Raw genomic sequence first — 72,089 nt, forward strand, 5'->3', positions numbered from 1 at the left:
GCTCGGCCAGGCGCTCCCTCGCCTGGCACTCCCTTGCTATCCTCTCTTGGTGCGCGCCCGCCAGCCCTGCCTGGGGCGCGCCCGACGCCTCCGGGCGGGCTTGCCCAGCTCCTTGCTAGTTGGGCCTGAAGGGGGCTCGGCCCAAGGCATGACCTAATTGTCCCCTATATAATGAATATTAACTCCTCCATGGAGGGGGACCTTTCCCCTGGACTCTCTCTCTCCCAAGTGGTGCAGTCACCACTAGACTTCCCCATGGCTCAGCCGCCACTACACCCTGGCCGGGTGGCTCAGCCGCCACCCGCCGCCGTCAGCCACCAGCACCGAGATGGTTCTCTCCAGCTATGGAGGACCATCTCAGATCTTCTAGCTGATCTAACTTGACCGTCGGAGCCCGCTCCTGGGGCAGCTCTAACGCGTCTCTCTGATTGTGACTAGCAGATCTCCGCCGTAGCAGAAGACCAGAAGCGCCGCCGGAGGTCCATGATTATTATTAATATTTATGTATTACTGGTAAATAAACTAAATAAAATATAAAATATGTTTTATGTATAAATTTTAAAATATAAAAGATATTTTAGTAATTAAATTTTAAAAAGTATTAATCATTACATACTAATAATTATAAGTCCAATCATAAGCTAATTAACTAGAATAATGATTCATGGGTAGGGATAAGCAAGAAAGGGGAAGTGACTTGTTAGTCCGTATTCATATTTTGCGGAACTGTTTAGGCAATCCGAGGAAGTGACTTGTCAGTCCGTAGAAGTTATTGAACTGGCAGTCCGCATAACTAAATGAATTGGCAGTCCGCGTAATTGACTTGGCAGTCCACGTAACTGACATGTCAGCCTGGGTAACTGACTTGACAGTCTGCGTAACTGACTTATCAATCCGCATAACTGACTTGGCGGTCTGCATAACTGACTTGGCAGTCCGCATAACTGACTTATTAGTCTGCATAACTGACTTGACAGTCTGTGTAAATGATTTGTCAGTCCTCATAACTGACTTGACAGTCACCATAACTGACTTATCAGTCTGCATAACTGACTTGGCAGTCCGCGTAAATGATTTGGCAGTCCGCATAACTGGTTAAAAGGAACCGAAACATGGTATCATCTAAATTGTTGTTCTTGTAGACATTAATATATGCACGAGTAAGAAGCAAATACTCCTAAACGGTCCATGGTTTTGAACCCATTGTAAAAGATAAAAAGTAGATGAAGCGATATAGATTAGATGAAATGATACCCATTTTTGAGTCATTTTATAGTGAAATGACAGTTTGCGGAAGTGACTTGGCAGTCCATGAAACAAATATAATAACAAAATAAATAAGAAACATATTTGTATTAAACAAAATTACTAAAACATGTATTTCATATTAATATATACAAAGTTCCTAAAATCAAGATATATAGTATCCCAAATAATATTTGTCATCCTATTTCTGTAGAGAAATCCCACATCTCTACGTACCTTATCAATATTCACCGGTACCCTCGAAACAATCATTTCCATAAACATACATACGGATACTCCACAATCCTATTTATCTTCAATATATTCCTGCTGTGGCGCGTCTATAGTATCAACAAACTCGACAATTGCGTTGGCTTTGTGTCCATCAGGGAAATCATTCCAGTACTCAATCACATCTAGCTCTGAGATAATACTATCCCCAAAACTTTTTAATTCTCCACCAATCAAGTCCTTTGAGAAGAAATTCATAGATCGTGCTGAATCATAAATGTGTACTTTCCAGGTATTTAAATGTAGCACTGCCAAAAACCAATGGACACCAACAACGTTTATGGGGAATAGTACCTGCGAACAAAAAAAATTAAATAGTCGTAAATTCAGTTATATATATATATATATATATATATATATATATATATATATATATATATATATATATATATAGATGATCAAATGAGAACACCTAAAAGGTTGAGAACGCGAGAACAGTTGTGGACCAATCATTTTATAAGGGTATATTAGTAACTTTATATAAATATTAATTAATGATTTCCTAAAATCTAGAGATAATGATTTTAATTACCTAAAAAAATTAATAGTTCTTTTTAGATAATGAAATATATATAATTTTTTTTATGATGATTTTTCCGAAAAATAATTTATGACTGTGTCTTTTTCTTTAAAAGGAAATCGGTACAACTCAAATCACAAATGAATCCACTTTTATTTACAATCCCATTTTAATACACTTTTATTCACAATCACAAATGAATATACACTGTTATTCACAAATATCACAAATAGATATTGTTTTAATCACAAATGAATATAACAAAATAGTACATAAATTACATCTAAAAAAATGATAAACACGAATTTATGTTCATTATCATTTATTCAACCAAGATACAAACACCTTTAATCAATATTGAATACAGTTCAATCACAAATGAAATATACTTCTAATCAAAAATGAAATTACAATACATAAATTAGTTGTTTTTCTATCAGCATAAGAGAATACATATATGAAACATCAAGCTCCCTTTTCTTGAAAATTTGCTTCCAATTGCTATTTGGTTTCCTTATTTCTTCTCAATGGACCTAACACAAAAATCACTGGATCAATTCATCAGTTTTAACCTTTTATCAACGACCATTGTCTATGAAGTATGAAATTTTTTAAATAGATATGATCTTACTTGTATTGTTAGTAGAAATTGGTGAGATTGAAAACCATAACTTTGAGTAATCTTGTTGGTTCATTTATCTTCTTTAGTATCCAAAACCTACATCAAGTGTTATAATCATTAATGCATCAAAGTGTTATAATCATTAATGAAAGGGACTTAATGCTTACCTCTTGATCTTTGGATCGCTAGTAATCATTAACTATTAATGATGTTGGTGCTTTTTGCCTTTTGTATTGCATCCAAATCTTGCTTTTATCGTCTCATGCTACCTTCTTGATTTATATGCCTCTTATAATCAACTCAACTATGAGTTAGACTGAGACTCAACCAACTTTGATTTATGATTTTCTGCTAGTATCCAACATCACACCAAAAAACAAAGGCATTTGTGATCATTGTTATTCTTAAATTTATTCATGTAAAATGAGTTCATAGATATTAAAAAAAACAATTCACAAACTATAATAATATATAGGGAATGTATATATACATCTTCATTTATTCACGAACGCTTGTATATATGGTTATAGTTATATTCATGTATAATTATAGCTATATTCATGTATGATTATTGCAGAAAAAGAAGAAAAAAAAACAAATGGCAAACAGATAGATATATTTAAGTAATTTTGTTTGCATCAATAGAAAGAAATTTGAATGTTCTATTGTTTTTGCTTGTCATTGAGGGTGTAGCAAAAGTTTAGGTTTGATTTTCATTCATTGAATATCGTTAGAAAAAAGAAATAAAAGAAAAGATTGAGAAAGAATCGAACATGCATTCAAGTTCCAGTTTTCTGAATTCGGGCATTTCATCGAGCACCTTATGTGCACAACTTACTTCTTCCCCTATTAGTCGATTTAAATGAGTAAAGTACCATACCTGAGAAACATGCACATGAAAAAGAACGTCGCCTCTTGAATCTAGATGTAGGTCTGGGATATTTGAAACCAAAACGATATGCAATCAAGTATTTGCTCGAATAGGGGAAGAAGATAAGCTGTATGCGATTTATGTATCGAATTTGAAATCCAATTTATGTATAGAATTACCTGTATGTGATTCAAACGACACATTGGAAATCGAGAGATTCACTTTGGAAATCGATACATTGGCACAATACCCGTCGATCGATGTGACAACCTGAAATTTATTCCGTCGCTGTAACCCATTTTCGTTAATAGAATTTTTTTATTATTATTATTGTTATTAAAATTTCCGTTAACATTTGGGTTAGACAAATCAATTAATGTTTTATTTTATTTTTAGTGTCAAAATGAAATAAATAAAAACACGTGTAATACCGTCAAAATTATTTGAGAAAAATTTTAGTTTACTACTAAGTCGGGTTACGACCATCTAATCGGGTAAAATTTTAAAATTCCGTTTAACATTGGTATAGGGTGGATCCCCACCTGGCCGCTAACTCAAGCCCTATATAAGGGTTGAGTGGCTTTCACTTGAACCTTTTCTCACTCCTAGAAGCTTTCTCTCTCTACTCTCTCTCTACAAGTGGGTTTTGGCCAAGAAACACCTCATTCAAGCTCCAGATCCGTAAGTAATCATTCCTAGCTTGTTGTTTTGCTTTGTGTTCATGCAAATTCGGGATTTAACCACCCAAAATACCTTAAAGACTAGAGTTTACGGTTGGGGAACAGCTCCCAAAACCGTAAGCTCCTATAAGGGGGTTTTGAAGCCCCAAAATCCCTCCAAAACCTTTCTAATGCTTATCTATGGCTTAGAAACTTGCATGCATGAAATTAGAAACCCAAAATCATGCCTTCAAGGGAGTAAACATGAGTTTACGGTCCATGAACATTCATGAACCGTAAACACCAAAAAGGGTGTTTTGGTGTCCCTAACTCCTTCCTTAGCATGTTTAAAGGACTAGAAACTTGTATGAATGAGCCTAGAACCACAAAATACAAAGGAAATGTTGTGCCCAAGGGTTTACGGTCGTAAACCCTAGTGTTTACGACCGTAAACTCCCAAGGAGTGGTCCAAGGACCGCAAACTCCAAGGGAGTACCCCTTTTGAACCCTAATCACTTTACAAGCCTTGGATTTGATCTTAGAACCCTTCTTAATGATACAAGAGACCTTAAAGCACACAAATACACCCCTCCCATGAGTTTACGGCCGTGAACTCATGAGGGAATTGGTCCCTCAACCATAAACTCACCTAAGGTGGGTATTTGAGGAGTAAACTCCATAGTGAGGCCATATACACACTTTAGAAGCAACCCCTAGCATTCCTTACACTTGTAACAAAGTGTTTTCATGAACTAAAGGGCCTTTACTTACTAAATTAGTGATAAAATGACTAATTAGATCCATCATGTGTCAATATATGTTACGTAGGATCCGTGGGCGTGTTCAAGTCCTCACTTGACACCTAGCATCCTACCCGACATTCCATCCACTCCACTCGCTACAGGTAAGTTCATACCCCTTAATTAACTTTTCAAATATTTTTAAATGCTTTTATGGGGGGGGGGGATACAAGTTGAATCCAACAATTTATAGTATCAATCACATGTGATTTGTAGCTTACAATCATAAGGGATATGTGTACTTTTAACCGGTTTGCCATCAAAACTGATTTCAATGTTTTCAAACTCATTTTCATGTTAATTTGTTATAAAAACTATTTTCAAACTCTTCTAAAACTTCTTATGTTTCTAAATATATCCACACCAATATATTTATATAAGTAGGACTTGAAGGACTTAGGACTGATAGCTCGCCTTATTACCTGTTCTTGTTTGATTGGGGTCTTAGGGTATATTGTTATCTGTCCGACTGTCGTTGAATTCTTAGTTATATATTGTATGTATTTGTGTTGGATATGAATGCCTTCACTCAGTTCAATACTTATGAGTATCCAAGAATGACTGCAACATACCAGTTAACTATAATAGGTATAGTTAAGGTTTACCACTCCTCACTACCATTACTATGATACATACCACGGTTAGTACTATTATGAGTCTCTACATGTTAAGTACTACACAAGAAGAATACTATACACTATACAAAAGAACATTAAATACATTGTACCGAGAAGCACACTATACACTAATACAAGAGAACATACTAAAACAGAATGTGATACACTATTTCTCCATACGTCACTTTACCGTGTAACCTTAGTCTCTTGGAGGGAGAGCGGGCTCTACGTGTATAGATCTATACAGGGCGGACACTCACACATCCGACTGCTAGCTACAGTCCGAGCCGACTAGGCCCATGGATGATACCATGCTACCACACTACGTCTGACCTAGAGGGTCATGACACATTCAATCGCCTATCCGCCTGGTTACATACAGATTCACATTCGGAACCCTAAATTAACAAATTATGAAATAAAGGTAAAGTAGACTCCCCGAGGTGTATTAAATACATATAGCTACCTAGAGTCTGCAGTTAATTACCATCCAGTTGGCAGGAACACTGCTGGAATAATACATTATTTTCCCATTTACTTTGTTCAAACGAAGTCCAAACTATATTTTTGTAATAATTAAGAGTCTAATTGGGAAAACTTTTACATACTCAAAGGATCAAACCTACAAGTAACCAAGTCTTGGCAGAAGACTACATTTATTAGAAAATATAGGATTTTCTAGAGATTCACACTATTCAAACTTGATAACAACTTTCATGTTACACGATTGTAAACACTCTTATACAAGCAATGACACTAAATTCCTATGAACTCACCAGCTTTATGATGATACTCATTTTCAAAATAACTTGTATTCTCAGGTCGGCAATAGACAGGTACAGATGCTGTTTTCAGAAGACGGAGCGCATACAAGACTCCTCTTTATTTTGATTATACTTTTTGGTGTCTATAAATTGTACAGAACGCGCATGCATTACAAATACTATATTAATTAAGTGAATGTTGTTGCTTGTTTTTACTATTATGCATTGTTATGATACTATACATGACGTCCTCCACCCCATAACATATTCCGCCGTTCTCGGTTTTGGGGTGTGACAATCGATTTGAAGTAGATCAGGGGAAGGTCGATGCCTCTTCTGCACCAGCGATGAGTAGATTAGCCGTTCATTGTCACTCGATCAGACGAGGATCGAAAATTCCCCAATCGATTATCCCTCCCGATCCCTTCTCCGTTCGTAAATCAGGCTCCTCCGATCAACAGCAATTTGGAGATCCTGTTTCCATTTCCTTTTTTTGGCTTCATCGATTCCCTTTTGGTGGTGGATCAATGATGTAGGGTGGAGGCGTACCTAGGTTTACACGGAGAGATGAAAAGAGAGACGGGAAATGGAAGGAAATAACTGAGTGATTGAGGAATTATAGGAATTAACTAACGGTGGTAAAGATCTAATTACTATAATACCCTTATCACCATTTGAAGTTACACTTTAATACTTGTAACTTTTAAAACTTTACATAAATGACCCATTCAATAATAACCTTAGATTTAGGTTTTTAAATGGTTCAGATCCGTTCTCGCGTTCTCAACTTTTTGGGTGTTCTAATTTGATCCTATTCCTATATATATATATATATATATATACATATATATATATATATATATATATATATATATATATATATATATATATATAATTATTAAACTTAAATAGCTATATCCACATCCTTCCATTTAGGATAACCTCCAACACTACTTCTACATTCCTAAAAGAAATGATTTTCTGGGTTGCAAATTGAGTTCTTGAGGGTATATCGTCCACCTTGCATTCACCGGTCATCTTTCCATGAGCAAACCACTCCATATCGCAATATGCTATACATTTTAAGATAAAAATGTTACAATTATTTATATAAATAATCGTGTAAAAAATAGTTAAAATTTAACGAATGTTACCGAAAAAATTAACCACCTAAAGTCTGTAACTGTAAGTAACCTTGAACAAAACTCCACATCCAGTGGGAGTATATGCAGCCTATGTGTAATGTTGAGGTTAGAAGATATCATATTCCGTTCTTTTCAAAAACCTAACATACTAGCAGCATAAAGACTGTCTACCAGGAGATGATTTGAAACATCATTACTCTGTTCATTCACAATGTCTTCATTTGCTTTTTCCGGACTCTCCACTCCTTTTTTTCCTTGGTTTGATGATTTTCTTCAATTTCGGTGTGGATTGCATCTAAAAAATTAAAATGTTAAATAATTATCAATAACTTAACATTTTATAAATACACTAAAATTAAAATATGAGTTTTGTACCATTGTGAACGACATCCGCTGATACCATTCAACACTCCTCTTTCGTTGCAACCTAATAATAGGAGTCACTGTTTTGTTGTGATGTTCACCCACGTCCAGTGACAGCTCAACATGCGTAGGTTACACCCAAACTTCCCCTCCAAACCATGAGTTTATGTATCATCATACTCCAGTTGTGTACCATGATAATATGTTTCTTCCTCCTCTTCATTTACCATGTCCTCCTCCTCTCCAAACCCTGTATCCGGTTCATCTTTTTTTCCCCTATAATACACGGTCTGCTTTAGAAGTTAAGTCAGCCATAACACATATTAGACACTTCATCAATGCCTTTGTGCTCGTCTTATTCTTCTTTACCGAATTTGCTGATGTGTCGCTTGACATATAAATTCTCTCTATTTCAGGTTGTTGCGAGGAAGAAGCATTTGTGGCGGTTTCAGTCGAAGATGTTTCCGACTTGTACTTCTTTCTTCAAGAGCGAGCCAACAATAGGTGGACTATGTTGCCATGGGGGAGATTCTTCATGGTGAAGAGTCCAATTGACGTAGCGAATATAAAACGACAATATGAGCGTCGTCGTGTTTTCCACGACAACAATAGGATGACTGTTAGTCTGCAAAATTCATATTGTTAGTTTGACATGAAAAAACATTGGAATTTGTAATTATATATAATTATAATATAAAAAGCATACCACAGACACATTGATTATTCGACAACATCAAACCCAAGATAAATGTGTTTTACTTCTCCACGACCTCATTCGTGGCAATTCTATCTACATGCGTATATAATACTGGGTTGCCTCTGGGAACGTCTTCAAAATCCATATCTATGGAAAAAAAGGTAAGTATGATGCTATTATAGTATAAAAATGAAAGTACAACGATATTATATAGTACAAACCGAAGTAGAATGTTATTATTGTATAAAAAACGAAAGTATGATAACTATTTAAATGCATTAGAAACTAACGTTAAACGGAAGCATAAAACCAACAACGATATACTTGTGTACTTTCTTGTATTCTGGATTGGCCTGCTTGAATATTCTAAATTTTTGTATTTTCTAAAACATTGCATGCATCAACCCTGAAGTATAGGTCCAAAAATATGTACCCCATGTAAACCTGCAATTTTCAATTTATTCATTATAATTGTTATTGTATTTATACACAATTTTTAAATATAATACCTGTTCCAATCATCTATATTATCAACAAGCGTGTATACTGCTGCAGGAATGCCCATTTTAACGTCTCGTCTGTGGACAACATAAAAACAAGTTGGATAAGCATTACAACATCTTCATCCTGAAGTGACAAATAATTCGGAGACATAATGTAGTCTTCTAAATCTTTCAGCCGCAAACATGCATCTGTAATGTCTGGGAACAATCGAGCACGCAGATTTGAATTTGACCGGCTTCTTTCGTCATGGAGTAAATCCACATAAAGACCAACTCTTAAACCAAAAATTAGAATATATTCAGTTTCACCAAAATCCAACTGCATCTTCTATATCTCAAAAAGAAACCTCCCCATTTCCAACACTTCTTGAGACGTTACTTCATGCAACATCATCAAATGCACAAGGGGTCACCATGGGGGACATGCATTCCTAAGAATCTTCCAAACGGCGAATCTTCAAATAATACTCGTTGGGATTGTGTTAGGCACGGAAAATAGTCTTTAATGATCGTACCGACCATATCTTTTAAAGTTAAATCTGCTTTTTGATTGAGATCATCGTGCTACAAAACATATACATTTAATTTAAAATAAAACTTTAGTAATTGAAAAAAAACAAGGTTTCTAAATTACTTTTCTAATTCGGTTTACGAAATAAATAACAACATACTTTTATATAATAAATAGTTGATATAAAATGGCAGAAAAATGAGGAAAAAAGCATTTTAAGGTCATTCCACAGAGGTTAAAGGTCATTCCACGGAGATCCCTCTACGGAGTGACCAACACCTCTGCGGAGACGAAGTTTTCCCTTTTTGATTCATTCCGCGGAGACAATACGTCAATCTGCAGAGGTCCCTCTGCGGAGTGACTTACCCTCTGCGGAATTGATCTTCCCAAGTTCAAAAGTTGTTAATCCTAAAATCTAAATATGTACATATTGAAGGTTATCAATTGGATTTTTGTAACATTTCAATCTTAAATATATATACAATACGACATTAATCCAAAGAGGGGAAGGTGAAAAATACCCGTGAGCTGTATCTGTCGGCGAAAATATTGGGAAAATGATGTCTCTGAAGTCCTTCTCGCCTAGTTTGAACTCCTCGCCTAAATCGGAACAACCTTCCGATGCAGAGACAGGAATGAAAATTCGAAGTGGAAGAGGAATCGGGGGGGGGGGGGGGGGGGGGGGGGACCAAGGAGATCCCTTTTTTTTTAAAAAGGAGAGGGGGGAAATTACAAAATAGCCCCTCTCTGCGGATAATTCGTCATTCCGCGTAGCCGCGTAGAGGTTCCTTTGTGGAATGCGTGTCTATAGCCGAAAATGTGTGTTTTCATGATTAAATTTTGAGATACCCTTCCCCCCCAAAATTTTTTATTTATTTATTTTTTTTTTTACTATAGCTGGTATTTTCCATAATTTTTATCATTGATTAGAACAACAATTTTGTGTCCATAATTAATGTATGGTAGCTTATTATTGGGGTGCAAATGACAATAATTTCATAATTTAATTGTCATATTTCTAAAACAACCCTTTTTCAAAAAAAAAAGTATCACATTTGCAGTTACACAATGACATCAATTTTAAAACAATTTTTTACAATCTTAATCGCCATTTCCAAAACATCAAATGACAGACCCGTTTTACTATATTAAACTATAAACATTAACTGGTAGCCAACCTTGAACCTTAGTCTTTGAAATGACAACAAACTTCTACGTATCAGCATCACCTCATCCATTTCTCTAATCTATAGATAAAGAATCAAGTGTTATGCTTTTTTTTGTTTAAGGACCAAAATATAATACACTCAAGAAACATCATAAATCAAGCATCTTTCTCAAAATACAATTTCAAATAACATCAAGTCGATCAAAGGTAATAATATCAAAAGCGATAATGTTAGCATGCTAAAAGCAAAGCAACTATGCTTTATTTATTAGACATGACAATGATAAAAAATTACAAAAAATGATAATACGTAAACTCTTGGGAAATATTTAACTAAAAGTCATTAGAATGACAAAATCATGTAACTGAAATGGTTAAGGAAAATAGAATAATAATACACCATAAGGGCCTAGTTGGGAAGATACATTTTTAGCACATTTGTAGAAGGCTTTTAATCATCAATTAGCTAAACTGGCAAATTGAGATGCACTTTGGCTGGGGATTCTTATCCATCACCTTGTATGCATCCGCTACCTCATGTTTACAACTAAGCTTACAACTATACTAAAATCCATAAAATGCTTCATCAGGTTTGCTATATCAGATTCATACATAAGGTGCATTTTCTTGCAATTCAAGAATCATGAAAAATCATACATCACAAATGCATTAATGCATACCATGAACAATACATAGACCGAATCCTTATTGTGTCAAAACTAACACTAGATCAAACAAAAAAAAAAAAAACATTTCGATTGTACATGAAAAACATAGTAGTTCAATCACAACACAAAATACTTATACTGCTTTTGGTTATTTAAATACAAGAATTAGGCTTCAAGAAAAGCTTACTGAACAATGCTGAGGAATTGAATAATATGATTTCAAGTGATTCCAGCAAATCTATCACTTCCTTTTAACATCTCGACCATTATTTGATGATAGGTAGCTTCCCCTAAAATAAAAAAAAATGCATTGTAATACATACTTTTTACAATAGGAGAATTTACAAAAATAAAGTATTTAGAGTCGATATTTGAGTTTTAAAAAGAGGAACCACAATATGAAAAGAAGAAGAAGATCTGAGTTTTACCTTAGGGGACCGAAAACATGGTTAGGGCATAATGGTTGCCAAATCTGCAAAACAATACATAAAATCTTACGGTTATAGGCACCATGATAGCATGAATCTTGCTTTCCTATCTCTCACAAACTAAAGAAATCAAATTAAAATGAAAATTAAAATAAAAACTTAAAATGAGATTTTCCAAAAGAAACAAAGCCCACCTTTTGGATATAGGTCTCATACTTAGACTATGAGAAATAGCTATGGGTGCATGTGTACTTGAAAAGAGTGGTCCCATGGTATATGGTGTGACAAAGAAGCAGACAAATCCAAACCATTTACTCTTGGAACATATACGTCATTCTTCTTTAAAATACATCCTCCGCTATTACAACAAAACTCAAAATCAAAAACCGTCATCTCCATATGTACACTCTCTATTTCCTTTCATCCCCCTTTTTCGTTCAGCGCTAAAACACACACAAACATAGACCATCTAGGAAGTACGATGATGATAGAGATGGTGGGCAGCGTATTGTGGCGACTGGCTGTGAGGGTGCGGCTGATGGTGGGTATTTTTAGGGATCGTAGAGGTTTAGAGAGAGAAATATTTTCCGATGGATTTGGAGTCAACATACTCAATCTGGGATTAAGGAGGGCTAAGTCAAAAGCTTCTGAGATAGATAAAGTATCAATGTATTAAAAAATTGTACATACGATTTCATATTTTGTACAATTTGCCTATATTTTAAAATTCACACGTATATTTTAAATCAAAGCAATTGTATTTAAAAATTTAAAATTAATTTATTTATAATTGGTTGTACTTTAAGCTTAGCGATTTGAACGTTTTAAAAAATATTATCATTATATTGAACCTATTTTTAGAAGGAATAAGATTTCATTTATAATGTAGTATAGATAACTAGGTGTAAAACCCGTGGGACCCACGGTTGATTAATTTAAATAGAATTATAATTTTGATTATATAATAAAGGAAGATACCATAGTTAAGAAAAAATGATAAATACATAATAATAGTATATTTATTTTATTAAGATTGTCATTATTTAAAATTTATAAATTTTAAGCAATAATGAATTTTTAATTATAAAATTTTATTTAAAGTAATGTAATTAACATGAATAAAGCAAAAACAATAAAATATTATAAGTTAATTAACATTAATAAATCAAATACAATATATTAATATAATTAAATCAAGTTATATAATTTAATTAATTAATACTAAAAATAAATAAAAGATGATACAAAATAATTGATTATAAATTACCAAAAACTTCCTTATAAACAACATTGAAAGTTTTATTGGTTAGCTTACCATCCTTATTTAAAATTAACAATTTTAATCCCTCTCTACTTTGAACCCTAGATAAGGCAACATATAATTGCCCATGTGAAAAAACAGGATCTTTGAGGTACAAGCCAACCTTGGATAACGACTGTCCTTGACTCTTATTAATAGTCATACCAAAACATACAGCTAATGGAAACTATCTTCTTTTGAATTTGAATGAATTTTTTTTCTGATGGCGTTAAAGACATTCTTGGAATAAAAGTCCGATTTCCAATATTAGTTCCAGATAAGATACGTGCCTCGATAACACGTTTGCCCAATGATATCACTTGGAGTCTTGTTCCATTACATAAGCCATTTTTTTGATGAATATTTCTTAGTAACATAATCGGAACACCGATTTTTAAAACTAACTTATGATTTGGTAGACCCGAAACTTTGAGACCATTTAAAACATCAGGTGAGTATAAATCTGCATCAAAATGATCATGGACAAATTCAGATTAGCATATACTATCTGAACTTAAATATTCAACCTCATCACCTGGAAACTTCAATAGCAAACGATCATTTATTTCCTGAACCACTTCATTCTTTGGAGCTAGTATTGCTCTTTCTTGAAAATAACTTGTATTGTTGTAATTATCCAAAATCGAAGGATATACAAACTCAATTAATGAACCTATAGGATCATTTGAATCACTAATGAGAATATCATCCGGAATATCAATAACCGTTTCACCGTCATTCTGACCACCAAGTTTGCCTTCTCCTATATCCAATAGCCGTTCTGCAAAATCTCTTATTTTTTCTACAGCAGACTGATCCCTTCCAACCGTTAGCCTCATGTTTTTTGTTAACTTATGGATTTTGCAATGTTGCCATAAATATGAAGAACTTAAAGAAGCATTAACAATGTTTTGTCTGCTGCCACCCGGAATAACAGGCAAAATTTGTCTGAAATCTCCTCCAAAAACAATAACTTTCCCTCCAAATGGAATATTCGACTCGGTAGAATATTCAGACCTCAATACATCTAACTTCGATCTAAAGCTTCAAATGCATGCTTATAGACCATAGGTGCTTCATCCCAAATTATCAAAGATGTTTTTCTCAATAAGCTAGCGAGCTCACTACTTCGATTTATTTTACATACAAAATCCTCAGTAAGTTCAAATGGAATTATAAATCGAAAGTGGGCTGTTCTACCTCCGGGAAATAATAACGAAGCAATTCCACTTGAAGCAACATTTAAAACGATATGACCATCACATCTAATTGCTGTAGATATTGTCTTCCATAAAAAAGTTTTACCTGTTCCACCATAACCATAAACAAAGAAGACACCTCCTTTATTTTTTTTAACTGCACCCATGATATCAAGGAAAATGTCACGTTGCTCATTTGTTAATGCAAGAAACATACGGTCAAACTCAGTCTTTATAATGGAAATGTCATAATTTAGCTCCTCGGTGATAAGTCGATTGTTTGAAGAAGAAACAGAATCAACGTCCGGGTAAGACATGTTTTTATAATTTTTGAGAGTGTTGTTGTTACGAAGTAAAATCTGTTCTATCTCGTACAGAGTTAAGTTCATAAGCCGATCTTCACTAAGAGTTAAGCCTGGAGGACAAAATATTAAATTAATTACATATATTATTAACAATATTTACTTATAATTAAAATTTTATCAAATGCATGTTAGAAAATAAATAATTTAATTTTTAAATAAATAATAATAATAAAATTTTAATACCTGATAACTTTAATCTCTGTCGTTGATTATAAAGAATTCCATCTGCCAAATACTTCCATGTATTTTCCCAAACAACTTCTGGTTTAGACATACTGTTAGACATCAACAATGTGGCAAATACGAATCGTAGATAAAAACCAGATCCATAATGACTTGCTTCTTTAATTGCATCGATGTATTCTTTGTCATCATCCAAGAGCCCAAGAGCATAACAAGCATCTCTAAAAGACAAACATTCTTCACCATTTACTGTGCGAATCTCTTCAAATGATCTTGGACCTTTCACTTTATTTAAAAGAATCCTTAAGAAATAAGCTTCCTCTAGATTAGGTGAAACCGAATGAATTCTACCAATGCACTTTCCTACTTCCCTAGGCTTCCAAAACCTATCCTTACGATTCCATTTATAATGTAGTATAGATAATCAGGCTTTGACTTCATTAAGACTAAAGAATGTGGCCCATGCAAAGCATAATTGTACAGTCTACTATGGAATCAGAATACACTGCTACTTGAGAAACTGGAATCAAACATAATTTGATGAATGAGTTTATTGAAAAACTAATTTGATTCCTTCCATTCAATGATCACATAGAAAATTTTTGTGAGTTCAAGAGTATACTTTCTCAAGCTAAGAAACTCTATGTGATATTAGAACTTGTATCACTCTTACTCTCCAAGATATCTAACTATAATTAGAATAAAATTAATTATGGAGATGATCGTAATTGCAAAATCCATAAAATAAAATATAGTCAGACCCATTAATAAAGTCCTTCATGTACACTAAGCATAAGAGGTCACAATTTAGCTATAGGACTTTGTTATTCTAGAAATGAGATTTGATTTAGATTTAGTATTTGGATATTAGAACATTGTGGCAATAACTATTGTATTGTTTTGATATAGGGGTTATGCTCTTCAAATAAATATTTGTTATGTATTATACAAACATGTATAATCCATTAATAGTGAAATTATTCTAAAACATCATAGTTAGTCATAATTGTGGGAGAAATTACGAAGTAAGACTAATATGAATTGGATTGGTTGACTTTCATAAGATGAAAGTGGGCAATACGTTGTAACCAAGATTCATATGTATTTGTTTGGGAACAAGTATTAGACATGAACCACATTAAAATCACCTCATGGATCTCTATCATGAGTGATACTTGATAAAATGTACTATATTTTTATCCTTAATATATGAAATACATAGTCAAAATAAAGTGTATGGAATTCTATAATTTGATGTGGTTAAATGTTGTTCTATGCTATGAACTGTGGAAGAGCCGTATGTAGTCAAAACGAAAGTTGTTCCACTTATGTGTTGAGAGCTACACATCTAACGCGTGTTACCTAAAGTTGAACACCAAATGATATTGCTTGCAATCTAAATGTTAAAAGTGCTATCGCGCATGATTTAAGCAAGTAATAAACTTACTGCTTGGTTATAGTAAATGATTGTAACACCCGCAAATTCGGGCTAGTTAATTTAGAGATAATAAGCGTTAAAAATGAATTTTTGATAGAATATTATTTAGAATAAATCATCTTAAATAAGTTATAATATATGTCACAAGGGTTCTATACATATAAAGAATGCTGAAATCCGAGTTATAACGAAGAAGTTATGACCTGTCGAAGTTTTATGGTAAAATCAACACGACACCGGGAATCATAAAAAGTGAGTTTAGGATAAGATACTTTTTAGCCTTAGTGATCTAAAAGATAGTCGTAGTATACGTTAAACCAAGAGCACACATAAAAAGAACGTCCATATCTGACTTCGTATGAGGAAGTTATGATTTTTCTAAGATTTAGCATAGGAGTGCACAACCCAGAAATCGAATTTTAGATAGATCGATTTTTAGCTGATACAACCTAAATAAGAATTGAATATATCATTAATAGGAGCTCAACGATATAATGACATTCGAAAATGGACTTCGGATGACAAAGTTATGAATTTTTAATTGATTTTAACTGTCTAAGGCTGTTAAAATATATATTTAAAAATAAACTCAAAATTATCCGATGGAGTCTAAACAAAAGTTGTAGATCCTATCAGTACCTATGTGTGGATATAAAGAATGTCAAAAATGGAGGTCGTAAGAAAAAGTTATGAAATTTAGAAGATAATTAGTTTTTGGAGTAATCTGCGAGTGACACATGGCACGATCTGAGCCATTGCTTCTTCCCCACGCCTTGCCACTAGATGGTGACACTTGGCACCTCAACACGATGTGTTGGGGATCAGAACACGCCATGTTGGCCATTTCTAGGCTATAAATAGAGGTGTAATTCACCCCATTTCTTCACACCTTTCCCATTCTTTCTCTCTCAATACTCCCAAACTCTCTTTCCCATTCCCTATTACTTTCTAAGTGCTAGAGGCGAGTCCCGGAGCGCCAGAAGGCTCCGAGAAGAAGATCTTTCAGCTCGGAAGTGCTGCCCCCATAGAGTCCGATTCCTAGCCAAACCTCCTAGTAAGTGAGTTATTCTTACCCTATTTTAAGTATAACTTATGTTTAAATAAACCTATAAAATATATATATGTATCATAAAATATATTATAAAAAGTGTTATTATAATATCTTTTAACTGATCGTGGTATGTGGAATTTGGTTTGTAGGGCCGCATAGATTTGTTGGATTTTAGAAGTGTGATAATGCCAAAATGGTCATTTCCTTCGGTGTTTCATGTCTGGCCCTGTCTATACATAGTGGTTGAAAAGTATTGTTTATCACTTATAAAACAATATTTCTCATAAATAGTCGCAATACATATTATAGTAAAATATAGCGGTGATGATACTAGGTTTCGTCGAACGAAAATAGAATTGTTAGAAGCTAAGCGCTGCCCGAGTTTGGAATCATCACTTTAACAAGTGAGTGCATAGTTACTTTTATCTTACATATGGATATGAAGTATTTAATATAAATTACATGCTATGTGTGCATATTATCTATGTTCTGATATCTATGTTGGATGAATAACATATACATGTTTTATTCGATTTAAACTGTATATGTATTTTATACCTATAATTATGATGGGTAAAGATGGGTAGATTAAAGATGAGATGATAGTTGAAAGTTGAGATGAATGATGAGAGATGAAAGATGATATAGATATGACAGGTCAAAGATGATGAGAAGCGATAAACCAAGTGATGGCCCAATCATCTAGCATAATATAGATGACAACCACAGACTATTCTAGCCAATCCATTGGAACATTAGTAGGCTCACAACCTATAGGTGTTGTGAACGATGTGTTCACTAGATGTACTCTAAAAACCCATTGACATGTATTGTGGGTAGACTCCCTAAAATAATACCGTCAATAAAAGAGATAAACCCTGACAACTATGGATTTAGTGCCTTACAAATGAACGTTGGTAGCTATGGATTTAGTTCCTTAGAAATAAACGTTGGCAACTATGGATTTAGTGCCTCACAAACAAACATTGGCAGATATGGACTTAGTGCCTGTTAAATAAACCCTGGCAGCGATGGACTTCGTGCCTATTCCTTAGGACAATCCTTAGGAATAATACTGAGGAATAGATGATTCTTAGGGAAGATACTTATGAATAAGGAAGATAACCGGGATGGGTAATCGTGTTAATTGTTTGATGATGAAACATAATAATTATATTATTGTGGGTTGAAAACCCTATGTACTCACCAGGTTTCCTAACTTGACCCACTTAGTTTATTTGTGTCACATGTATCGGTACGAAGCTACGTTACACTGAGAGATTAAAGGAGATGTAAATCGTTAGTGTAAATAAGGTTTGTTCATGCTTATGTTTATGTATTGACAATGACATCCGAAAGTTTTAATATAAATAAAATACATTTCTTTGGAAATGCTTTGATAATATATTTATCATGTTTTCTGGGAACAAGTTCCGCAATATTATTCTTAAAAATGAATATTCTGATTTTCAAATAAGTATAAATAAAAATTTTAAAATAACCGTGAATTTGGGGATGTCACAGTTGGTATCAGAGCATTAGTTTAAGTGAACTAGGAAGAAGGATTTATTTCTAGACTTAAACTTAGAATGCTAAGTGATGATCGTGAGGAGTGTGTCCACTATATTAGGTAGTACACCTGAATAGACACAAGCACTAGCTTATTTTAGAAAAGATGCCTAAATTGCTTTTATGCGCTAAATGAATTATGTTATAGCTATAAAGATGCCTTATATGCTATTATTTGATCGAATCTATAGTCTATTGCCGACCGGATCTGAAAACTTTATGTGTTCAAATTTCTAAATGTTTAATTACGGTATTAGAACTGTCATGTAACTTTTCGGAGTGATAAGGAGATTTATACGTCTATCGTAAATAAAGCTTTCCCTATCTTAATTCTCGTCACAGCACTCTGAATATCTGATTTGGTGTATAGATCGATATGGTGAATGTTGGGTTTTGTGTACTCTAACATCCCTATGGTGCACATACAACCCTAATGCTTTGGATCTAAGTTTTGTCTAATTATACATGCAACATTGGGTTCCAAAGCAAGAAGCCTAAACTAGCATACAAAATTTGACATATGAATCATAACACAAGTTAGAAGAATACCTCTTGATGCAACTAGTAGGACTTTGTCCTTAAGTAAGCTTAGCACCCCAAGTGTTGTGCCTCAAACAAGTCACAAACACCAATAAACAACTAGATGAATATGAGAGAGGTTTAGGAGACTAGAAATCAGATTCTCTTCTTGAAATGCAAGGTGGCAGTCAACCGATTTCAGTGCATAGGGTTACATATTTATAGTGTAGAATTTCAAGAGTCATGTGTAACCCTAATCTTACAATTAAGCTTATGATCCATGCAATTGATTTGGATTATCACTTCATGGATTAACCCATAAGCATAGCCCATCACAAATCAATCATGGATCGTTAGCCCAATCCATATGTTTTACTTGATTTACATAATCTGTTCCTATTAATTCAGTTAGTCTCTTTTGATCACTAAATTAATTCCAAATTAATTCTTGATCAGTACTAATTAAATAATATGATTTCTTAATTAATGTATTTTACTTATAATATATTAATAAATCACTAATAACCTCTTACTCAAATATCCATCTATCAAATTGTTCTGGTGAAGGCAATACGAAATGGACCATGTTATTATCAGGTCAAGTACATACCAATTATGGGCTTAGACACCTAATCTAACAGTGAGAACTCGAAGCGGACTTGGAAACGGTAACCATCAACCTGAGCCACAAGTGATTAAGCGTGCACCAGAATTAACAGCTGCACCTGATCCAATCACAATGGGAGAAGTACAAGCGATGATGCATATGATGTTGGATCGTCAAATAGAAGAGACAAGGCATTTACTTCAACAAAATAAGGACGGACCTACTGTGCCAATAGGCCAGGCACATACTCTTGAGGAAGCTATCTAGAAATGATCAAAGGCAAAACCACCAAAAGGTTGAAGTTGGCAAGAAAAGGAAGATTGATGTATCCTCAAGATCTGATAAGAAAGGAAGATTCATGAAGCCCAACTGAGATGACCAAAAGTATTGAGGTGGTGGTGGAACCAAGTGGTGTGAGAAGTGCAAGAAGAAGCACCTCGGGAGATGTGATGGGGAAGTGACTGGCTCTAATTGTGGTGGGACCGACCACTATTCCAGAGATTGTACATTTGACAACAAGAAGTGTTATGAATGTGGAAATGATGGGCATATTTCTAAGAACTTCCCAACGAAAAACGAAGCTACAAAAGAAAACGAGCCTCCGAAGCCAAAGTCAAGAGCATCTCAGATGATCCTTGAATAAGCAGGTGACACTACAAGGGATCAGAGGTGAGGATCTATATATCCAAAGATCGGGATATAAAGCAGTCATATAGATAGTATCATATGGTATAACCTATTATAAAAGGTCTAGTGTAGGGTGAACTTGAATTACCAACAATACCCAATACTTCTTACAAGATCGAAAGCATAAAGGTATGAAATTTCAGTTTATATCAGAGTTAAATCCCAACATAGAATCAATCTGATACTTGTTACTTATTACCAGTTTACAAGAACAATTACGAATTCTATTAACTAATTAACTAGATTGATTAAACCCTAACTAAGTGATCAGACTAACAAGAATTAAAAATCAAACATTCATTAAGCTTAAACTAAAGCAACTAGATAAAAGCACATCATGAAAAACAAATTTGATAACTGATCACATTAAAAATACTAATCTTTTCCAGAACAGAAAACTAGGGTTTTAGTCAGACATGGCTAAAATCTGATAAAAACTAGTAAAAAGAAACATTAAACTACTAGATCTTACTAAACTAAATGTAGGACACGATCCACAGTCTTCAGATCTTCAGAAATATCTTAAATTAGAGAGAAATTGCCTCAAAAATTGTTTTTTCGTCATTTAGAGATTCAGGAATTGATTGGGCTTCGAACTGATCAAAGGGTTGTATTTATATGCATGCAGGTAACTTCTGGAGCAAGATAAAGAAAAATTTGATCGCAAATACCTAAAATTTGATCACATTTTTTTTAAAATTTTCCTAATTTGATGTTTAATTAAGTATGATGCTATTTTTGACCTTTTTTGAACCTTGACACAAAAAAGCTATCATTTCTATGATCAGATTTTTTCCCATATGATCGCATTTTTCATATCTTTTTCCCAGATGATACTTTTTGACCTTGTAAATCCTCGATCAGTTTGTGCGATTGCAAAAGTCTAAAAATGTGATTGCATTTTTGGCTTTTCGACACGTTTTGTTCATGATTATTCTGATTTAAAAATTCCAAGTCATTCGCCATCATCCCTCTTCAGTTCCAACTACATTTAAGCTCCAAATATGCATCCAGTTGCTCCCAAATTACTTCTATATTTAAATTATCTAAAATCAAAATAAATATGCTAGTAGTACGAGAATTCTGACGATAAACATGAGCTGAACATTATTTAAACTAATCACATGAAAATATGTAAAATATGATGCTAAATGCTAATAAACACTACCTAAAAGAGGCGTAAAATGAAATCTATCAAATCTCCGCACACTTTAACCTTACTTGACCTCGCGTCATAAAAAGATTTAACATTATAAACAAATGGAAATATATAGATGACCTAAAAAGAACTTAGAACAAAAACCAAAATAACTTGAGACTAAAGACACTTCACTCTTTTTTTTCCACATGACCAAATTTTACACTGATGAAGCTGATAGGTTTTACATGTATTAATGCGGATAAATCCTTAACACTTAAGGGTACAAGCAACGTAAAGATTTAAGTCATAACACTATTGATGTAACATTCTATCGAACAACACAAACCCTAGGAACACACTATATAGTTATATAAATCAATATAAAGGTTAAGGTTTACATACCTTATTGATTGTTGTAGTTACCAAAAAAGAATCCTTTCTTCAGTAACTTGGAAGCTAGCACCACAAGTATCGTGCCACTGATGGTTCACATCGAACACTAGCAACAAGAAGCTTTTGAGAGAGGAGAGAGGATCAATTTTCAGATATGGCTCTTAGAAAAGAAGTAGTCGAAAAGTGTAGGTCAATGGTGCCTTTATAATGAACCTTGGAGACCTAAATAACCATAATTCGAATTATGTAATACTAATTCAAATTCGTAATTATCCAGCTTCCTATTTATCTGCAAGGAATATTCCAGATACCCTGGAATATCCTAGAAATCGTCTACCTCCTTCCAAGGAAGGCTCTGGACATTTTCTTGTTCAACTATTGAACAATTGCACTTTAACCCTTGCACTTTTGATTAATACAATTAATCCCAAAATTAATTCTAATTAATTTATGATTAATTATCAATTAAATATTACTATTTCTAATTAGTCTATTATTTTCATATCATATTAATAAATTCATTTATTGATATTTATTAATCATATAATAAATCAATAAATCAGTCTGTCATCGTCTCTCTCTCTCTCTCTCACTCTCACCCACTCACTCACTGACTCACTCACACACACACACACACACACACACACACTCTCTCTCTCTCTCTCTCCCTCTCTCTCTCTCTCTCTCTCTCTCTCTTTTTCTCTCTTTATCTCTCTCTAAAAGTTAAACTGTTCAATTACTAGGTTTGAGGGCAACCTAAAAGGACCTTGCTAATAGTTAAAGATTATACCAGTTCAGTTATTGGCTGGGACACCTAATCCAATAGCCTCTATAACTGAAATTACCAGTATAAATTCTAAAATAAACAGCAAAGAGTGCTTCCATAGCAGCTGCCAAACTCTAAACTAAACAGAAATTTGTGCCAAGATAAGTGATCAAATATTCCTCCATTCTTCTAGATATCGTACATATATGAGATGTGGATTAGAATTAATCTCATTGTCCATGTTTTGTTTCCCCGATTTCCCGATTTGTGATGATGATATAAGACTTCTAATTGAACATATCAATTCAGTCATGGATGGACCCAACACTATAATTCAACACCAAATCATCAATAGGCCCAAAGATATCGCTTTTCCCCTTAGGGTAAAAGGAAAGAATAAACTTTGACTTATATGCTTGTGCGCTGTACTCATCAAATCATACATGACACTATATTTTATAATATCATGTTACTAATGTGTTTATGCAACACCAATACACAACCAACTTTCAAATTACAACTCATATATCTCCGTTTCAAGAATATAAGATATTATCGTCTCAAAATTACTCGTGATATAATCCATGAAGTAATTCTCTGAGCGTGGGTTTATCCAATACTTAAATCTCCATTTCTAAGTACTCATGAATGTTATAGCAATACAATTGTTATTTCTAACTCCATTATACATTCTACAACCCATATCATGACATTATTGATTCACTACTTACTTCCTAAAGTATGAGAAACTGTGGAATTTTAATAATTAAACTATTCAGGAAGTAAAACATGCTATGTCTAACAATTGCACATTAACCCTTACACTTTTGATTAATACAAGTAATCACCAAAAGTCAATTAGATTTATTTGTTTACAAGTTTTAAACTAATCATGTAACTACTAAAACTAATTTCATCTCTCAACTTAATGCTCCTAGCATGTTGTCTATGCTTAATCCTACTCAGAGCCTTTGTGAGAGGATCTGCAGGATTCTCTTTTGACGATACACTTTTCACTATGAGATGACCTTCTTTAACTCTATGGCTAATATAATGGTACTTTCTGTCAATATGTATTGATTTTGCCATGATCTCTCGGTTCTTTGGTCAAAGCAACCGCTCATTCGTTATGATAGAAAACTTTCATTGGTTCCTGAATGGTTGGGACAACTCCAAAATCTCCAATGAAGTTCTTCAACCATGCTGCCTCCTTTAATGCTTCACTTGTAGCAATGTACTCTAATTCCCAGGTAGAATTATCCAATGTGTCTTGCTTGGAACTTTTCCAAGTAACCGCTCCTGCATTTATTGCAAATACCCAACCATATTGAGAACGAAAGTTGTATCTATCTGTTAGAAAGTTAGCATCACTATGCCTAGTTACTCTCAACGTATCACTACAACCAATGACTAGAATAATATCCTATGTCCTTCATAGATACTTGAGAATGTTCTTTACTAGGGATGAGCAAGTGGACTTGGGAACCGGCTGGAACTAGTACCGGAACCGGAACCGATACTAGAACCGAAACCAGATAGAACCCATTGGGCTGGGACCAGGACAATATTCTTGTGGATTTTTGGACCCGTGAACTGGTAGAATCGGCAAAAATCAGAACCGTATATTGCTATTTCTCAAGGACCGGTTCCAACATCAAACACATGGCAAGAACCAGTTGGAAACGGTACCGACTCTGGTTCGGTTCGTATTTTCCACCAGGTTCGGTTCCCGGGTCGGTTCCGATGCTCATACCTATTTTTTACTGCCGTTCAATGACCTCTACTAGGATTTCACGGATAGCAACTGGCCATGCTTAAAGAAAATGACACATCAAAGCGAGTACATGTCAAAGCGTACATGATCGATCCTGGAACCAAAGCATAAGGAACTTGATGATGGGTTTTGAGCATTCTAACACTCCTATGGTGTACAGGCAACCCTAGAAACCTTGGATCTATATTTTCTCTATTATACATGCAAACTTTCTTTTTCCAAGGCTTTCATCCTATCTAACATATTATGGGGTATATGTATTACAAAACTTAGTAGAATGACATACCTTTCTTGTAGCTTGGATTCCTTAAGACCTTGTGAGCCTAGGACCCCAACTGTGATGCCTCAAATTCTTCACACAGCACCACCAACAAAATGGAATAACTTGAGAGAAGAATATTAAGCACCAAAATTGTCTAGCCCTCACTAGAATCACTTAGGTGCCGATTTGCTAACACGAGGCTTCTTTATATAGTGTGCATATTAGGGTTACACCATGTAACTCATGAATTTTGACATTCCTCATGATCCATGGGTTTTAACCTCCATGGAGTATCCATTTGTAACCACATGGGTTTAGCCCATCATGAAGAACTATGGATCATAATCCCACTATATAAGAATGAATGATTTACCAAATCAATCCCCATTTAGTTAATTAGTCTCTTTTAATCACAAAATTAATTCCAAACTAATTATTGATCAATACTAATTAAATAATTCATATTAATATATTAGAACTGGTAATATATTAATAAGCCATAAATATTCTCTTCTCACAAAAGTCTATCCAAATTGTTCCGATGCCATGCAACCCAAATGGACCATGCCAAATCGAGTCAAGTACATACCAAATATAGTTATGGACTTAGACACCTTATCCAATAGTCTCCCACTTGGATAAGTCTAATAACTATAGCTGCAAGTACGACTTCAGGATCCGACCAACAATCGCAACTCTTTCAAAGTCTTGAAGAACTAAGATGATGCGCCATTTTAGATAAGTGACCATATAATCCTCTTTTCAAGATATCAGCCGGAAGAATACACGGAACAACGTCGTATTTATTGTCCAGTAGTTTGTTTCCCGATTTTCCAATTTGTTTGACATAGAACTTAATCAAACACATGAATTGAGTTTTGACCGGGCCCGACACATAGGTCAAAACAAAATCATCGAGGGGCCCAATATATCGCTTTTAATCCTCCAAGGACTAAAATGAACAGATAAACTTCGACTCATATGCTTGTACTAACTAATCATCAAATTATACACAACAACACGTTTATAACATCAAGTTACTAATGCGTTTTCATACTATCAATGCACAACCAACTCACAGTCAACAATTCATATATCTTGGCTTGAAGACTTATATGATATTACCGTCTCACGATCACTCGAGATAAATTCCATGAAGTAATACAAGTGAGAATGGGTTAATTCCAATACTCAGCACTTATGAGCACTCATGAATGTTGCAGCAACAATTGCTATGTCTAATACAATTCAGACAAATCTACAAACCCAATTCATGACAGTCTTATTTCAATACCTACTTCCACAGTATGATCGACTGTGGATAGCTTTGAATAACATGATATACCATAACATAATTATTCTGGATGTCAAAACATGCAAAATGAAACAATAGTAAATGATTGACACAAGACAGTACTATACTAGTAAATAAAACACCTTTTATTTAAACATCAAATGTCAATTACATTTCAACTATTACAAGTTTTGGAAGCTATCTAATTACTAAAACTAATATCATCCTTTAGCCCAATGTGCCTTGCATGCTGTAAATGCTTAACCCTACACAGTCCCTTCGTGAGGGGATCTGTTGGGTTCTCATCCGATGATACCCTCTTTGCCACGAGGAGTCCTTCTTCGATTTGATGTCTAATGAAGTGGTATTTTCTGTCGATATGCCTGGATCTACCGTGATCCCTTGGTTCCTTGGCTAAGGCAAATGCACTCTCGTTATCGCAGGAAATTTTCATAGGCTCCTTTATAGTTGGTACAACTCCAAGGTCTCCAATGACGTTCTTCAGCCATATTGCTTCCTTCGCCACCTCGCTTGATGCTATATACTCTGATTCTCAATTTGAATCAGCTACTGTCTCCTGCTTGAAACTTTTCCAAGTAATTGCTCCTCCATTTAGGGTAAAGACCCAGCCCGACTGAGAGCTGAAATTATCCCTGTCAATCTGAAAGCTGGCGTCACTATACCCCACTACTCTCAAGTCATCACTCCCACCAAGGGTAAGAACCCAGTCCTTAGTCCTTCGTAGGTACTTGAGAATGTTCTTTACCGCAGTCCAATGAGCCTTGCCAGGATTCCCTTGATATATGCTGACCATGCTCAAAGAAGAGGTCACATCTGGGCCAATGCAAGTCATAACATACATGATCGAGCCTACAGTGGAAGCATACAGCACTCGACTCATCTTAGCTATCTCAGCCTCTGTACCCGGGCTCTGAGTCTTACTCAGTTTAGCGTTACTCTGGATCGGTAAGTCACCTTTCTTGGAATCCGACATGCTGAGCCTATTCAACACCTTATCCAAGTAGGTACTTTGACTAAGTCCAATTAGTCTCTTACTCCTGTCTCTCAATATCCTTATCCCAAGAATATAGGCAGCTTCTCCAAGGTCCTTCGTAGGGAAACACTTCCCAAGACAGGACTTAACCTCTTGCAATGTTGGGATATCATTTACTATGAGTAGTATGTCATCCACATACAATACCCAAAAACTAACTATACTCCCACTAGCCTTAACATATACACAGGACTCATCCTCGCTCCTCGAAAAGCCAAACTCTTTGACTTTCTCATTGAAACAAAGATTCCATCAGCGAGATGCTTGTTTCAATTCATAGATGGATTTCTCAAGCTTACATACTCTTTTAGGGTACTATGCATCGACAAAACCCTTTGGCCGACTCATGTAAACATCCTCAGCCAACTTTCCATTAAGGAAAGCAGTTTTAACATCCATTTTCCATATTTCATAATCATGAAATGCCGCAATGGCCAACATAACCCTCATAGACTTAATATTCTCTACTAGTGAGAAGGTCACATCATAGTCAAATCTCGAAGTTTGAGTAAATCCCTTTGCAACCAATCAGACTTTATAAGTATGTACATTCCCATCCATGTCTGTCTTCTTCTTGAAGATCAATTTGCACCCGACTGTCTTACGACCCGGTACATTGTCAACCAAGTTCCAAACTTGATTGTCATACATGGATTGAATCTCCCTGTCCATAGCCACTTTCCATTTGGCAGATTCAGAGCCTGCCATGGCTTCCTTGAAATTGTTATGTTCATCCAAATTTATTAGTGTACTATCACTGATAAACGCATCACCTTCTTCAATCATGAGCTCCTTCAGAGCTTCCCAGCCCATAGCATTAGCCACTACTAGAGCTAGTGACTTGAATGGCTATTCCACCACGTCAGGGCTCTGTCTGCGAAGGTGCAGCCAAAAAATTTAACCTTGCTCCCTTCCGAACAGGAGCAGATCTCAAAGATCGACTTCATCTTCTCGAACCATTGTGAGAGGGAAATGATTCCACCAGTCCCGTTAAAGGACCTGGGCTTACAGTTGGTGAAGTCCTTATACAAACACTCCCTAATGCGCACAGGAGCATTACCTTGAATAGATTGCACAACAACATCACTCCCCCTGGTACCACTAGCGCTGAATTGAGCTAAGGCTGCCGTAACAGCCACAAATACATCAGCTTGAAGAGCTGCAGGATCGTTTTCTGGAGGAGGCGGTTGATTTGGAGTTATCAGAGGATTACGCCTTGTCACTCTTTGTGGAAGCATCGATCAACTGAAAGTTTACAAATACGACGATGATAGTAAGATTTTAATTGTGAGTATAATAAGAGTGGTCCATGGGCTAAATCGCCATAGCCCAACAAAATAGATGAGAGTATGTTTGGAATAGAGATCTAACATTAGAAAGATGCAAGCATTTGGATAAAGATTTCCCATAAGATTAGATTTCTGTCAATAATATTGGCATTAATGATGTAATAAGTTCATGAAAAATGACCTAGATGTAGGTCTTACATCAAAGTATAACGAGAAGTTTTTGACAGCATAGGAACCTAGCAGACTGAAAGTTCAAAGTTCTTAACCTACAATGGAAATTAATGCTAGAGTCTAAGCATAGACCTAAAATATATCCAAAAGACAAGGTAGAGTAGGATCTAATGGAGACGGGAATCGCTCGAACGAGTCCTTGATTCTTCCAGACGATGCTCCATGTCTCGCATGCGCCTTTCAAATGTTTCCTGACAATCTTGAAGTTCGCTGAATTTGGCTTGGGTTGTAGTAAGTTGTCTCTACATGGACGCATTCTGGTTTAGGGTTCTTCCCTGAGCAGACTCCAGATGGAGAATGCAAACGGTGTTGACTCCCGCATCAAAATCAACCTCCATGACTCGGTCGATGGCCACCCTTCCCTGCTCCTCATTGCGCGCAATCCTACGAACCAAGATATGTAGGACTCTATCTACTGAGCCTCCCTCGATCAAATTGTAGAAGATTTGGTCACCGTTGTAGGGTAAGGGTTGACCCTGCTCGTGACTCCGTCTATTTAAGTTTGTTGCCTACAGAGGGGTGGGGCCTTGAAATCCTGGTTGAGGGTTAGGAATTTGGATAGGAGCCACTGGGGGCAGATTAATGACTTCTGGCTCGGAGTCAGAATCGTCTAGGAAGTTCTTAGTGAAGTCATCATCCAAAGGAATTTCATGATTCTCCTCGGGCTCTGCGTCGAGCCATCCCCCATTGCCTTGGTTGGGAAAGTATGGGTCGCCAAGAGGATGGATTCCAGCCATGATATCTATGTGAGAATAGGGGTAAAAGAGATAGATAATAGACGTACTACTGAAGATAATTATAGAATGATCCTTATTGGTTACTTCAATACTTTCATAGTGCACCAGTTATATGAAATTAAAACAGGATAGACCTTCAAATAAGTGACCCTAACTCTAAATCCACAACCAAACAAGAAACCGGAACTAAAGCAAAGGTCACAAATTCTAAGTCTATGACACCTTAGTCACATATAACCTTAGCGTATCCACTCAACAACTATTGATCTACCAGTGAATACCCTTTAGTTCTCAAATAAGTTCTTATAGTACACAAAATACTCCTATAGTACTTTTAAGTTTATGTTCTGTTCTAAAGTTTTCATTGTAGTAGTGCTGGTAAGTTTTTATACTTGTTTCACACCACAACCATTCCTAGGCGCATGCTAATCACTTCTCTGAAATATATAGTTGATCATGCTATATCACTCCCAGATTTGATTATATGTTCCCAAGCCTACTTCTGCTGTCCAACAATCGCAATACTTTTATTTTCTCCTAGTATGACACTGATTTTAGTATGAATGCATGTATGTATACTTTAGTTTTATATTTTATTATTTAAAAGTATAAACTCTTGGTCAGAGTATTTTAATCCCGATGTGTTTATAGCTTGTATATCTTTTATGGGTTTATATACTTGATTCATTATAAACAATGCTCTGATACCAATCCGTCACACCCCCAAACCGAATTGGCAGAAACATTTGGGGACGGAGGACGTCATGTACAATATCATAACAATGCATAATAGTAAAACAAGCAACAACAACATCCATTGCATTAATAGTATAATTTATACATATATGTTCTGAATGTAAATGTAAGACACCAAAAATATATATTTCAACAATAAAAGATGAGTCTGAAAGTGCTCCGTCTTCTCAAAACTTGTCATTTGTACTTGTCTATTGTTAACCTGAGAATACAAGTTATTTTGAAAGAGTGGATCAGCATTTAAGCTGGTGAGTTCATAAGTATTTAGTGTCAATTGTTTGTATAAGTTTGAAGAAAGTGTTTGCAATTGTTTGTTGTAAAAGTTTGTAAGTGTTTGTATGACCTAGAATATCCTATATTTTCTACTAGAAATGTAGCCTTCTACCAAGACCCGACTGTTCATAAAGTTTGTTTGTTTGTAAAAGTGAGTGTTTTTCCCCAGTATGACTATCATTACCAAAAAGATAGCTTACATTACTGTTTATGTGAGAAGATCACAATGTGAATGCAATGGGAAAAATAATGATGTATTGTAGTATTGTATATATTAACTACTATTGTACTAACTTCCTTAAACCAATTGTTAATGAAGGTATAATATGATATGGTTGTAAGCATGCTTGATCGACCTAGCGAAAACACGATGCTCGAAGACGTCGAAATGGTATGACATTTGTCACCCGTAGACCTATAGGTCCCACTATTGCTAGCAACAAGGTGTAGGATGGTCAATCCAGTATAGATGTATACACAAATTCACACTCTCCCTCCAAGAGACTCTGGTAACACAACGTGACACAACAGATACTACCATGCCATGAAGTAGTGGCTCACATTAATGTTATACTATTCTTTTATTTGTACAGTATGCTCTATCTGTTCTAGTGTATTGTATGTTCTCTTTGTATAGTATGTTCCTCCCTTTTTCTAGTTATAATATGTTCTTTCTGTTTCTCGTTATAGTATGTTCTTTCTGTTTCTCGTTATAGTATGTTTTGAACAAACACATGTATGGACTGACTCTTGTATGTTTCATTGTACTAGAAATAATGAGTAGTAATTGATGGGTTTGAGCCATAAGAACTTTCCTATATGCACATGCAAACCCTAATTGCTTGGATCTAGGTTTCCCTAATTGAACATGCATTGTATCCAAGACTTACAATACTAGATCTAATGAAAAAATTGAGTCTAATCATATGAAATCGGATCTAGAACAATACCTTGGATTACTTGCTTGATACTTCTTCTTCTTGGAGCTTAGAGTCACAATTGTCACTCCTCTAATGGCTTACAAACACCAACTAGCAAGAGAAAGATCTTGAGGGAGAAATAGGCGGGTGAGAAATCGGCCCTAGGGTTCCTTGCCTTGCAGATCTATTTATACAATGAGCTACTAGGGTTTCACCTTTAACCCTAATTGAATAACTTAGGCCCTAAGCAACCCAAGATCCTCCTAGATATTAGGCTTGGATGATTTTATGGTCTCCTAACCCTAAAATCCATCCACCCTTATATCCATAAGGATACATAGCCCAGAACACAACTATCACACATTTGACAGTTTATGCCCCTTTATTCAATTAACCTCTTTAAGTCACAAAATTAATTCTCAATTAATATATGACTTATATTAATCAAATTACATTATTATTCTTTTAATATATTAATAATATCTCTTCTCTCTTAACAAATCATCCTGTCAAGTTGCTATGGTGAAGGCAACCCAAAAAGACCATGCATAACCGGGTCAAGTACTTACCAAATATAGTTATAGCCTTAGACACTAATCCAACAGTCTCCCACTTGGATAAGTCTAGTAAGTATATATGCAAACATAATCCAATTAGCAATTGAAGCTCTCAAAGACGCTGTCAAACTCTGATCTTATCAGTATCCAGTCCTTTAGATAAGGGATCATACAATCCTCTGTTTAGATATTATACAGACAAACTTATGGAATTTATTATCCAACATTTGGTTTCTCGATCTCAGATTCATTTGAAATAGAACTTAATTGAACACATCAATTCAGTCCTGACCGGGCCCGACACATAAGTCAAATCAAATCATCGAGCGGCCCTGATATCGCTTTTACCCTCTTAGGATAAAAGTAACAGATAAACTTCGACTTATATGCATTTATTATTTACTAATCAATCATACATGTCACACTCCAAAACCATGAATGGCAGAAACATTCTGGGGCGGAGGACGTCATGTACAGTATCACAACAATGAATAATAGTAAACAAGTAACAACATCATCCATTGCATTAATAATATAATTTCATACATGTGTGTTCTGTCAAGTTATATAGACACCAAAATATACATATCAAAATAAAAGATGAGTCTTGAACAAACTTCATCTTCTCAAAAGCCTAGCACCTATACCTGTCTATTGGTGACCTAAGAATACAAGTTATTTTGAAAGCGAGTATTAGCTTAAAGATGGTGAGATCATAAGTATATTAATGTCTGTTTTTTTTCTGAAAGCATTTGTAAGATGTTTTGTACAATGTTTTGTAAGATGTTTTGTACAATGTTTTGTAAAATGTTTGAACTCTCCTAGAAAACCCTATGTTTCCTACTAAATATAGCCTTCTACCAAGGCATCTAGTGTCTGTGCGTGTGTCTCTTGTTAGAATGTGTGTTTTCCCAATTCTGACTATCATTACAAAAAATATAGTTTTTACATTACCGTGCATCGTGTGAATATTCACGAAGTGAATGTTATGGGAAAATATTATAGTACCATAGTATTTGTAATAAGTGACTACCGCTGTACTAACTGCCTTAAAACAAAAGGTGTTCAAAGTAACATGTGATCGACCTGTATCCTGCTACCGACTCTAGTAAAACGACGATGTAAGACGCCGTAAGAAATGACATTTGGCACCCGTAGACTTGCAAGTCCCACTGTAGCGAGCAGCCAGGTGTAGGATAGTCAATCCAGTATAGATCTATACGCAAACTCATATGCTCCCCAATTAAGAAGATTCGGGATACAAAAATGGTCATGGCAGGAAGTGCCGTGACCCGTCTAATGGTTCACATAACTGCATGAATGTATATGTAATGAATGTGCTAACTAAAAAGTGTACTCTTTCTCTGTCTAGCCTGTATGTACTGAAATGTTCTGCGTGTGGTAGTTGTAATGTATGTTCTCTCTCTATCTAGCATGTATAGTAATGTACTGACTCATGAATGAATTGAGTCATTGTATGTTTCATTGTTCTAGTAATAGTATTAGTATCCTCCTGTGCTACCCCTATGGTAACTTACTAGTAATGTAACTGGTACGTATGAACATGGAAGTATACCCTTGCTACCCAAGGGTATTGAACTGACTCGAAGAACCTTTATGACTATATATATATATATATATATATATATATACACATGATATATAACTAATATTTAAACGACCTTCGGACGGATACCCGATACCTTACCAGACCACATCCCAACGGGGAAAAGGAAATAAAGCGAGCTGGCCTTCCTAAGCCTTTTAAACATTGCTTATATAACTATACATACATAGGCATGCATTTGATAATAAGTATAAAGAGCTTAAGTAAACGTATTTGATAAGTATAAGAATTTGTAAAACAGTTTGAAGCAAAACAGTTTGATAAACAGTTTGAACAGTAAGAAAATCACTGGTTTTGTAGTTATTAATCACATGTGATTGATGTAGTAACTATAATTATTTAACTTGTATTCCCCCCCCCCCCATAAAGCATTTAAAAACATTTAAACCATTGATTAAGTGGTATGAACTCACCTGTAGTGAGTGGTACGGATGAACTGAAGATGTAGGATTGCTAGGTGTCAAGTGAAGTCTTGAACACACTCTATGATCCTAATTAACATATAATATCACATATATGTATCCAGTTAGTCTTTAAACAACTAATAAACAAAGTCAAGACACCCTAGGACACGCTAAACACCTTATACAAGTGTTATAAGTCTCAAGGATTGCATCTAAGTGTTGTAGGGAAAGGCTAGTGTGTTTGGGGTTCAAGGAAAACTCCATTAGGGAGTTTACGGTTTTGTGGTCATAACCAGAAGGGTTTACGGTGGTAAACCCTTGGGTTTACGGTCGTAAGCTCACCCACTTGTTGACCATTTGATGTTTGAAGTTTTAAGAGTCCCTAGAAGCTTTTCTACTTGATGTATGTGACCATGGAAGGTACTAGGGCACCATTTCACTCCTAAATGGAGTTTACGATCCCTAAACCATTTACCTTTGAGTTTACTACCGTAAACTCATAAGGTTTCTGGTATTTGGGGGTTTTCAAGTCCTTAGCTCATCAAGGTAATAGTCTAGTTTAGATTCTAGGCATCAGGAATAAATATGGGCTATTTATACACTCTAAGGGGTGTTGATGGTTTTGGGAGATCCCACAACCGTAAACACATATAAATGTGAGATTTTTGTGCTTTTTGTGTGATAAAATCATCAAGGAAGGATCTTGCAAAGTCCCTAAGGCATTATGAAGCATCTAGGCACCCTAAGGCACCCTTTGGCACCTTACTTGGTGTTTACGGTTTTGGGAGCCTCCCAAAACTGTGAACACCTTGTTCTTGGTGTTCTTGGGACATTTCCTTGATATTAAGATGTATAGCAAGCTTTAAAAGACTCTAAGATAGAAGTACTTACTTTGTGGAAGCTTGTAATGAACTAAAAGTCCAAGAACACTAGTGTGTGTTCTTGGTGTTTTGGAAATCTAATGAAAACACAAAAACTGATGGATGAAAAGATGTATAATCACTATTAGTTATGATACATCAACTAATCAAGTCGAGAAATACTCACGTTTTCGGGAAATCGGGTGAAAATCGGGTTGATAGTTGATAGTGTTTGGAGTTTACTCTTGAGTTTGCAAGAAAGAATGAGGCACTTTGGGGAGTAAACTCATGCTTAAGGCATGAGTTTACGGTTTTTAGGGGAGTTTACGGCCCAAACATAAAAGTTTGGCCGTGAACTTCTAAGCTACGTGGTATTCGAGGTTTTGAAATTTCAAGACTGGAGACGGCACATGCTTTCACCCGTTCGTTTAAGGAATAATTATTCTAATAGTCAAACAAACTTTAAATTTGTTAAAAACAAATAGAAATGAAATTGACTTATAATATGAAATGATTGACTTTTAGGGTTCGACCGAATGAAAATTTCGGGTTGTCACATCATCCCCCCGTTAAAGGGTATTTCGTCCCGAAATTAAAGTCTAAGTAAATAAATATGAGGATATTTCAATATCATTTGATCCTCGCGCTCCCATGTGAATTCCGGTCCCCCTTTGGCGTTCCAGCGAACCTTCACAATCGGGATGCGTCTTTGTTTCGTTTGCTTGACCTCTCGGTCCATGATCTCTACTGGTTCCTCCACGAAAGTTGAGGCTCTCGTTGATCTCGATCTCGTCGAGTGGAATAACAAGAGTCTCGTCGGACAGACACTTTTTCAAGTTCGATATGTGGAAGGTAGAATGTACGTTACTGAGTTCGTGCGGTAAGTTAAGTTTTTAAGCTATAGGGTCGATTCTTGTGAGAATCTCAAAAGGCCCAATGTACCTTGGATTTAGCTTTCCACGCTTTCCGAAGCGCATCAAGCCCTTCTAGGGTGAGACCTTCAATAGAACACGGTAACCCACCTGGAATTCCAACGGTTTCCTACGTTTATCAGCATAGCTTTTCTTTCGGTCTCTGGAGGCTTTCAATCGTTCACGGATTTGAACGATCTTCTCCGTCGTTTCCCGTATGATCTCCGGACCTGTGAGAGTGCTTTCAGGAACTCGTCCTTTAGCTAACTGGGTATCACCCACCTCAGCCCAGCACAGAGGGGATCTGCACTTTCGGCCATAGAGGGCCTCGAATGGAGCAGCCTTTATGCTCGTGTGATAACTGTTGTTATAGGAAAATTCGACAAGGGGTAAATGAGTATCCCATGCTTTCCCAAAGTCTATCACACAGGCTTGCAACATATCTTCCAAGGTTTGGATAGTTCTCTCACTTTTCCCGTCGGTCTGTGGATGGTAGGCTGTACTCATGTCCAGCCTAGTTCCTTGGGAACTTTGTAACGACTGAAAGAACCTCGAAGTGAATCTACTATCTTTGTCCGAGATAATGGATAAGGGAACACCATGCAGTTGTACAATCTCCCTAATGTAAGTTCTTGTAAGTTTCTCCATCTTGTCTGTTTCTTTGATCGGTAGGAAGTGTGCAGACTTGGTCAGTCTATCGACGTTGACCCATATGGTATCAAGTCCACCCGTCGTCTTGGGTAACTTGGCTATGAAATCCATAGTTATCCACTCCCACTTCCATTCCGGTATCTCAGGCTGTTGTAATAGACCGGAGGGTTTCTAGTATTCGACCTTGACCTTTGCGCAAGTAAGGCATCTACCTACGAAGGTAACAATCTCTGCTTTCATGTTAGGCCACCAGTATAAATTTTTGAGATCCAGATACATCTTATTTGAACCCGGGTGCACGAAATAACGAGTGTTGTGCGCCTCGTTCATGACCAAGTCTCTGAAACCACCTAGTTTCGGGGTCCAGATCCGGTCCATGAAATAATAAGCTCCGCCACCCTTATCCTCCAAGTTCTTATCCATTCCTCTTAGGGATTCACCCGCCACATTTTCAGGCTTCAAAGCGTCAAGCTGAGCTGCCTGAATTTGTGTGGACAAGTGTGAATGGATAGTCATAGTCAATGATTTGACTCTACGACCAGAATATTCCTTCCGACTCAGGGCGTCAGCTACTACGTTGGCTTTACCTAGATGATAACGAATTTCGCATTCGTAATCACTGAGTAGCTCGACCCACCGTCGTTGTCTCATGTTGAGCTCCTTCTGGTCGAATATGTGTTGTAAGCTCTTGTGGTCTGTAAAGATAGTGCTTTTCGTTCTGTACAAGTAATGTCTCTAGATCTTCAGAGCAAACACAACTGCTCCTAGTTCAAGATCGTGGGTCGTGTAGTTGAACTCAAGTGTCTTTAGCTATCTCGAGGCATAGGCGATGACCTTACCTCGCTGCATCAGAACACGTCCGAGTCCTTGATTCGATGCATCGCAATAGACGATGAAGTCTTCTATTCCTTCTGGAAGAGATAGTATTGGTGCGGTGCACAAGGCTCGTTTGAGCGTTTGGAATGTTCTTTCCTGCTTCTCTTCCCAGTCAAAGGCCACACTTTTCTGGGTCAGTGTTGTAAGAGGTTTCGCTATGCGGGAGAAGTTCTAAATGAACCTACGATAGTAGCCAACGAGGCCTAGAAATTGACGAATTTCTGTAGGCGTCTTCGGTGCTCACCAGTTCTCAATGGCCTTGATTTTGGAAGGGTCCATGTGTATACCCTCTTCGCTAACCACGTGCCCTAAGAATTCGACTCGTCGAATCCAAAATTCGCATTTCGAGAACTTCGCGTAGAGCTTCTCCGAACGTAATGTTTCAAGGACTTGTCGCAGATGTTGACTATGATCCTCCTTACTTTGAGAGTAGATAAGTATGTCATCGATGAAGACGATGACAAACTGATCCAAGTAAGGACGACACACCTTATTCATTAAGTCCATGAATACTGCGAGCGCGTTTGTCAATCCGAATGGCATCACTACGAATTCGTAGTGCCCATAATGAGTTCGGAAGGATGTCTTTGGAACATCCTCCCCTAGCACTCGTAGGTGGTGATATCCGGATCTCAAGTCGATTTTTGAAAAGAAGTTCGCCCCTTGAAGTTGGTCAAATAAATCGTCGATACGAGGCAACGGATAACGATTTTTGACCGTCAGCTTGTTGAGCTCCCTGTAGTCGATGCACATACGAAACGATCCGTCTTTCCTCTTGATGAACAAGACTGGAGCTCCCCAGGGTGAGAAGCTTGGTCTTATAAATCCCTTTCTGAGCAGTTCGTTAAGTTGACCAGAGAGTTCTTGCATCTCCGTATGTGCCAGACGATAGGGCGATTTGGCTACGTGGGTAGCCCCTGGAACTAAGTTGATTCGGAACTCGACTTGACGTTGCGGAGGCAATCCTGGGAGTTCTTCTGGAAAGATGTCAGGAAAGTCGCGTACTACTGGGATGTTCTGAATGTCCTTCGTTTCTTGGCTCACATCGAACACATTAGCAAGGAATGAACGACATTCCTTTCGCAAGAATTTCTGAGCTTGGATGCTCGAGATGATACGAAGGTTCGTGCCGGGTTTGTCGCCATAAACTACTAAGGTTTCGCCAGACAGCAGATTAAGGCGTACAACCTTTTTGTAACACATGATATCGGCACGATGAAGACTCAACCAATCCATGCCCATAATGACGTCGAAACTTTACTGAGACCGACATGAGGTCGATAGAAAATGAATGGCTATCGAAAGTTAGGGTACACCCTATGAATATACTGCTAGTGCTCTCTGTCTTTCCATTAGCCATTTCTATAGTGAACGGTTCATTAAGTGCTCGTGACTTTTGCTTAAGTACATGAGCAAATTTTTGGTTCACGAAACTCCTCTCCGCTCCACTGTCAAATAGAATGCATGCATAAGAGTTATCGAGGAGGAACGTACCAGTGACCACTGTGGGGTCATCAACCGCTTCCTCATGGCCTGTGGCCAGAACTCTTGCCGCTCCACCGGCAAACACTGCCTTTGGGCAGTTTCTCTTGAAGTGGCCTACCTCGCCACATCCGTAGCAAGTTTGGCCCACTCCAGCACCGGGGGCTTGGTTGATTGGCTTCGCCGGAGCTTTACAGAAACGGGTTGTGTGCCCCTTCCCATTGCAGTTCAGACACTTCATCTCCCGGCAGGCGCCGACGTGATGGAAGTTGCACTTGTTGCACATGGGCAAACTTCCAGCATACTGCTTTACCGGAGCAGTAGTGGCAGGTGCTATCGCAACATGCACTGCCACGACCTGCCTCTTCTTGGCAGCCTTAGTCTTCTTCTTTTCATCCCAAAACTTCCGCTTAGAGTCAGCGGTTCTTGCAGGTTCTGAGATGGCCAGGGTAGTTGTTGCGGCCGGGGTATGAACCCCATGGTCTATGAGCCGCTGTGCCAATCGCTTGGCACTATCAAATGTAGTGGGGTGTGATGCCAAAACATTTCCATGGTATGGGGGCACTAGTCCCCATATGTATCTCTTGATCTGCTTTCCCTCTGAAGGAATCATGTTGGGACAGAGGGCCACCAGTTCACAAAACCTGGCAGTGTAGGCGACTACGTTGCAGCCCTTCATGGTTAGGCTCCATAGCTCTTCCTCCAGCTTTTGGATCTCGCCCCTCGGGCAGTACTCCTCAATCATGAGGTCTTTCAAAGTTTCCCAGCCCATCACATTAGCCAATATAAGAGATAGTGACTTAATATGGCCATTCCACCATAATAGGGCTTCAGTTTCGAAGGTGCAAGCAGCGTACTTCACCTTGCTCTCCTCGGAACAAGAGCAGTTTTCGAAAACCGATTCGGTTTTCTTGAACCATTACGAGAGGGAAATGACTCCACCAGCCCCTTTGAAGGACAATGGCTTGTAGTTGGTGAAGTCCTTGTAGGAGCACTCTCTCGAGCGCACACGAGCTTCAACCTGAATAGACTGAATAGGGGTTCCTCCTCTAATGGAACCAGATGAATGATATTGAGCCATGGCTGTAGCCAAAGCTGTAGCTACAACAGCATTTAAGGCTGTCGTGTCGAACTGAGGAGTAGGTGATTGAGGAGGTGGTGTTTCGTTATTAAGGTTTCTCCTTGGATTTCTGCGAGGCGGCATCTTTGATCTATAGTTTATGAAGATGAAAATATTGATAAGATTTCAATGGAAGAATTGATGAGAATGACTAATGGACTAACTCTTCAAAGCCCAAACGATACAGTTGAATGGAAATCTAGAACCAATAGTTGATCACATTTGGATAATAATTCCCATAAGATTAGGTACCTGTCAATATTACTGGAATTACAGATGTAACAAGTTCGGGAAAAATGGCCAACAGAAGTAGGCCTTACATCAACCAAAATGGGAAAATTTTGACAAAATTACAACCTAACCAAGACCTAACAGGCCTACGATTTACAACAGTAGAGAATTAGACCAGAGTTTTACATAAGTAGGTTATATCCAAAAGAGAGAAGTTAACGAGAATCTATCGGCGACAAGAACTACCAGAGTGAGTCCTTGATCCTGACAGGAGATGTTCTATATCCCTCATACGCTTATCAGCGCTTGCTTGCTGAGCTCGAAGTTCTCTGAATTCAGCTCGCGTTTCAGTGAGTTCCCTCTGAAGAGCTGCATTGTTAACCAGAGCCCTTTCATGAGCAGACTCTAGTTGGCGAATGCGGACAGTGTTAACACCAGTGTTGGCGTCAATCTCCAAGACTCTATTGATAGATGATTGACCCAATATCATGTTCCGAGAAATCCTAAGAACCATGATGGATAGGACTCTGTCAGCAGAATCTCCATCAGTGAGGTTGTAGAAACTTTTGTCTCAATTGTAGGGAATGGGTTGACCCTGTTCATGACTCCATGTATTCAAGTTTGTTGCCCACAGAGGTGTGGGTTGTAACAACCGAAAGATACAACCAATTTTAGATTTTTCAAAAACATCTCGATTCCATTAAATCTTTACAAAAAGGTTTTCAATACAAAACATTTAACGTGTTCCCAGAATCACAATATTATGAAATCATGAGGAGCGGTACGATCACGCCTTCGCCTTGCCACAGTCTCCTGAAGAACCTGAAAAACATGAAACCACAACTGTAAGCCCGAAAGCTTAGCGAGATATCCCCAAAATACCAACCACAAATACCATACACGTACAACATGCCATAACGTATCCGATCACAGAACAACCATGCACTTCGGGTCTAGTGTGGGACTGGTCCGCCGCACCGGCCTACAGTCCACCTGGTCCACCCTCTGAGTCTATCCACATACATTGAGTCTACAGTATGATTGGTCCGCCCGCTCCCGGGCCTTCAATCCACCTGGTCCACTCTCTGAGTCTACAGTATGACTGGTCCGCCCGCACCGGGCCTTCAATCTATCAGGTCCACTCTCCGAGACTTCGGCACGTCTGGTCCGCCCTTTCGGGGCCTACAGCCTATCTGGACCGCTCGCTGGGCCTTCGGGACAACCGGTCCGCCTTGGGTATCTTGGCCTACAGCACACAGCAGGACCCGCCTCAACCCAACTCCAGTCCAAACAACCATGTGCACATATACATACAATCATATAGCAATTCACATTCAACAAGCAGATCAAACAGATCACATAGCATATCATCATCCTAACCAGGATACCGACCTAATAGGCCGCTAGCATAGCATCTCCCTATCTCTTAGGATACCGATCTCAATCAGGTCTCTAACATATACCATCCTATCTCTCAGGATGCAACAAATCATAGCAACAACGTAACAACAACTACCCGGATCTCAATCCGATAAGGGCCGGCCTTGGTGCCTTAGACCCTGTTGATATAGTGAGGATAACTCACCTCGAAACTGCCGACTGAACAGATAACCCAAGCTGCTCCGATCACTGATACGATCTCCACCACTGGACAACCACCAATGCACTGAACTCAAAACAATAATCAACAATTACCAAAATGCCCCTGGAAACCATAGGCCAACCCTTGGTCAAAGACAAGGTCAAAGCCAACCACTGACTGACTCTACTCGCCGAGTCAACCCGATGACTCGCTGAGTCCCCATACTCAGAACTTCCCTCAACCCGCGACCTAACTCGCCGAGTCACCCCGAGACTTGTCGAGTTCAACAACTCTGAGTCCACTCGCACACAACTCACCGAGTCATCCCTTGACTCCCCGATTCTCGACTCGACCAGAAAAATATTGGGACTCTTCGACAAGACTCGCCGAGCCCAAGAACAGACTCGCCGAGTCTAAGGCTATCTTCAACCTATTCGTCGAGTTGTTCATACAACTCGCCGAGTTCCAGGCCATCTTCATCCAACTCGCCGAGTTGTTCTTCCAACTCGTCGAGTTCCAGCTCATCTTCAAGCAACTCGTCGAGTACACCCATGTGACTCGCCGAGTACCACCGGTCTGAATCCATTCAGAAGCATTCCAGGCCATGCAATTGCTCCAAAACATAGATCTAGCCTCCTACAACTCATCCATCACGTAAAGTGGCAAACTTTACGTGAATCCAAAGAGATCTATGCATTTTGCACATTAGGGCTAAGGTTTGGGACATGATAGCTTCATCCAACACTCAACACAGGGACTTTCACGCATTCAAACTCTTCTCCTTTCCAGATCTGAGGTAGCAACCTTAGATCTAACCTCTAAACTCCAACACTTCCAAATATAATCTCTAATGCCCCCAAAATGATGCATCAAGGAAATAGCAGCTCAAAGACGAGATATTACCTCAAAAGAACGCCCCAACTGCAATGAAACTTGAATCCAAGCAAAGCCTGTAACACCAAGATTTCCAAAAACAAAATTTTTGTTTAAATAATCAATTTAATATTAAAAACACTTGTTTAAAATCGTATTCACATTCGAATTACAAAACATGGTTTCATTTTCATTATAATAGAAGACCAGGATCCTCCAAAACACAACTCTTTCTTCGGTGTGTACAATCGAACCGTTGCCATCCCGCGTTACTGTAAGAACCTGAAACAACATAACATAAACAACGTAAGCACGAAGCTTAGTGAGTTCCCCAATATACCTTACACACATACGCCTTCCGGCCCGGATCTTTCGATCCACATAATATCGCCTTCCGGCCCGGATCTTTCGATCCACATAACATCGCCTTCCGGCCCGACCTTCCGGTCCATGTGTCTCAGGGGACTTCCGTCCCTGCTGGGTAAACCTTCCGGCCTTACCCACGCCGACCTTCCGGTCCATCACACATATATAACACATAATACAAATACTCTAACACATAAAGCACATATATCATATATCATACCTGACCTTTCTGTCACATAATACATTGCCTTCCGGCCCATATATAAGCATGTATATCACGCGTAGCAACTAACTTTCCATTCATAGCATATAAACATAACATACAACATACTTGACCTTCCGGTCACACAATCATACCCTTCCGGGTGAGGTATAGTGAGAAGACTCACCTCGCGGTCACTAGAAGATAGCAACTCCTAAAATCCCTTGCACTTGATCCTCCGAGCTGCAAGCTCCCTATAACATCATATATCCCTTATTTAATACTTCTATCTTCCACGTTAACTGACCCTAAGAATCACACCAGTCAATTCTGGTCAACAGTCCAATGTCAGCTCGACTGGACTCGGCGAGTTCCCTGGCGACTCGGCGAGTCTGGTCGTCCTTCAATCCTCTGAGATTCCCTTTCTACTCGTCGAGTATCCTCTTTGACTCGACGAGTCACTCCTGGAAGAATCGCGGGGCCACCCCGACTCCACTCGCCGAGTCTGAAGAACAACTCGGCGAGTCCCAGTGAATCTTCAAGCTACTCGCCGAGTCTGATCATCCGACTCGGCGAGTCCACGCCATGCAGTCAATCGAACTGCTTCCTGAGATACATATATTCCCGAAAAACACACCAATGGGACTTCTGGACCTCTAATCATCCTATTACTAGGGTATAAACTTTTGTATAACAACATAATAATCCACCAAATCACCAAATGGGTTTCATAAACCCTAATTCCATAACACATCAACATAGCAGAGGATAATTCGAAATATTACCTGAATAACACCCTCTCTGTGTCTCCAAACCTCAGAACTCAATCCTCTTGATATTCCTTTGGCCAAAACTCTTCTTCTTCTTGCTTAACAAATTCTTCAAGGTTCTAAGAGCTCCCTCTCCTGCCCTAGACGTCCACAACGATTAAGGGTCCTTCTCAGTCGGCCAAAAGGCGAACAATGGAGGCATAAGATCCCTTAAATACTTCCCAAACCGAACGGCTAGGGTTTTCCACTGAACAGCGTCGACTCGCCGAGTCCATACCTTGACTCGTCGAGTCCAGTCGCGAACCCGCGACCAACTCTGCGATCCTACTCGGCGAGTCTGGCTCCAACTCGCCGAGTCTCCCCTTTAAAATACCCCAAAATGCAATTTAACCATACTTGAGATTTTGGGCTGTTACAACTCTCCCCCACTAGAATTAGACTTCGCCCTCGAAGTCTCACTCTGAAAATAGTTCTGGATGCTGCTCCCGCATCACACGTTTCGGCTTCCCTAAACACTTCCGATATCTTCCGAGGTCGCTACTGAACCAATACCAGAGGTATCTCCTTGTTCCTCAGAATCTTGATCTTCCGATCTCCGACGGCCACTGGCCTCCCGACGTAACACAGGCTCGCATCCACCTAATCGTTCTCTAGGAGGACCACTGCTGACTCATCTGCTATACACCTCTTCAGTTGCGACACATACAAGTGTCATGGATCCGTCCCAATTCCGTTGACAGCTCCAACGATAGGTCACCCTTCCTATCTTCATACCTTCACGAAAAGACCCAACATACCGGGGCCCCCATTTACTCCTCCTCCTAAATCGAAACACCCCGCCCGAAATACGAAGTCGCTGACCTGAATCACATACTCGTAACGGCGTCTGCCTGCATAACTTTCCTGTTAACTCTAAACGATCACTAACTCTCCTTAACCTGCTGAGTCTGCTCTGTCGACTGAAGCCCAAACTCTGTACTGTCCATCTCTCCCTGTAACCGAGAACCACCCAAGATGCAACTCTGCTCTTAAACCCCAACAATCACTCGACCAATGAGGGTTAGGAAGCCCTGAACCACCGGATCCCCGATCCAAAGCCCACTTTGCCAATTCCGGACCGACTGAGAGATCCGTTCTCCCTCTCAGATCAACTCTCACAGGTTCCCTCTTGCCATCACATACACATACTGAACTAGCCCCAACACCCGCAGGTGGAAAGACCCGATACACCGATGATATCCTCGAACATCTCCCAAGATGAACCACTACATCCACCCTACACTCTGATCAGATCCACACTGAGAACTTAAAACTTTCCCTCTCCATGCATCCCTTCTGAGCCTCAACAGACATCCCAACCGGATGAGTTCCTGCTCCACTGCCGCGAACACGATGCTCAACCATACTCGAAATACTTTAACCATAACTCTGCTCTGCAGCTTTCACTTTCGTGAACTTGCACCCCCTTCGGAGTTACATACCCTCCTCTTTTCCTTTTCCACGGAACTCTCTTGAACATAATGCCACTCCAACCGGTGCCACGGTGCTCGCCCCAAGCGACACCACCCTTTTTGCGTAACTGCTATTCACATACTCTGGTTCTCATTGCAGGGACTCTCAATCCCATGCACTCTCTCCATTCATCAAAATCACTGCCTCCGCTAAACAAGATCAACAACCCAGGGCCAGACCTTCCAATGCAATCACACTGCAACATACGTGATCCGCAAATCTTGAACTAATCCAGCAATACCAACAGAGTCTCCAGTATGACTGGACCGACTCTCATAACACATACTAGCCACTCGAGGCTATATCTCTGTGGGTCCGTACACCCAACTCTGCGAACCCTCAGGTTCTAACTCTGGGAACCTTCCGGTTCCAGCTCTAGAAACATGCACAACATAATCCCGTGGGATTAATGCAGTACAACCATCACGTACCCCAAACGTACCAATACTCTGATCGCAAAATTTCGTTTACTTACTCAAGCTCGATCCCGACCTCCTCTCAGGCCTCCACAATCAAATGCCCTAGGTCTGTATCTCGCCCTGCATATCCAACACTCGCTCTCGTCGGCCTATACTTTGCGCTGACAAACCCTGCTGAATCCCGGCAGCTAAGCACCCTCACATACTCATCGATCTCCCGGAGAATTTTCTAATTCTCCCCCACTAAGACACTGACTAACTGCCACCGATCGTCATTAACGACCTCTCAGAACAATCCTGCACAAGGAGAACATTTACCCACTGACTGCTTCCCACAAGCGTAAGCAACCCTCAGCAAAAACACATCTCCTCCCTGATCAATCCGCTCAAAAGAATCCGATCTTCCAATTATCCACTCCACAACTGTAGATGCTACCCGTCATTCAACCCAGTGCCGCACCTCCACTATCAACCCTCACGAACGATGACCAACGGAATTCCCAAGCAATAACCCATAACCAAACCCACAATCTGCCAAAGGTTGAATATCGCATCGAAAACCGCACAAAGTTACTGGCACTAACACACCAGACTGCAACCATACCAAACCATCAGGGAACAACGAATGCCAAAACGAAACCTGAAGCACCAATCCATAACCATGCCAATCCTGCGAAACAACAAATACCGCATCGAATCCACACCAGACACCAGCACAAACGATACGCCACAATCAACGCAAGCTACTCAAGACATCAAGAGAGCATCATCCCCGCAGCTGCCTCCGGCACTGCTCCGTCTCCCTCTGCCGCAATCCGATAAGCACAACCCTGAGCCCTTGGGCTCTACTCCATCCTGTCCTCCTCCTGAACTCCTCAAGGTGGCCGGTGCTAGAGCCTGCACCGATCCTGCAAAAGCTGTGGACAGTTGACCCTCAAATGTCCAACCTGCCGACACTGGTAACAAATCCTGGAATCCCGAATTGGCACTGACTGCCGACAACCCCGTGCACCATGCCCCTCCTTTCTGCACTCGCGGCATGCACCATTGGGCCAACAAGCTCCGGTGCCATCTCTCTCACACTTCCCACAAGTGTGACCGCTCCGATCCCCCATTTCAACGTCTACGGTCCTGAACCGTTTCGGCGCCGACTGCGACTGCATCGGGGCCTGTCCCAGCTCACGCAACTGCAACTTAACCTCTAACTCACGCCACATGGCGGCCTTCTGCAACTCCAACAGGGTCTCGCACCTCCGCGCAGACACGAACTGTCTGATACCCCTTTGAGCTTATTCGAATATCGGGCATCTGAGCCTGCTCCGAAGCGAACTCAGGGCGAAACATCGCCCTCTCAATAAACATCCCGGTGATCTCAGTCACCGACTCCAAATCCCGCTTCAGTTCGAGGAATTCCCGAGCCAATCTCTCCTTTTCATCTCGCGGAACATAGCGAGTACTGAACATCCCTCTGAATTGATCCCATGAAACCGCAGCCCTCTGCGCATCGGAAAATGACCTCGTGGTCAATCTCCACCAACCCTTCGCCCCGAACCTCAACAGGTTCAGAGCACACCCCACCCTCTGATCAGCAGGGCATAAACTCGTGGAGAAACACCCCTCCATGTCTGATAACCATCTCATAGCAACAATCGAGTCCTGAACTCCATCGAATGTGGGAGGCTTCGCATAATAGAAGTCCCGATACTGAAAACCCCGACTAGTCCCTTTCTTTGCCGTTGCTACAGCCGCTGTAACCGCCGCGGCAGCCGTCTCTGCGAAAGCCACATATCGCTCATCACACTACTTCAATCATAATGGTCCTGATCGACCCAAACAATTCTGGCGACTCAGCCCGCAACACTACAGCAACCTCATCACACCGGATCTCGCGAATCCTCGCATCCCGCTCGCTCGTGCTCGTCCGATCGATAACCGGATAACAAGATAGCCACAAGCATCATCCACTACGAACCATGGTACTCATCCCATGACATCCTTCCTCAACATGCTTCGGTGTATGGTACCTGAACCATAGCACCATTCCTCAACCTGCTCCAATGTATAGCACTCGAACCACAACATCTATCTCAATCTGTTCCGATGTATGGTGCCCTGACCATAACATCACTCTGTATCCGCTCCGATGTATGGTATCCGAACCATAACATCACCCATCAATCTGTTCCTTAGGACCTTCAGAATGCCCCCTGTATCAAGTATGGGTCCTCTGCTTTCAGTAGTACGGGCCCATACTACCTGCCACATCTACCCATACTTTCCACACGGACCATTCCAGAGTCCCTAAGTAGCTGATAAACCTGCTCTTTCACCAATCTCATCGCGCGTGCTCGCTTTCCAGCGAAATCCTCTACTCTACCAGCGCACTCATCTGGCTAGGTTTACTCCCTAGTCCCTTCCGCTGTCCTCCCACTTCTTTGCTATCAGCTGCTGAAGAGTTCCCAATGATGCCAGCCCTCTACCTCCTGAGTATCGTCATACTCACTTGGTAGCTGACTTCCATCATCGATAACTCCACAAAGCACAAAGCAAGCAGCATTCGAGCATTGAAGCATACATAGGACTCCCCATCTGTGGTAGCTCCACCTTCTCGGCTCATCCTCGGAAGTACCTCTGTACTCCGTAGCTTTACCCCTTGAGCGTTCCAACTAGATACTCTCACTCATCACATACACATAAAAGCATAACGCACATATAACAACAAACCCTAGACTAAGGCATCACAAATCAGGCCACTCTAGTCCTAAGATGTGAAATACCTAGCCTGTCTCTAGCATGCAATAATATCTCATAAAGTGCATAATAGATATTTCATAATACAAAAGTAAGAGTATTTTGGGAAATCACCGTTTGGCTCTGGCTGATTGTACACACTACTCTTTCTTGCTTTCTCTTTGAACTCTTATTCACTTTTAGAAAACCATTTATTCGGAAAACTTTTTCTTACTTCCTCAGTTTGAGTCCAGATTTACCCGTAGGCGCGTCCGAATCCCTCAAACCAAGGCTCTGATACCAATTTGTAACACCAAGATTTCCAAAAACAAAATTTTTGTTTAAATAATCAATTTAATATTAAAAACACTTGTTTAAAATCGTATTCACATTCGAATTACAAAACATGGTTTCATTTTCATTATAATAGAAGACCAGGATCTTCCAAAACACAACTCTTTCTTCGGTGTGTACAATCGAACCGTTGCCATCCCGCGTTACTGTAAGAACCTGAAACAACATAACATAAACAACGTAAGCACGAAGCTTAGTGAGTTCCCCAATATACCTTACACACATACGCCTTCCGGCCCGGATCTTTCGATCCACATAATATCGCCTTCCGGCCCGGATCTTTCGATCCACATAACATCGCCTTCCGGCCCGACCTTCCGGTCCATGTGTCTCAGGGGACTTCCGTCCCTGCTGGGTAAACCTTCCGGCCTTACCCACGCCGACCTTCCGGTCCATCACACATATATAACACATAATACAAATACTCTAACACATAAAGCACATATATCATATATCATACCTGACCTTTCTGTCACATAATACATTGCCTTCCGGCCCATATATAAGCATGTATATCACGCGTAGCAACTAACTTTCCATTCATAGCATATAAACATAACACACAACATACTTGACCTTCCGGTCACACAATCATACCCTTCCGGGTGAGGTATAGTGAGAAGACTCACCTCGCGGTCACTAGAAGATAGCAACTCCTAAAATCCCTTGCACTTGATCCTCCGAGCTGCAAGCTCCCTGTAACATCATATATCCCTTATTTAATACTTCTATCTTCCACGTTAACTGACCCTAAGAATCACACCAGTCAATTCTGGTCAACAGTCCAATGTCAGCTCGACTGGACTCGGCGAGTTCCCTGGCGACTCGGCGAGTCTGGTCGTCCTTCAATCCTCTGAGATTCCCTTTCTACTCGTCGAGTATCCTCTTTGACTCGACGAGTCACTCCTGGAAGAATCGCGGGGCCACCCCGACTCCACTCGCCGAGTCTGAAGAACAACTCGGCGAGTCCCAGTGAATCTTCAAGCTACTCGCCGAGTCTGATCATCCGACTCGGCGAGTCCACGCCATGCAGTCAATCGAACTGCTTCCTGAGATACATATATTCCCGAAAAACACACCAATGGGACTTCTGGACCTCTAATCATCCTATTACTAGGGTATAAACTTTTGTATAACAACATAATAATCCACCAAATCACCAAATGGGTTTCATAAACCCTAATTCCATAACACATCAACATAGCAGAGGATAATTCGAAATATTACCTGAATAACACCCTCTCTGTGTCTCCAAACCTCAGAACTCAATCCTCTTGATATTCCTTTGGCCAAAACTCTTCTTCTTCTTGCTTAACAAATTCTTCAAGGTTCTAAGAGCTCCCTCTCCTGCCCTAGACGTCCACAACGATTAAGGGTCCTTCTCAGTCGGCCAAAAGGCGAACAATGGAGGCATAAGATCCCTTAAATACTTCCCAAACCGAACGGCTAGGGTTTTCCACTGAACAGCGTCGACTCGCCGAGTCCATACCTGGACTCGTCGAGTCCAGTCGCGAACCCGCGACCAACTCTGCGATCCTACTCGGCGAGTCTGGCTCCAACTCGCCGAGTCTCCCCTTTAAAATACCCCAAAATGCAATTTAACCATACTTGAGATTTTGGGCTGTTACAAAGCCCCTTGCTCCAAGCCTCTCCTTCTCTAAGATCTCTTCAATAACCACCTCTCCAAGCTCTAATTTGCTCAACAATGGTGCTTCTCCATGATTTTAGGGTTTCTGGGACTCAAGGGGTGATAAAGAGGTTGGGAGGAAAACATAATGTTCTTTATATAGGGCTCAACCCCGAGAATTAGAGTTTTCTCCACTCAGCGCCTACTCGCCGAGTCCACCTCATTGACTCGCCGAGTCGGCTACTTAACACGCGACCAAATCGCGACTCTACTTGGATGGACTCGCCGAGTCACTCTTTCCCAATTTACTCTTTTAGCCCTTCCACTCTACTCTTGATATTTCGGGATGTTACATGGGTCGTTGAAATGCAGGACGAGGGTTAGGGTTTTGATCAGCTGGGGGCAGGTTGTTGACTTCTGGCTCTGAGTCAGAACTATCAGAGAAGCCTTCAGCTTTATGATCATACAAAGGAATTGGGTGATCATCTTCTGGTTCATCTTCTAGCTATCCTTCATTGCCGTGGTTGGGATAGTATGGGTCTCCGGGAATGTGGAATCCAGCCATTAAATCTACGCGAGAAGGGAGGTATAAGAATCTAGCACATAAGTAACTTATAGTAATGCAAAATACTCCTATAGTATTTTAAGTTTAGGTTCTATTGTTCTCATTGTGGTATTGTGGGTAATTTTTTAGACATGTTGCAACCTCACAACCACACTTAGGCACATGCTAGTCAACCCTCGGATAATATAGTTGATCAGGCTATATCTTCCTAATTTTGACCATATGTCTCTAAGTCTAATTGTGCTGCCCAACAATCGTAAGGATTTTATACCGTCTTAGTGACATTGATTTTAGTATGAATGCAGGAACGTATACTTAATTAAATATGTTAAATATTTAAAGTATAAACTCTTGGTTAGAGTATTTTAATCCCAATGTATTTATAGTTAGTATATCTTTTATTGGTTGATATACTCAATTCACTATAAAAAATGCTCTGATACCAATCTGTCACACCCCAAAACCATGAATGGCGGAAATATTCTGGGGCGGAGGACGTCATGTACAGTATCACAACAATGAATAATAGTAAACAAGTAACAACATCATCCATTGCATTAATAATATAATTTCATACATGTGTGTTCTGTCAAGTTATATAGACACCAAAATATACATATCAAAATAAAAGATGAGTCTTGAACGAACTTCATCTTCTCAAAAGCCTGGCACCTGTCTATTGGTGACCTGAGAATACAATTTATTTTGAAAGCGCGTATCAACTTAAAGCTGGTGAGATCAAAAGTATATTAATGTCTGTGTTTGTATGAAAGTTTTTGTAAGATGTTTTATACAATGTTTGAACTCTCCTAGAAAACCCTATGTTTCCTACTAACTGTAGCCTTCTACCAAGGCATCTAGTGTCTGTGCGTGTGTCTCTTGTTAGAATGCGTGTTTTCCCAATTCTGACTATCATTTACCAAAAATATAGTTTTTACATTACCGGGCATCGTGTGAATATTCACGAAGTGAATGTTATGGGAAAATATTATAGTACCGTAGTATTTGTAATAAATGACTACCGCTGTACTAACTACCTTAAAACAAAAGGTGTTCAAAGTAACATGTGATCGACCTGTATCCTGCTACCGACTCTAGTAAAACGACGATGTAAGACGCCGTAAGAAATGACATTTGGCACCCGTAGACTTGCTAGTCCCACTGTAGGGAGCAGCAAGGTGTAGGATAGTCAATCCAGTATAGATCTATACGCAAACTCATACGCTCCCCAATTAAGAAGATTCGGGATACAAAAATGGTCATGGCAGGAAGTGCCATGACCCGTCTAATGGTTCACATAACTGCATGAATGTATAGGTAATGGATGTGCTAACTAAAAAGTGTACTCTTTCTCTGTCTAGCCTGTATGTACTGAAATGTTATGCGTGTGCTAGCTGTAATGTATGTTCTCTCTCTATCTAACATGTATAGTAATGTACTGACTCATGAATGAACTGACTCATTGTATGTTTCATTGTTCTAGTAATAGTATTAGTATCCTCCTGTGCTACCCCTATGGTAACTTACTAGTGATGTAACTGGTACGTATGAACATGGAAGTATACCCTTGCTACCCAAGGGTATTGAACTGACTCGAAGAACCTTTATGACTATATATATATACACATGATATATAACTAATATTTAAACGACCTTCGGACAGATACCCGATACCTTACCAGACCACATCCCAACGGGGAAAAGGAAATAAAGCGAGCTGGCCTTCCTAAGCCTTTTAAACATTGCTTATATAACTATACATACATAGGCATGCATTTGATAATAAGTATAAAGAGCTTAAGTAAACGTATTTGATAAGTATAAGAATTTGTAAAACAGTTTGAAGCAAAACAGTTTGATAAACAGTTTGAACAGTAAGAAAATCACTGGTTTTGTAGTTATTAATCACATGTGATTGATGTAGTAACTATAATTATTTAACTTGTATTCCCCCCATAAAGCATTTAAAAACATTTAAACCATTGATTAAGGGGTATGAACTCACCTGTAGTGAGTGGTACGGATGAACTGAAGATGTAGGATTGCTAGGTGTCAAGTGAAGTCTTGAACACACTCTATGATCCTAATTAACATATAATATCACATATATGTATCCAGTTAGTCTTTAAACAACTAATAAACAAAGTCAAGACACCCTAGGACATGCTAAACACCTTATACAAGTGTTATAAGTCTCAAGGATTGCATCTAAGTGTTGTAGGGAAAGGCTAGTGTGTTTGGGGTTCAAGGAAAACTCCATTAGGGAGTTTATGGTTTTGTGGTCATAATCAAAAGGGTTTACGTTCGTAAGCTCACCCACTTGTTGACAATTTGATGTTTGAAGCTTTAAGTGCCCCTAGAAGCTTTTCTACTTGATGTATGTGACCATGGAAGGTACTAGGGCACCATTTCACTCCTAAATGGAGTTTACGGTCCCTAAACCATTTTCCTTTGAGTTTACTACCGTAAACTGATAAGGTTTATGGTATTTGGGGGTTTTCAAGTCCTTAGCTCATCAAGGTAATAGTCTAGGTTAGATTCTAGGCATCAGGAATAAATATGGGCAATTTATACACTCTAAGGGGTGTTTACGGTTTTGGGAGATCCCCAAACTGTAAACACATATAAATGTGAGATTTTTGTGCTTTTGTGTGATAAACTCATCAAGGAAGAATCTAGACAAGTCCCTAAGGCATTATGAAGCATCTAGGCACCCTAAGGCACCCTTTGGCACCTTACTTGGTGTTTACAGTTTTCGGAGCCTCCCAAAACCGTGAACACCTTGTTCTTGGTGTTCTTGGGACATTTCCTTGATATTAAGATGTATAGCAGGCTTTAAAAGACTCTAAGATAAAAGTACTTACTTTGTGGAAGCTTGTAATGAACTAAAAGTCCAAGAACACTAGTGTGTGTTCTTGGCGTTTTGGAAATCTAATCAAAACACAAAAATTGATGGATGAAAAGATGTATAATCACTATTAGTTATGATACATCAACTAATCAAGTCGAGAAATACTCACGTTTTCGGGAAATCGGGTGAAAATCGGGATGATAGTTGAGAGTGTTTGGAGTTTACTCTTGAGTTTGCAAGAAAGAATGAGGCACTTTGGGAAGTAAACTCATGCTTAAGGCATGAGTTTATGGTTTTTAGGGGAGTTTACGGCCCAAACATAAAAGTTTGGCTGTGAACTTCTAAGCTACGTGGTATTCGCGGTTTTGAAATTTCAAGACTCGAGACAGCACATCCTTTCACCCGTTCGTTTAAGGAATAATTATTCTAATAGTCAAACGAACTTTAAATTTTTTAAAAACAAATAGAAATGAAATTGACTTATAATATGAAATGATTGACTTTTAGGGTTCGACCGAATGAAAATTTTGGGTTGTCACAATACACAACAATGCGTTTTATGACATCAATTTACTGATGTGGTTTTGCATTATCAATGAACAACCAATTGATAAACAATAAACCATATATCTTTGTTTTAAGACCATATGATATTATTGTCTTGCGATCACTTGTGTCTCATTCCATAAAGTGATTCCAGCAAGCGCGGTTTATTCCAATGCTCAAAACTTATTCATAAGCACTCATGAACGTTGTAGCAAACCTTTGCTATGTATAATACCTTTTAGAAAATCTACACACCAATTCATGACAATCTTCATTCATACCTACTTCCAACATATGAACGATTATGGACCATTCGAATAATTCGATTATTCTTAATAACTCAATTATTCAGGAAGTCAAAACATGCAAATTGAAACAATAGTTAAACAATTAACATAAGACAGTAGATTTACTTATAAATAATACTCCTTTATTTAATCATCAAATGTCAATTACATTTATCTATTACATGTTTCCAAAACTATCTAATCTAAACTAATATCGTCTTTCAGTGCAATGCTCCTAGTGTGCTGCAAATGCTTAACCCTGCTCAGTCCCTTCGTAAGCGGATCTGCTGGGTTATCCTCTGACGATACCCTCTTTACTACGAGGTGTCCTTCTTCTACTCTATGTCTAATAAAGTGATATTTTCTGTCAATATGACGAGATTTACCATGATCCCTTGGTTCCTTGGTCAAGGCAACTGCTCCTTCATTATCACAGAAAATTTCCATAGGCTCCTTTATGGTAGGCACAACTCCAAGATCACCAATGAAGTTCTTCAACCACATCGCCTCCTTTGACGCTTCGCTCGCTGCAATGTACTATGATTCTCACGTTGAATCAGCTACGGTTTCCAGTTTGGAACTTTTCCAAGTCACTGCTCCTCTATTAAGGGTAAAGACCCAACCCGACTATGAACGGTAGTTGTCCCTGTCGGTCTGGATGCTTGCGTCACTATACCCTCGCACCTTTAAGTCATCACTCCCTCCGAGGACTAAAAACCATTCCTTGGTCCTCCGAAGGTACTCAAGTATATTCTTGACCGCAATCCAATGAGCCCTGCCAGGGTTCCCTTGATATCTACTGATCATGCTCAAAGCAAAGGCCACATCAGGGCGAGTACAAGTCATAGAGTACATTATTGAGCCAACTGCGGAAGCATAGGGTACTCAGCTCATCTCAGCTATCTCGACTTCTGTACTCGGACTTTGAGTCTTACTCAATTTGGCATTACTCTGTATCGGTAGTTCTCCCTTCTTAGAGTTTTCCATACTAAAATGTTTTAGTACTTTATCCAAATAAGTATTCTGACTAAGTCCTATTAATCTCTTACTTCGTTCTCTCACTATCCTTATTCCCAAAATATAGGAAGCCTCTTTGAGGTCCTTCATAGCGAAGCACTTCTCGAGCCAGGACTTAACCTCCTGCAAAGTCAGGACGTCGTTTCCTATGAGCAGTATGTCATCGACATACAAAACGAGGAAGCTAACTATACTCCCACTGGCCTTGACATATACACATGATTCATCTTCACTTCGTAAAAATCCAAAATCTTTGACTTTCTCATCGAAGCAAAGATTCCATCTGCAAGATGCTTTCTTAAGTCCATAAATGGACTTCTCAAGGTTGCACACTGAATTGGGATGCTTCGGAACGACAAAACCCTATGGCTGAGCCATGTAAACATCCTCAGCCAACTTCCCATTAAGGAAAGCGGTCTTGACATCCATCTGCCATATCTCATAATCATGAAATGCAGCAATGGCTAGCATCACCCTAATAGATTTTATCTTAGCAATTGGTGAGAAGTCTCATCATAGTCAACTCCGGGAGTTTGAGTAAAGCCCTTCGCCACCAATCGTGCCTTATACGTGTGCACATTCCCATCCACGTTGGTCTTCTTTTTGAAGATCCATTTGCACCCAACCGTCTTACGTTCGGGCACATTGTCAACCAAATTCCAAACTTGGTTTTCATACATGGACTAAATCTCGCTGTCCATCGCCTCTTTCCATTTTACAGACTCTGGGCCTGCCATGGCTTCCTTATAGTTATTAGGTTCATATAGATTTATTAGTGTACCATCACTAATATACGTGCCCCCTTCGGTAGTAATATGAAAACCATAAAACTGGGGTTGAACTGTAACTCTTTTGGAACGTCTAAGAGGTAAGGATTCGTCAATTGGTTCAACCGGAGTTTCCTCCTCGGGTTTAGCGCCAGCGGTCGAGGTTCCTTCATCACTTGACTCTTGAATCTCATCAAGATCGATTTGCCTCCCACTTTCTCCTTAGCTTATAAGTTCTCGTTCTCGGAAAACCCCTCTCCTTGCAACGAAGACAACATTGTCACTCGGTCTATAGAAGAGATATCCAAAGGATTTCTGCAGGTAGCCGATGAAAATACATCGCTCACTAAGAGGTTCGAGCTTGTCATGAGTTTCTCGTCTTACGAAAACTTCACAACCCCAAACCTTGATATGTGCCAACGAGGGAGCTTTCCCTGTCCACATATCGTGAGGTGTTTATGGCCCTATCTAGTATGCATTAAGTGTTCACGGTCCTAGGTTTGGACTAAAGACTAGTTTGCGGCCAAGACTTGAACCAACACAAGGGTTTATGGCCATGCAAGGGTTTATAGTCGTAAACTCTTGATGTTTATGCACTATATGATGTTTCAAGGCTAGGAATCAAGTGTTTATCAAGCCTAACTAGAAGATAGAAGATATTTACCCTTTTGAAGTTTCCTAGGAAGTTCATGGTCCAAGAGCTACTAGGTGTTCTTGGTGAAAGTGATGAAGACTTGAAGATCTAACCAAAAGAGATAATTTCATGGATGAAATCATGGATCTTCACTAGATAAAGGAATGTATCAACTAATCAATGGAAGGAATACTTATATTTTTGGACAATCAAGGTGAAAAGCTTGATGATAGTACAGAGAGAATTGAGTTTATTGAGTTGGAAGTGGGAAAAAGTGGTCAAAAATGATGGAATATCATATGTGAGGGAGGAGTTCACGGCCAGCCAGGGTTTACGGCTGTAAACCCTAGTTTATGGCCGTAAAATCCAATACTTTGAGTTTTCTGGCTTGAATGCTGCACAAAGAACTCTAGAATATACTTCCTAACACTCTAACCTTGAAGGTAGTAGGCTTATAACACTCGAACAGACCCTAAACAATGCTAAAATATAGCAGAAACGAGTCTGACTTTGATTGAATTGAATGACTGTACAAGATAGAAATTTCGGGTTGTCACATCATCCCCCCGTTAGAGAGAATTTCGTCCCGAAATTAGAGTTTAAGCAATTACAAATATCTAAGTAAAAAGATGAGGGTATTTCATTTTCATTTGATCTTCACGCTCCCAAGTGAATTCAGGTCCCCGATTGGCATTCCAACGAACCTTCACTATCGGGATACGACTTTGCTTCATTTGCTTGACCTCCCGATCCAAGATCTCTACTGGTTCTTTCTCGAAGTTGAGGCTCTCATTGATCTCGATCTCGTCGAGTGGGATTTCAAGAGTCTCAATTGATAGACACTTTTTCAAGTTCAAAATATGGAAAATAGGGTGTACGTTACTAAGTTCGTGAGGTAGTTTGAATTTGTAAGCTACAGGGCCGATGCTAGCGATAATCTCGAAAGGCCCTACGTATCTTGGATTTAGCTTCCCACGCTTTCCGAAGTGTATCAAGCCCTTCCACAGTGAGACCTTCAAATGGACATGGTCACCAACCTGGAATTCTAACGATTTCCTTCTCTTGTCTGCGTAGATTTTTTGTTGGTCTCTAGAGGCTTTCAATCGTTCATGAATTTGAACGATTTTCTCTGTCATTTCCCGAATGATCTCTAGACCTATGAGAGTGCTGTCAGGAACTAGTCCTTTAGCTAAATGTGTCTGACCCACCTCAGCCCATTACAGAGGGATCTGCACTTCCGGCCATAGAGGGCTTCTAATAGAGCAGCCTTTATGCTTGTGTGATAACGGTTATTGTAGGAAAACATGACAAGGGGTAAATGAGTATCCCATTCCTTCCCGAAGTCTATCACACAGGCTCTCAACATGTCTTCCAAGGTTTGGATAGTCTTCTCACTTTGTCTGTTGGTTTGCAGATGAAAGGTTGTACTCATGTCCAGCCAAGTTCCTAGGGAACTTCGCAGCGACTGCCAGAACCATGAAGTGAATCTACTATCTCTATCAGAGATAATGGATATAGGAACATCATGCAGTCGTACGATCTCCCTGATGTATGTTCTCATTAGTTTCTCCATCTTGTTAGTCTCTTTGATAGGTAGGAAGTGTGCGGACTTTGTTAACCTGTCTACGATCACCCAAATGGTATCAAAACCACCCGTTGTATTGGGCAACTTGGTTATGAAGTCCATCATGATCCGCTCCCACTTCCATTCCAGGATCTCCAGTTGCTGAAGCAAGCCTGAGGGTTTCTGGTATTTGACCTTAACCTTAGCGCAAGTAAGACACTTACTTATGAAGGGAGCGATTTCCGCTTTCGTGTTAGGCCACCAATATAGATTTTTGAGGTCAAGATACATCTTATCTGAATCTGGGTGGAAGGAATATCGAGTGTTGTGAGCTTTTGTCATGACCAAGTCTCTGAAACCGCCGTGCTTCGGTGTCCAGATCTGGTCCATGAGATATAAGGCTCCGCCACCCTTGACTTCCAAGTTCTTATCCATCCCTCTCAGGGATTCACCCGCCACATTTTTAGGTTTCAAGGCTTCTAGCTGAGCCTCCTTAATTTGTGTGGACAGATGTGAGTGGATAGTCATAGTCAATGATTTGACTCTACGACCAGAGTATTCTTTCCGACTTAGGGCGTCAGCTACTACATTTGCTTTACCAGGATGATAATGGATTTCACATTCATAGTCATTGAGTAGCTCGATCCACTGTCATTGTCTCATATTGAGCTCCTTCTGGTTGAATATATGTTGTAGGCTTTTGTTGTCTGTAAAGATAGTGCTTTTTGTACCATATATGTAGTGTCTCCATGTCTTTAGAGCAAATACCACTGCTCCTAACTCAAGATCGTGTGTGGTGTAGTTGACCTCATGTGTATTTAGCTGTCTTGAGGCATAGGCAATGACCTTACCTCGTTACATGAGGACACAGCCGAGCCCTTGGTTGGATGCATCACAATAAACTATGAAGTCTTCTATCCATTTTGGGAGGGATAGTATCGGTGCGCTGCATAAGGCTCGCTTTAGTGTTTGGAATGCCTTTTTTTGTTTCTCTTCCTAGTCAAAGGCCACGCCTTTCTGGGTCAATGTAGTAAGCGGTTTCGCGATCCTAGAGAAGTTCTGGATGAACCTGCGATAGTAGCCAGCGAGGCCTAGAAATTGACGAATTTCTATAGGCGTCTTCGGTGCTGACCAGTTCTCAGTGGCTTTAATTTTGGAAGGGTCCACATGAATTCCTTCTTCGCTAACCACGTGACCCAAGAATTTGACTCTTAGGATCCAAAATTCTCACTTTGAGAGCTTCACGTAGAGCTTCTTTGACCGTAGTGTTTCTACGTTCTGGCGTAGATGTTTAATATGCTCCTCCTTAGTACGAGAGTAGGTAAGTATGTCATCGATGAATACAATGAAGAACTAATCCAAGTAAGGACGATACATCCTATTCATTAAATCCATGAATACTGCGGTGCATTTGTCAATCCGAATGACATCATTACAAACTCGTAGTGTCCATTACGATTTCGGAAGGCTGTCTTTGGGACATCATCCTTTAGCACTCGTAACTGGTGATAACCGGATCTCAGATCAATTTTCGAAAAGTAATTCTCCCCTTGCAGTTGGCCGAATAGATCGTCTATGCGTGGTAGAGGGTAACGATTCTTAACGGTAAGCTTGTTTAGTTCTCTGTAGTCGATGCACATACGAAACTATCTGTCTTTCTTCTTCACGAATAAGACTGGGGCTCCCCAGGGCTTCTCATAACAGGATTGAAGGTACTAGGCTTAGAACACTCAAACATACCCTAAACAATGCTAAAAGATAGCAGAAATGAGTCTGACTTTGATTGAATTGAATTGTTTGTACAAGAAAGAAATTTCGGGTTGTCTCAAAACAGGAGTTTCCTCCTCAGGTTGACATCTACTGTTTGAGGTTCCTTCACCGCTTGACTCTTGAATTTCTTCAAGGACAATTTGCCTCCCACTATTTCCTTGGCTTATGAACTCTCTCTAATGAAAGACTCATCTCCTCGGCACGAAGACAACATTGTCATTCGGTCTGTAGAAGAGTTAACCAAATTATTTCTGCGGGGAGCTGATGAAAATACACCTCTCACTTCGAGGTTCGAGCTTGTCTTGAGTATCGCGCCTCACGAAAGCCTTGAAACCCCAAATCTTGATGTGTTCTAAAGTGGGAACTTTCCCGGTCCACATCTCGTGAGGTGTTTCGGCAACCTTTTTGGTAGGGACTAGATTAAGGATATGGGAGGCAGTCTCTAAGGCATACCCCCAGAATGAGATTGGTAACGAAGCTCGACTCATCATGGAACAAACCATGTCCAAAAAGGTTCGATTGCGCCTTTTAGCCACACCATTCAGCTGTGGTGTCCTAGGAGGTGTCAATTGTGAAACAATTCCACATTCCTTAACATAGTCAAGGAACTCGATACTAAGATACTTACCACCCCGATCGGATCGGAGGACTTTTATCGTCCTGCCCAACTGATTTTCCACTTCTTGTTTAAACTCTTTGAATTTCTCAAAGGTTTCTGACTTATGCTTGATTAAGTAGACATAACCATATGTACTGTAATCATTAGTAAAAGTCACATAGAAGTGGTTAGCATCCTTTGTGGTGGTTCTGAAGGCCCCACGCACATCGGTGTGTATGAGATCCAACAAACCTTCACCCCTAGCACAAGTACCAGTGAAGGGTGACTTAGTCATTTTTACAAGTAAACAAGATTCAAAATATCATCTAACTTTAAGTTAAATGACTCCAAGACTCCAACCTTTCCTAAGTTGTCTACAACCGACCCTGTTTCATATACACAATCACAACATAATGCATTAAAATAAAAAATACCATTATAAAAATCATTAATAGCACCACATTCATTATCAAATGAAGAAGTAAATCCTTGTTTGTACAAACCATGAAAGGAAATAATATTTCTTGCCATTTCAGACGATTAACAACATTTGTTCAAATCTAATATTAAACCACTACTAAGCAATAAAGAGTAAACTCCAATCTTGGTGACAGGTGAAGCTTTCCTATTCCCCATGATCAAGTTTATCTTCCCGTGCTCCACATCCTCACTTCTTTTTAGGCCTTGCAAATCAGAACAAATGTGAATTCCACACCCTGTATCAAGGACCCAAGAATTAGTATGTGTTGAGTTATTAGACAATATAGTGTAAATACATGCATGGGTGGGTTTAACTTTCTCATCCTTAACATCCTGTAAGTACTTGGGGCAGCTTCGCTTCCAGTGCCCCTTTTCCTGATAGTAGAAGCATTGTGCATCCTTCGGGTTGGAAGAGGGGGTGGTAGAAGCACCTTTGGTTCCACTCTAAGAGGAGCCATCAAGAGACTTTCCCTTGGTACCCTTCGAAGGGGTTTTCCTCTTCTTCCCTTTATCTTTCCCGATTTTCAGGATAGGGGCGGTAGTAGGAGTGCGAACAACATTCTTACCACTGATACTACTTTCAGCAGTCCTCAAAAGTCCTTGAAGTTTGCTAAGCATGAATTCCTCTTTGTTCATATGATAAGTCATACGAAACTGATCATAACAAGAGGGTAAGGAGTGTAGAATAATGTCTATTTCTAACTCCTCATCAAAGTTAAGATTCAACTTAAGCAACCGGTCCATGAATCTTTGCATTTTCTGTAGGTGGCCCGTGATAGACTCTCCATCCTTCATTTTTGTTGTTATCATGGAGGTGATGATTTCATACCTTTCCTGATGAGCACTCTGATGGTATCTTTTCATCAGGTCAAGGTGCATCTCATAAGGGTAGAAATCTTCATAGGATTTCTGGAGTTTTGTTGTCATGGTAGCCAACATGATACAAGACACCTTAGTTGCATCCTTCTCATAGCTGGTATACTCAACATTCTCCTCGGGAGTAGCAAATGCCTCATCGATGACCTTAAGCTCCTTGTCGAGGACATATTCCTTGTCCTCGTAATGAGTAACCATCCTTATGTTTCTAATCTAATCATTGAAATTAGTCCCATCAAAGATGACTCTCCCGCAAAGGTTCATGAGAGGGAAGGAGCCGATAGGGTTTGAGCCAGAAGCAACATTGTTGGAAGACATTTAAAAAAGGAAGAAAGACAAGTTTAGATTAGATATATAATCCTTAATAAGACAGCCAAAGGAAATATTAAGGCTAGGACCCAACATAGTATTTTATAACTTGGAAAAGGGATGTCGTAATCCAAGCTACAAAATATTTTGAAGGTAAGTAAATGACGATTTACCAATTTCCACCATGAAAAACAAAATAGATTATTAGGTTTTAATTGGATTGAAACTCCTAGATCTTTTGAGATTCATTAAACAATTTAATGGCATGTTTAAATCTCGATTATGCCCTTCAAGTTTGTGACTGGCATACCGAGGATCACAAACAAGGTGTAAATAACCATGCAAATTAACTTGGTATTCTTAATTTTATCATCTAATCAATGTGTCGGTTAACCACATACGCTCCACCGATCTATGATAAACCTTAAGCCACCCTTTGCCACCCATATTAAGTCCAAGTTAGTGTGACGGTTAACCACACACGCTCCACTAATGACTTTAGCAATGTGCAAGTGTAATTTCATGGGTTAGCATCAATTTCACATTTTCCTAAAGTAACTAAGATTGAAAATTTTATAAAAGATTTAGTTACTTTATATTTATCATTATACTTTTAATGAAAATTATAGTCTTTGGCCTACCCGTTCGGCTAACGACCCTCCACCAAGCAAGGAAGCGGTGGGTGAGTGGACATCCATTAAGCTTCCATTTTATAAGCAACAACCTTATACCCCCCATATAGATCGGCCACGTGAATGAGGCCTACTAACGGGAAGACTGACTTGATCTTATATATATATATATATATATATATATATATATATATATATATATATATATATATATATATATATATATATATATAACTTATAATACTGTCATAGTATAAGGGTTGAATTTTAAACTTTTAAAATTCTAGGGTTTGGAATTAAAGTTTTCTAAAGTAACTTTACAAATTCCAAAACTTGAGGGCAAGTTTTGAAACTATATAAAACCTTTCATTTCTATAACTTATGAGTTTTAATGATTTTAATGAAAAGACTTTTGGAATTCCATAACTTGAGGACAAGTTATGGAGTCTATCAAAAAATATTTAGATCAACAATTACACTAACAAGTATGTCAAATAATTTCTATGATCTAAAAAACTCATACGCATGCATAATTCAAATCAACAAATTTCAAGTATCATATGAACTCAATATAAAACTTGAAACTTTGACAATTTTCATTGAAATTGGATAAACACAGTCAGTACCACATCAAAAACATGTTTAACAATCTAAAAACAGTTTAAGGCAATGATTCTAGTCCAATTCCAACAATAAAACTCGAAATTCTGCACTCAGGGCCTCCGACTTGTCGAGTGCACGGACCAACTCGACGAGTTGGATGAGATTTCACATGGACTCGTCGAGTCCCCCCATGGACTCGGTGAGTTCACTTAACAGCGAACAGAAATATCGATTTTTTAATTAGTTTGCATCAAGTATAATTGAAAAAAAGCCTAGGCTCTGATACCATTGATGGGTTTTGAGCATTCTAACACTCCTATGGTGTACATGAAACCCTAGAAACCTTGGATCTATATTTTCTCTATTATACATGCAAACTTTCTTTTTCAAAGGCTTTCATCCTAACTAGCATATTATGGGGCATATGTATTACAAAAATTAGAAGAATGACATACCTTTCTTGTAGCTTGGATTCCCTAAGACCTTGTGAGCCTAGCACCCCAAATGTGATGCCGCAAATGCTTCACACAACACCACGAACAAAATGGAATAACTTGAGAGAAGATTATTAAGCACCACAATCGGCTAGCCCTCACTAATATCACATAGGTGCCAATTTGCTAACATGAGGCTTCTTTATATAGTGTGCATATTAGGGTTACACCATGTAACTCATGACTTTCCACATTCCTCATGATCCATGGGTTTTAACCTCCATGGAGTATCCATAGGTAACCACATGGGTTTAGCCTATCATGGGTAACCACATGGGTTTATAAGAATGAATGATTTACCAAATCAATCCCCATTTATTTAATTAGTCTCTTTTGATCACAAAATTAATTGAAAACTAATTCTTGATCAATACTAATTAAATAATTCATATTAATATATTTGAACTTGTAATATATTAATAATCCATAAATATCCTCTTCTCACGAAAGTTTATCCAAATTGTTTCGATGCCATGCAACACAAATGGACCATGTCAAATCGGGTCAAGTACATACCAAATATAGTTATGGACTTAGACGCCTTATCCAACAGTCGACTTATATCAGCTATTTCTTCATCTATACTTGGGCTTTGAGTCTTACTCAATTTGGCATTTCTCTGAATAGATAACTCTCTTTTCTTGGCATTTTCCATACTAAACCGTTTAGTACATTGTCCAAATATGTAGTTTGACTAATTCCAATTAGTCTATTCTTTCCAAATCTCAAAATTCTTATCTGAGAATATATGCAACATATCCTAGATCCTTCATAGCGAAAAACTTTCCAAGCCAATATTTCACTTCTTGCAAGGTTGGAATGTGGTTTCCCATGAGTAGTATGTCTTCAACATACAATACTAGAAAGGTTACTATGCCCCCACTAGCCTTGACATACACAAAGGACTCATCCTCACTCTTAGGAAAACCAAATTATTTGACTTTTTCATGGAAACGAAGATTCTAGCTGTGAGATGCTTGTTTCAGTCCATAGATTTATTTCTCAAGCATGCAAACTCTATTGGGAAACTTTGCATCAATAAAACCCTCTTGCTGACTCATGTAAACATCTTCAGCCAACTTCCTGTTATGAAAAGCGGTTTTGACATCCATTTGGCAAATTTCATAATCATGAAAGGCAGCTACGGGAGAATTATCCAAATAGATTTTATCTTAGCCACTGGTGAGAATTTCTCATCATAGTCAACCCCTTGGGTTTGAGTAATGCCCTTCACAACTAGTTGGATATTGAAGGTATGCACATTTCATCCATGCTGGTCTTCTTCTTGAAGATCCCGTTGCAACCAACTGTCTTTCGATCAAGTTGTTGATCAACCAAATTCCAAACTTGGTTATCATACATGGACTTGAACTTGATCTCCATTGCCTATTTCCACTTGGCTGCCTCTGGGCCTGCTATTTCTTCCTTGTAGTTAGTTTGCTCATCCAAATTTATCAATGCTTGATCACTAGTAAACGTATCACCATCTAAAGTTATATGGAAACCATAGAATTCAGGTGGCATGCTAAATCTACTGGAATGATGAAGAGGTAATGAATTGTCAATTAGCTCAAATGGAATTTATTCCTCTAGTTGAGTGCTAGTGTCATTTAAGGTTCCTTTATTGTTTGACTGTTGAATTTCTTCAGGGTCAATTGTGCTCCTACTATCCTCTTTGCATATAAGCTCTCTATCACGAAAGACTCCTCTTCATGCTACAAAGACCATGTTTTCACTAGGCTTGTAGAATGAGTATCCAAAGGACTTTTGTGGGTAGCCAATGAAATTACATCTCTCACTTCTGTCTTCCAACTTTTCATCAGTCTCTCGTCTTAGGAAAGCTTCACAACCCTATATTCCATATGTGCCAACGAGGGAACTTTCCCTGTCCACATCTCATGAGGATTTTTGGCAACCTTTTTAGTAGGGACAAGATTGAGGATATAGGCGACTATGTCTAAGGCATACCTCCAGAAGGAAATGGGAAGAGTGGATCGACTTATCGTGGAACGAACCATGTCTAACAAGGTTTGATTGTGCCTCTTAGCCACACCGTTAAGTTGTGGTGTCCTAGGAGAAGTCAATTATGAAACTATTTCATATTCCTTGAGGTAGTCATGGAACTCGATACTAAGATACTCACCTCCTCTATCAAATTAAAGCATCTTTAAACTCTTTCAACTTTTCACATGCCTAATTGATTCTCGACTTCATGTTTAAACAAGTAGATATAACCATATCTACTGTAATCATCCCTAAACGTTACATACATCATTAGCATCTCTTGTAGTGGATTTGAAGAGCCCACACACATATATGTGTGTATGAGATCCAAAAAACCTTCACCTCTTTCACAAGATCCAGTGAAAGGTGATTTTTTCATCTTGCCCAAAAGATAAGATTCACATTCATCATTTGGCCTTAGGTCAAATGATTCCAAGACTCTATCATTTTAGAGTTAGGCGATGTGTTTCTTGTTAATGCGCCCAATACAACAATGCCACAAGCATGCCCTGTCTAAGCCATTAGATGAATCAATGTGAAATACACTATTGCACAAGTTATCAACACAAGTCAGAGTTTCATACACTCCATTGCAATGTAAAGCTTCAAATATAAAACACCATTTTTATAAACCAGAATTGAACCATTCAAATCATTAAAAGAATATTGAAAACTTTGTCTAAACAATACATGAAATGAAATAATGTTTCGTGTGATTTCTGAACATTAGCAACAATTGATTAAACTAATCTGAACAACACTACTAAATACTAGTGGATAAGTCCCAATCTTGATTACAGGAGATGATCGCCTATTGACCATGATCAGATTCATCTTCCAATGATCCACCTCGTCACTTTCTTTTAGCCCCTACAAATAAGAACTAATTTGAAATCCACATCCTGTATCAAGGACCCAATAATGAGTAGATGGTGAGTTATTAGTTTGAATAGTGTATATGCGTGCTGATGATGGCTTCACATTGCCATCCTCGATGTTTTGCAAGTATTTGGGGAAACTCCTCTTCCAATGGCCCTTGATATTGTAATAGTAATAGGTGGCCTATTTGGGGTCACTAACAGCTGGAATGTCTGAGTTAGACTTCGTCTTTTGCCCATTGCTTGATGACCCTACATGGGCCTTGTTCTTCCAGTTAGCTTCAGGAGCAGCCTTCCTTTTCTTACCCTTAACTTTATCAATGGAGAGAATAGGAGCATTAGTTGGAGGGGCTGAATTATTCCCCTTTAATCCCCACTCAACAGTCTATAGCATGTTGGCAAGGAGTTTAAGACCATTTCAGTGGCCAACTACTCGTCAACATGCACATTTAGCTTAACCAGACAATCCATATATCTTTGCATTGCAGACAGACTCTCCTTCTTGCATCTTGCATGCCATGAAGGACTTACCCACATCAAATTTCTCTTGAAGATCTCTCTTGTGGTACTTCTCCACAATCTCATTGTTCATCTCAAATGGACAGTATTCCTCATAGAACCTCTACAATCAAGAGTCATTATGGTGACCATGATGCAAGAAAATTTTGTTTCATCAACGTAGTGTATTCTATAGGAGGATAGTTATTTATGAGTAGCAGTATTTTCATCGACTTCAACGAGTTTTTCTTCGAGGACATATTCTTTTCCCTCGTATCGAAGAGCCATTCTGATGTTTTGCATCCAATCATTATATTTTGAGCCATGAAAGGTTAATTTGGACACGACGGAGAGAAGGCAAAAACCCGAGTGGTGGGTAGAAGATGATGGAGCAGAACCAATTTTGAATTATGAAATTCCAAGATCTTTTGAGATTCATTAAATGTATTAATGACATGTTTAATCTCAAATTATGCTATACTATTTATGACTAGGAAGCGGTGGGTGAGAGTGGACACGTATTCAACCATCATTTTATAGGCAGTTTCCATATACCCCCTTATAGTTCGACTTCGTGAAAGAGACATACTAATGATTCAACTGACATAATCTTATACATATGTATTTTAAAAACTTTTCAAAATACTAGGTTTAAATTAATTTAATAACCAATTATGTTTTTAATCTTTATCTTTTAATTGATCAAATAATTAAATATAATTAAAACATAAGGATAATTCACAAATTCAAGATAAGGATATCTAAGATAATTATTTAATTTTATATACAACTAAAAACATTGTCTAAAGTAATTATCTTAATCAATTTATGAATTAAGCAAAAAACAACTTTAGCATATCTGAGTGTCCACCACCTCATGGCAGATAATTGCCATGTCGTGGTCAAACAAAAAAAATGTGGATTCGAAGATCACGATGTCGTGGCTGAAGAACACCATGCCATGGTAACGCAACAAAATACTGATTGTATTTTTCTCCTTTGGGTTTTGCTCAAGTTCAAGCAATGTACCTTCAATTTTTAGACAAGAATACGCTCTGATACCACTGATGGGTTTTACATGTATTAACCCGGATAAATCCTTACCACTTAAGGGTACATGCAACCTAAGGATCTAAGTCATAACACTGTTAATGTAACATTTTATTGAACAACACAAACCTTGGAGCACCCTAGATATTTAGAAAAATTAATATAAAGGTTAGGGTTTACATACCTTATTGATTGTTGTATTAAATAATCAAGAATCCTTTTTTAAATAACATGGAAGCTAACACCACATTTTTCGTGCCTCTGATGGTTCACATCTATCACTAGCAACAAGAAGCTTTTGAGAAATGAGACAGGATCAATTTCAGATATGACCCTTAGAAAAGAAGTGGCCAAAAAATATAGGTCAATGGTGCCTTTATAATGCAACTTGGAAACCTAAATAACCTTAATTTGAATAAATTAATATTAATTTAAATTGATAATTATCCAACTTCCTATATATCTGCAAGGAATATTCCAGATACCTTGGAATATCCTAGAAATCGTCCACCTCCTTCCATAGAAAGTTCTGGTCTCTTTCTTGTTCAACTACTGAACTATCAAACTTTTACTCTTGCACTTTTGATTAATACAATTAATCCTAAAAATTAATTCTAATTAATATCTGATTAATTATCATTTAAATATTACTATTTCTAATTAATATATTATTTTCAAAACATAATAGTAAATTCATTTATTGCTATTTATTAATAATATAATATATCAACAAATCTCTCTCTCTCTCTCTCTCTCTCTCTCTCTCTCTTTCTCTCTTTCTCTCTCTAAAAGTCATCATAATCAATTACCAGACTTGACGGCAACCCAAAAGGACTTTGCGAATAATTCAAAATTGTACTAATTCAGTTGTTCACTTAGACACCTAATCTAACAGAAGCTCCAATGAAATCACCACCCAAACAACAATCTCAATACCATTATTATAGATTTAGAATTTATAATTAATAAGTTAAACCAATCTTGAGTAAATACTTTTTTTTGCCGAATTAAATTTGTGAAAACAGAGTGTTTTTTTAAATAATTTCACGAAAATTCGTTTATAAATATATCTTGACCGACCCTTCCTTTTTTCTGAAATCGTCCAATAAATGTGGTAAGCTCAGTTATGGACAAAAAATCCAAGCTTACCCATCCGATTCCACTATTGAGGGATCTAACTGATTATACCATACATCTTCTTTTTATTGATCAGCTCTTCAAATTTAACTTTTCTTGGTTCTTGATTTTGAGTTTAACATGACTTGGATTTGGCTTTAAATTTCAGATTACTCCGTACCATGTCTAACAAGTACATTAATTGGGTGCGAATTCCAATTTGTGGCCCACCATATCTTTAATACTTCTAAAATAATAATTAACTGTATGGATATAACAATCGTTCCCTCCCAACCTAAAAAGGCGTAGAAAATATAGGATTCTGCACTTTAAGGAAAGAAAATGGTTATTTAATCTAGGTTCTTTTTAATGCATATAAGGAAATTATTTCTAAAACAATGTTCGTTTTTCCATCCCACACTTCCATTGTAAAAATTATTCAACTCTTATGTTGGTTCATATTTCGTAAACAATTAAAGCACTTTCTGATTTGAAAATATAATTTTTTAAAATTGGTTGTAATGAGAATGTTATTTTCGGTTTCTATCACACTTCATCTTTACAGAGCTATCGAATGTAAATAATATCCTCATCTCATGTAACTATTAATATTTTGTAGATTGTTTTTTTATTGAAAATGAAGAAAATAAAAACTAAAATAACTAGAAATAAAATCTTGTTAGTTTTTTTTATGAATGTGGAAAAGTAAACATAAACTGTTTTTGGGTTTTTTATTCAAATTTTTTATATGCAAATGCAATATAGAAAATAAAATGCAAAAGGAAAATTGAAAATTTTAATTATAAATTTGAAAAATTAAAATTTTAACAAAAAATGCAAAAATTTACACTAACCCCTCCCCAAGTGTAAAATGATGTATTGTACTGAATGCTCAGAGAGGAATGTACAAGTCAATAAAGCATAAAAAAGAAAGAAGGTGTAGCTAGGAAGGAATATACCTGATAAGTTTGTAGAAATTTCTGATTTTGACGAAGATGTTGGCGAAAAATCTGAATTTCAGTAACTATGAACATTCTGTGATTTCCCCAAGCTTGCCTAGGACTACGACCATCTCTTTATTGAAAGTAGATATATAAACTAAAACTACGTAGGTTGCCTCCTGAAAAGACACCCATTTTAAAGTTGTTGGCTCAACTTTTCCAAACCAAATTTTCAACTAGTCTGCTTGAGACTTCTCTATAGCTCAATCTTTTTCGTTGTCACTCTAGTTCCCTTAAGATATGGCAAGATTGGTGGATCTGGAACTTGTGCAGGAAACTGGAAACACTTCATATGTATATCAGATAAGTTTTCCTTCAGATTTTTAAGTCTGGTTCTTTTGCTGATTTTCTTTTTGGAAATCTCATCCTATTTCTGAACTTTTTTTCATCTTCTTCTAAGAAATCACCATCTCCTTTTCTTTTTCCAAAAACATTTTTCTTTTTAGTTTTTTTTTTCTGTTTCTTCTTGAACAGAAATTCGTTCCTCTTTTTCCCCAAGTTTAGCTTTTTCAGTCAACTTCGTATCAACAACCATTTTCTACTCTTCTTGCCCAAGCTTTCCATTCTCCAAGTCTTTTAATGTGTCAGATAAATTTCTGCCTGTAAATATTTCTTGCACACAAGCATGAGAAAACTCACAATATTCCTTAGAAAAACGACTGTTGGTACCCAGATAATTAACAAAAAATTTATTATGTTGAATTTCTTCTACATT

General features: G+C 38.4%; 1 protein-coding gene across 1 annotated transcript; it reads right to left on the bottom strand.

Moving 5' to 3' along the window:
* Positions 1-11,663: 11,663 nt before the first annotated feature.
* On the bottom strand, positions 11,664-28,287 carry LOC128129080 (uncharacterized). The gene is made up of 6 exons (XM_052767774.1): positions 28,124-28,287; positions 14,920-15,305; positions 14,320-14,786; positions 13,678-14,203; positions 13,348-13,635; positions 11,664-11,734 (listed from the first exon to the last, which is right to left on the bottom strand). Exons 1-6 carry the CDS (start codon positions 28,285-28,287, stop codon positions 11,664-11,666), a joined length of 1,902 nt encoding a protein of 633 aa, XP_052623734.1.
* Positions 28,288-72,089: the final 43,802 nt, after the last annotated feature.

This window comes from Lactuca sativa, chromosome 9, assembly GCF_002870075.4.
Source record: "Lactuca sativa cultivar Salinas chromosome 9, Lsat_Salinas_v11, whole genome shotgun sequence".
Lineage (NCBI taxonomy): Eukaryota > Viridiplantae > Streptophyta > Magnoliopsida > Asterales > Asteraceae > Lactuca > Lactuca sativa.

Coding starts and splice junctions, on each gene's coding strand:
- LOC128129080 (XM_052767774.1), bottom strand. CDS start 28,287: ATGGGCTGGGAAGCTCTGAAGGAGCTCATGATTGAAGAAGGTGATGCG. Junction 15,306..28,123: donor GACAGGGAGATTCAATCCAT/GTATGACAATCA, acceptor TCGTAAGGATAG/GTTTTGGAAGCCTAGGGAAG. Junction 11,735..13,347: donor GAAGATAGTTTCCATTAGCT/GTATGTTTTGGT, acceptor TTTTTATTTTAG/GGGAAGCTACCTATCATCAA.